General features: G+C 45.2%; 1 pseudogene; it reads right to left on the reverse strand.

Annotated features, from left to right (window-relative positions):
• Positions 1–21,524: 21,524 nt before the first annotated feature.
• Positions 21,525–22,877, reverse strand: LOC123430269 (annotated as a pseudogene).
• Between the last annotated feature and the right edge of the window lie 49,212 nt (positions 22,878–72,089).

Raw genomic sequence — 72,089 nt, forward strand, 5'->3', positions numbered from 1 at the left:
GGTATGTTGATCAAATATCCCTCTCGTAGATGAACATCACCATGATAGGTCTTCGTGTGCATCGGAAATTTTTTGTTTCCCATGCAACGTTCCCCTACAATGTTGGCCTCTTTCATATCAATAATTGCACCTGTAGTTCGTAGGAAAAGTCTTCCAAATACTATTGGGCAAGTAGGATTGCAATCAATATCAAGCACAATGAAATCTACACGCACATATTTTTTTACGGTAATTAGAAAATCATTAATTCAACCTAAGGGTTTCTTAATGGTAGAATCCACAAGATACAAGTTTAGGGAACACTCTTGAATATTAGTAAGACCAATCACATCACATAGATATTTAGTTATTGTTGAAACACTAGCACAAAGGTCACACAAAGCATTGAGTTCATATTTTTTTAACATTATTTTGATAGTAGGTTACCACTCATCATGCCATTTTCTAGGAATAGAAACATCAATTTCAAGTTTCTCATCATATACTTTTATCATCGCTTCCACTAGGAATATAAGTGAAGAACGAGAGTTCAAATATTTCTGCTAAATCTACACGCCACCGTGCTCAAAAAGATATAAGTGAAGTACTAGAGCAATTCTTTAGCTCAAAAGATATAAGTGAAGCACAAAGAGTATTCTAACAAATCATGATAAATGTGTATCTCTCACAGGTTGGTGTGTCCAACAAAAGATGGTTGTGGCCAACTAAAAATATAAAGCAAACTAAAGCAAATGACGCTCCAAGCAAAACTCATATCATGTGATAAATAAAAATATAGCTTCAAGTGACATACCGATGGATCGAGACGAAAGAGGGGATGTCTTCTGGGGAATCCCCAATCTTAGATGCTTGAGTATTCCTAGAATATTACCTTGGGTGACTTGTGCATCCCCAATCTTAGGCTCTTTCTGCTCCTTATTCCATTGCCCATCGTGATAACACCCAAAACTTGAAAACTTCAATCACACAAAACTCAACAAAACTACCTGAGATCCGTTAGTATAAGCAACATAACAAATACTTAGGTACTGTTGTAAATTTATTCTTATTTCATTATTGCATAACATGTACTTTATTTTAACTTATCCATGGCTTATACCCCCGATACAGTCCATAGCATCATCAAAACAAGCAAACTATGCAAGCAAAAGATAGAATCTGTCTAAAACAAAACAAATTGTAGTAATCTGTAATGAACCTATACTTATGTAACTCAAAAAATTCTTTAAAAAATTGAAGACATCAGGAATTTGTAAATAAATAATGTGTAAACAATTTAGCATAAAAAGACGTTCCAATAAATTTAGATAAATTATGTACTAGACGTCAAAGTTTTTGTCTTTTGGATCATATCAATTATACTTATCATATAAGTCATCCTAAAGGTGTAACTTGGCACAAAAACTAATTTAAACACAAAAACACAATCATTTAATAGGCAATAATCATGTCATCACACCTATTATAAAGTAAAAGGTAAAAATTAAGGTAATTATTGGGTTGCCTCCCAACAGACGCTACTGTTTTATGCCCCTAGCTAGGCATAATGCATATGATCAAGTGTTGTTATCTTTGACACTCAATCCATAAGTATCCCTCATGGTAGATTCATAAGTTGGTTTGATTCTCTTTCTAGGAAAGTGTTCCATCACTTTCTTTAATGGAAATTGGAACCTTATGTTTGTTGGAAATATGCCCTAGAGGCAATAATAAATTAGTTATTGTTATATTTCTTTGTTCATGATAATCGTTTATTATCCGTGCTATAGTTGTATTGATTGGAAACACAAATACATGTGTGGATACATAGACAAAACAATGTCCCTGGTAAGCCTCTAGCTGACTAGCGAGTTGATCAAATATGGTCAAGGTTTTCTGGCTATATGCAAGTGTTGTCACTTGATAACTGGATCACATCATTAGGAGAATCATGTGATCGCAAGACCCAAATTATTAACGTAGCATGTGATCGTGTCGTTTTATTGCTATTGTTTTCTGCGTGTCAAGTATTTGTTCCTATGACCATGAGATCATGTAACCCACTGACACCGGAGGAATACCTTGTGTGCATCAAACGTCACAGCGTAACTAGGTGACTATAATGGTGTTCTACACGTATCTCCGAAGGTGTTCGTTGAGTTAGCATGGATCAAGACTTTGATTTGTCACTCCGTGTGACGAAGAGGTATCTTGGGACCCACTCGGTAATACAGCATGACACACAAGCCTTGCAAGCAATGTGACTCAAGTGTAAGTCACGGGATCTTGTATTACAGAACGAGTAAATAGACTTGCCGGTAACGAGATTGAAATAGGTATAGGGATACCGACGATCAAATCTCGGGCAAGTAACATACCGAAGGACAAAGGGAATGTTATACGGGATTATATGAATCCTTGGCACAAAGGTTCAACCGATAAGATCTCCGGAGAATATGTAGGGTCCAATATGGGCATCCAGGTCCCGCTATTGGATATTGACCGAGGAGTGCCTCGAGGCATGTCTACATAGTTCTCGAACCTGCAGGGTCTGCACACTTAAGGTTCGATGATGTTTTAGTATAGTTGAGTTATATGTGTGGTTACCAAATGTTGTTCGGAGTCCCGAATGAGATCACGGACATCACGAGGGTTTTCGGAATGGTCTAGAAACGAAGATTGATATATAGGATGGTTTCATTTGGTCACTGGAAAGTTTCGGGCAATTCCGGCAGTGTACCGGGAGTGACGAATGGGTTTCGGCAGTTCATCGGGAGGGGCCCACCCACCCGGGAGTGAGCCCAAGGCCCTAGGGTGGCACCACAAGTCCCTAGTGGGCTGGTGGAGTCAGCCCAAGGGGCCCATGGCGCCACTTAAGGAAATACCAAAAGAAAAAGAAAAAGAAAAGGGAAATTGGGAGGTGGGGAGGAAGAGGAGGACTGCTCCTTCCCAAACCGAATTGGAGGAGGAGTCCTCCTCCTCCTAGCTCCGACGCACCCTTGAGGGCCTTGTCCCTCAAGGCAAGCCCCTCCCCCTCCCTCCTATATATAGTGGTGTTTTATGGCTGATTTGAGACAACTTTTGCCACGTCCAACTCAACCCTAGACCACATAGTTTTACCTCTAGATCGGATTTCTGCGGAGCTCGGGCGGAGCCTTACAAGAGTAGATCATCACCACCACCGGAGCGTCGTCATGTTGCCGAAGAACTCATCTACTTCTCTGCGCTGGCTTTTTGATAATATTTGTTTTATGTAAGAAGATGGTTTTGTCGATTACAAAAGTTGTATAGTAACTACTTTAATTCTAAATTGTTGTGTCAGCTTAGTATTTTGGAGGTCTTCATAGAAGAAACGTGTGTATGTGTGTATCCGTCATGGTGTTTTTGCACTGTGTTAGAAAAAATAACTTCGTAAAAAATAGTCATGTCCTTTTTCTGGAGGGCCACGTGTCGGCAGGGCACGCCTAGCTTTGACCCGTCTCTCATTTCAACGCACGCGAGCATTCACGAGTGGACTTTTGGTTTGCTGTATACCCCCGGTTGCAGTTAGTTCGATCCGGTCTAATTTTTCGGTTTCCAACTAAATTATCTTAATAAGCATCATCTAACCTAACATGTTAACGCCGTCGGGTCACACTTAATTAGGATCAAATCCGGTCGTTGTAGGACGGCAACTCCAAATTCGTCTTCATCGCCCACAAATTATTTTTCTTACATAGGACAAACATAAACGTTTATGTACGCACGCATATACTCATCCTTATAAACATATAAACACACATTTTATTTTTATGAATATCTCAAGTCATCATAGGAGCCTCGTCATCGACGAAAACTGAAATCGTATCGTCGGAAATCCTGAAATAAATTTAATAATAATGTAAGCACAAAGACTTGAATTCTGATGGGTTAAAAATACCACGATCCTTCTAATCATTTAACTATAAATTAATTTGCCGTTCAAAAATGATCGTTAAGGTTTATTACGGGGACGTCACCTAGCGCACGGATACCTTTGGACGCGTACGTACAATTTTCAAAAGCCAAATGCCACAACCAAACAACGACGGAACGAAAAGGTTGCAGTGTAAATGTATGGCGCACCTTATATAAGCACGTGTCACATGAAGATCGGTGACACAGCACGTGGGCAATACGAGATAACACCAAACCAGATGCACATTTTTCTCTATGGACGCCTTTCTGCTTCACACGCACGCACGTCGCATTCCTGAAAATTGTAATCATGGAAGGAACTTTTACACTTTTGATTGATCTACCCCATCTTTCTCTGTGAGATCCAATTCATATCATATGCCAGCGGAGTCAGCAACATCGGCGTCCTTTGCCGGTGTTGCATGCGACGACCAGCTGATCCAATAAACGTAATAAAGATCCTCTCTCAATTATTTTATCGAGACTCGCGATTAGCAACTTAAAAAAATCAGAATTAGTATTAGCATGTCTATAAGAGCATGTGGACGCGCCAAAAGACGCGCGCGGTAAACATAGCTTTTAGCGCGTGCGGCACGTTTTGACGCGCTCCAGCGGTGGCGAAAAAGTCGGGCGCGCGGGAAACGCTTGCGCGCGCGCGTGAAGAGGCGGCAGCTCGCGCGTCATTTTTGCCGCGCCTCTTCCGGCGCGCCTATAAAATGCGGCGCTCGCCACGCGCGCCTCCACCGCTCCTCCACCGCTCCTCTTCCTCTTCCTCTAACTCCCGCGCCTCCACCGCTCCTCTTCCTCTTCCTCTACCTCCCGCGCCTTCACCGCTCCAGCGCCCCGCCACCGACGCGCCACCATGCCGCCGCGCCGCCGAGGAGCGTCGGGCTACCGCGGCGTTCGCCTGCGCCCCAACGGCGGGTACTACTCCGAGATACGCTCCGGCGATCTCCGGCTCAGCCTCGGCACCTACGAGACGGCGCATGAGGCCGCCCGCACGTTCGATGCGGCGGCGTGGCGCCTAGGCAGGCCGCGTCGACAGATGAACTTCCAGGACGTCTACACGCTCCAGCAAGCGCTAGACGTCGCCCCGCCGCCTCGTCTTAACTCGGTACAAGACCGTGCGGAGCACACTGCGCGGCAGCGCCGCCTCCTCGTCGCTAGGAGGACGAGCGGGTCATGGCGGAGTGGCGCCGGCGCCACCCGGAGGACGTCGCCTACGAGCAAGACTACTGGGCAAGGCGTCGCGAGGAAGACACGCGAAGGCGCCACGAGGAGCGGTTGGACAGGCGTCGACGGAAGGCATTGGCGAGTGCGCAGGCCGATATCGTTGCAGCAGGCGGGAGGTCGTTTTTCACTGAAAACGATGATTGTTGGTTGGACATATGGCTCTCAACCTCTGACGACACCAACGACAATGATGATGGTGATGATTGGAGCCACTGGGAGTAGTTTCTATGTTTTCGAACTATCTATCTACTTGCACCGTATTTTTATCTATGTTTTCGAACTATCTATCTAGTTGCACCGATGTAAAATAACTTTGTATCGTTTTTTATTTTATGCAATCTATTTATTTTGCCGATTTTGCAATCTATCTAGTTGTAAAATATTGTGTGCGCGCGCTGCATTTTAGCGCAGCTGCTGGAGCCAGCGCTGCGCGCCGCGTCAATCCAGACGATGGGCGCGCGGCAAACAAGTTTTTTACGTGCGGCGCGTTCGACGCCTGTTGGAGATGCTCGGTTACAGCTTCTCAAAGTACTCGTAAGGAATTCCATCGTATTACATATTAACAAGGAAATGAGGTATTTCAACGTTTCACACCCAAAGACAGTGGGAGAGAATCGCAAGCTAGGGGCACGCAAATTGTGGGCCGGCGATCTGCTCCAAGATTTTAAAATGATTATTTTTCTCGTGAATACGCAAAGCTTGCGTATCATTCCATTAATAGAAGAAGTTAGAACAAGTATAAAGTAAGATACAATACATGACACAAACGCTAAGAGGTGTGGACCAAGAGCACAGAAATATGAGATGCTTTGCCCAAACAAGGTAAAACCACAACTAAACTCGCCATTCTAAAAAGTAGATCAGACCAACACCAAGACAACCAACATCATCCGATCCAGGCCCGAGGACACCGCTAGCAACCAAGAAGGCGCATTCACGAAGGAGTGCGACGTCGAGACGCCATCGTCGTCTTATTCGAAAGATCAGACCTAGGGTTTCCCCTGATGCTCGAAGAAGGGCTCAGATAATGGCCATGATAGCGCCTTCAAGAAGGGAACGACACCCACAGGTGTCGCCGCTGCCAGCATAGAATGCCAAGATTTCTGCTTGGCCAGAGTCCGATCAATTCCAAGTCATCGAAGCATGAGTCGGAGAAGAGGAAGTCGGGCATGGGCCGGAACCATGAACACAGGAAGGGGAGCCACGCCCGTCGATGAAGAGGCAACGGGAGTCACTGGACGTGCGAGCAACGAAGCGACAAGGGGACAAACGGGGCACAGAGGTGGATGGCTCGGCGGATGAGGGGTGGTGGGGGATGTGATGGTGGATGGAGGCCCGAGTGAACTGAGATCTAGAGGGTAACACAGATCCGAATCATCGGGACTGGAGCAGCAAGGACGCCGGCAAGACCAAGGAGCAGGAAGGGGGCGGAGCAACAAAGACACACCGGGATGAACGGCCAACCAAGGCACCAGCAGGGTGGGGATGTGGAGGTGCCACAGCACTAGCGAGCTGTAGGAGCCGGAAAACGCAGCTCATGGGGCTTGCCGGCCCGGGCCGCACCAGTCGGCCATGGACGCTGGAAGGGGGCGCAGGTCCATGGTTGTCGGGCTGGACACGCCCTTGCTTGGTGGCGGGGTGGGGGTGGAGGCGGGTGGAGGAGCGCACGAACCCAGCCAAGACCCGACCGGCGCATGAAAGAGGTCGCCATCATCGGGCAGCACCAAGCAACTCCATGGCCGCCGCCTGAGGTGGGTCGTCTGAAAGCTCGTGAGGGATGGAGAAGGAGCCACACCAAGGGAGCGCGTCCGGTCGCACGAAGAGCCACAGCCAGCTGGAGGACCAAGCACCAGATCGTGGCGGGGTGGAGGTGGCGGAGGAGGAGTCATGAAGCTAGCCGTCGGGCGCGGCCCAGGAAACCACAACTCCTGCTGGAGCAAAATGGCCACGGGGAAGGAGGGATGCTCGCTGCATCGAGGGAGCTCATCGAAGGGGGTGGGGAGGGTTGGGGAAGTGCACGACTCGTCAGATACGCCCCGCTGCTGCCATCATGTGGTCCGGCGCGGCTTCGCCGATCGACCATGTGGCAGCGGCAATGCGGGGGAGGGTGGCGACCGGAGGCTGTTGGATTGTATTTCGTGTATTCACATAGTAAAGCTAAAAGCATTATACCAGTTTCTTTTTTTGCGGGGAGTATTATACCAGTTTGTATGGGTCTGTTTTTGAAGGTACACATTTCGTAAACAGTTCGTGTCTACTAAAACGCTAGCCTTGTGCTGAAAGCGTTCAGTGTGTTCTTCTCTTTCCTAGTGTGTTCAACTACCATATGCTTCTATTCTTAGAACTCTTGTATTCTATTAGCACCGTTGTAGACGAGAAGCGGTCCAGGTTAATCTGTTGTGAATCGCTCACAAACGGCAATGATTGAACGTCAATAGTAGACATATTCCGTAAGGTTATTCGGCACAGGTTAGTCGATGGTGTATGTTTTGTGTTCTTCAAATGTTTTTGTAAGCATGGGTTCTGGATATGGTTGTTGGGTATTCAATCTTTTATTCTTTTAGGGGTTTCTACTAGTTTATCATGTTGCAAGATGTCGGATCTTTGGCCTAGCCAATCTTGCTGGTAAGGAAAAAATTGAGTTGAATCTTAGAACACAAATAATCACGTATGTATGTAGTTTACGAATCTAGGACATCATTAAGTATTGGAAATTAAAACTCAGAAACTTGAAAAGTTGGTTAGTTACACGCTGAAAGTTAGGGCATTATGTTAGTTAAGGAAAGTGAAACTTAAAACACATGTATTGTTTTGTACCTTTAGAAGGATTCAAATTACACAACTATTTAATATTTATGAAATAGAAATCTTGAATGTGGAATATTATATCAAAATAAGAAAATTGTACTCAAATATGTATGTAAAAGGTTTTTTAAGTCCACGAAAATAGTTAGTAAACCTAACATGAAGGTTACATACAGAAACAAAATTACATTATTAACTTGACTTGTGAAACTTTAGTTTATTTAAAAATATATTGTATACATTTTGGCATACTTTAGAGATTGATAGTTAGATGCAAAATTAAATGAATGCATTAGTTATAAAATTTTCAAGTTATCTTATGCACTGGTATAGTAGGACATGAATGTATTTGTTAAGTTACTTGGAGTTGTAATTATTTAAAGTTATTGTCATAATTTATAATCTTGATCCGTGCCTTACTAATATTTATGTTAAGAAATAGTTGATTGAATTTACAAAGGGAAACACTTGTACTTTGACGTCTGACCCCTTTCAATTATCAGACGGGTGCTCTTTTGTTGATTTCTTCTCAATCGCATGGCTAAAAAGCTCCAACAACATTCTGCTGAAACAACCCGTAATCCTCGGACAGAAAATAAATACGCCCAGGGACGTCTGATCCGCCTCTAGTCCCGTACCTTCCTCCCCCGGCTTGTCAGTTTCCTCCCAAATCGCTCCAGGTCATTGTTCTCTACCGCGTCGCCGCCACCACTCTGCACCGTGCGACCCCGTCGTTCACCCTTGCCCGACGCTGGCTCCACCAAACTGGCATGCAGTCTCTACGGCCACATGCTCCGTGCCCCTTCTACAAACCACATCCCTTCTTAGAGGAGGCCAACATCAGCAGAAGGCCATGGAGGAAAACCAGGCGCTCGTGTGTCGCCTTAGACTTACCGTGAGTGGTTGTGATATGCTAGTTGTTCCCTTGTTTGTACGTAGTTGAGAGGAAGCCGCTGTCAACGTTGTTTCTTTCTTGTATCATTACGTCGATCTAACTGAAAATCTCATGTGCATCCGTGAGTTGATGCATCCAGGTGAAGGTACAGCATCCACGTGTGCTTACTTGGATCTCTAGATCCGCTGCAACATGCATGTCCTTAGATATCTTGAGTTGGTCTTGGATGTGAATGGATTTATTTGCCTTGTTCTTGTCATAATAATTCTTACTTGATTTCTACTCCCTCATAGAATGTAGAGGTTTAATGCAGCACACAACAATGTTTGGCATACCTTAAACTTGTGCACCTAAATCTTGTCCGGCAAGTACTCAAATTTCAAAATTAAATTTCTATGCTTCTAGTGCATGATGGCATCACATCGTTGTTTCATGTCAGGCATGCTTCCTATTTTGATTTCACGTATATGTTGCTTTTATAATATTCCTGCTACGACCATTGATAAAATTTGATATGGCTCGTATTGTACTACCATTTGGTCTGATTTTGTTATGTCTTTGTGTAGTGGCATCACCAATCCATCAGCGAATATCTGCGAGTTTGGCATGAACAAGACACAAATATGCTTCCTATTAAGATGAATTGTGTTGAGATATCACTCTTTTGATGCTTCCTACTATTTGCCTTCCAAAAATGATACTACATATGCTTCTTCGGTTTAGTAAGTTTGCTTCCATAGTTCAACCATTTTTTTGGTGAATTTTGTATATGTACGTGAAAAAACATGCTTCCCCATGTTGGCACTCTTAATTAATTTCCATGTTTATTTTTATATGCTCCAAACTAAGATGAGTTATACTAGGATAACACATTTTCATGCTTCATACTCATGGGGCTTCCAAATTATAATTAGTATGCTCCTTCGTTTTGGATAAAATGCTTCCAATACTTCCTGCTCCTTTGAAGAAAATGTTGTTGTCAATGTTACCACCTTTGTAATATAATATGCCTATGTCTCTTTGGTGTTTGTTATTTGCTTCGATACTCCATGTTTCTATTTCTCTTTTTTTATCAACACCATTTTGATCAAAACACAACCCCGTGTATGTTGTGACAGGCCAACTCATTTCTTTGTATAAGCCTTTTTCTCACTATCTTATTTTTTGTTCTATTTTTCTGATGTGTTCTAGTTTGAACGTTGCCCCGTGTTTCTAGTTTCATCACATACTTCAGCATATGTTGTGTAAACTTTGCATCATTCATTTCAATTTCTGGTTTTCCTCATTTTCTCATTGCCATTGTGTGCTCTCATGCTAGTTATTTTTTCATCGGTCTTATGTTATCAATTGTTCTGCCAATTTCCCATAATATTATCTTTGCTGATGTCTAAAATTTATAGATGTCGGTGCACCGGTGATAATTGAAGCAATTCATCCATGTTTCAGTTGGTGTTATCCCGGTGGGCGTGCTTCCATGGTCTTGCTAGTTTGTCATGCACATCCTCAGCATCGCCGCGGAGGTGTGCTTTGATGCTTCTACTCTTTCTTGTGCCATGCTCGTCAAGGTGGACCACCAGGCATGAAGATCATGAAAAAACCCTTGGACCATCTCGACGTGGAAGGATGCATGACCATTGTCTATGCGGTTTGTATTGTGTCGATGGGGTTCAAAGCAACTTATGTGGAAGCAAATTTGGAAATATTTTGAAGCAAATTGTATTTTCTTCAGAAGCAAGTTCTACTTTTTTTGTGCATAGTGTGATGGAAATATTTTTCTATTTTTTGGGAGTCACAATTGTCGAAACATTCAACCAATTCTTAGGTCGCATGAAACATATTTTTTCTGCTCAAACAATACAACCGACACAACTTCTGACTACTCAAACAGTCTCAAATAATTGTAATAAGACTGAAGCAATCTCTAGTTTCAATGCAAACTCTAACCGCATGGAAACAATTTGATCGAGACTACACGCCAGCGACTTGATCGAAATAAATAAATAAATAAAAGAGTCCCAAACAATAAAGATTAAGCTTTGGAAGCAAACCAAACTGAAGCTTCGAAAGCAAGGACCGTCACGGTTGAAAACAACGTAGGAAGCAAAGAAAAATAGTTCTTACGATTGAAAACTTCCTACGACCCAAAGAAATTTTAGGAAGCAACGATCCTGTTTGGAAACAATTTTTAGGAAGCAAGGGTCCACATGATTTGAAACAAACAAAATGTCTTTAAATAACTATGCCTTGATTTCAGAGAGAAATTGTTTGGAAAGAAAATAATTGCATTTACTGCCAAATCTGCATGCAAACTGATGCACACGGGAGAGTTTGATGGTGGATTGGACGGTGTGCATGCTTCCTATCCAGCAGCCACGGACCAGTCTGATACCTCACAAAAATCTGTAGTCTGATGCCTAGTAGTTCCCATTAACAATTGTTACTGAATTAGGTATCATGTTAAATTATTGATTAGAGTTAAATGCTCTGATTGTGTAACTTAATGATATGTTAAGTCTTTTATGTTCTAGTGATAAAATATGTCATCTAAATTAAGTTATTTCGGAAGTGGCACATCAAAATGTAACCAAGTTTTAGATATCATTATATCAAAAGAGATGACTGAGGAGAATAAAATGATGATGAGAAGTGTAACTCTGTATCGAGATTGAAGGTAGACCATGTTCGTGCTATTTTGAATGGATTTACGGAATACAAGAAATTAATGCTCTTGAAAATCAAATTCGACGGGTTGTTAAATCTGTGAGCAAGTAAAAACTTCATCTTTATTTTAGTACATTCCTGGTAAGTGCAACAGATGTGAGGGATCAATGCACTAAGATGTCTCAAGATAGCAAAGCCAAATTCTATGCTCGAGATATGCACAAAGTTTTAGGGTTTGCATCTGAACCTAGAGATATCGATAGTATTGATGGTGAGACAAGTGGTGCTTCTATTGGTTTCTTGAAGAAAAATATAAGTACGTTTGGAAATAATTCTCGTAGCTTGAAGCTAGCAGAAAACTTTGTACCGCAGATATAAGTGATTTATTAAGTGAACCTAGAATGTCATGCTTTAAGGTAACATGTGTTATGTTTCATTTGGGAACATCTTCTTCTAAACGTGAATATACCACCATTGATTATTGGGGAGCCCAATATAGTACTGATTTCATAGGAGAATATAATATGTTCAAGTGTGCAATGAATTTATCTACTTGTGATATTACAAAACACATAATAGGAGATCTAGTCAAATAGTCTTGTCATATATTTGTATGGTTGTCAATTCTTTCTACATGTAAGTTAACATGTACATCTCAATTACCATAAGAAATGTTTGATGATTTTGTAATTATATAGATTATGTATGTAGATATTCTACCTTGGTAATCATTATCAAATTGTAACAAAGTGTACACACTAAACTGCCTAGTATTGTAGACTATGATAAGTGCCACATAATCTTATGATTTCAGCTTGTACGAAAACAAGTGATGTAGTTACAATGTATGAAGCATGCACAAAATGTAGTGTGTTGTTCATGTTAAATGTTGTTATAACTAATCAATAATACTCTATTTTATTGTATGTAGATTGAAAGACTTGAAATTTTATGTTATATGAGGAGCATGGTTGATATCAAGCCAACCATTTTGCTGCTAAAAATTCTAAAAGGAAAACTGATCTATTGCTTCTAATAATGGCACATCGAGGGAAGATTCGTAAATTGCATCTATGATGATACAAATGTAATTTTATGGCACCAAAATAAAATAAAAACTAACCAAGATGCATTGTAATGGTGGGCCTCCTTTAGATCTTCTTGAGGTCTCCGACGAGGGTGTCGCGCTCATCCTTCGGCTGGTTGTTGATATGTCCCCAACGTATCTATAGTTTTCGACTGTTTAAGACTATTATATTATTAATCTTGCATAGTTTATATGGAATAATATACTATTTTATATCATTTTTTGGACTAACCTATTAACCTAGAGACCTGTGCCAATTCATGTTTTTTCGTATTTTTGATTATTATTTTCAGAAAAAAATAAACGGAGTCCAAACACGAAGAAACTTTTAGGTGATCTTTTGGACCAAAAGAGACCCTAGAAGCTTCGGGAGGAGGCCGGAAGACGCACGAGGGAGCGATGAGCCTGAAGGGCGTGCCCTAGGGGTAGGGCACGTCCCTCGAGCTCGTGGGCCCCTTGCAAATCCCCCTGACCTAATTACACTGATATATACTCCCTCCATCCCAAAATAAGTGACTCAAAAGGGACTCAACTTTGTACTAAAGTTAGTACAAAGTTGAGTCCCTTTTGAGTCACTTATTTTGGGATGGAGGGAGTATGAATTACCAAATATTCCAAAAATAAAGTAGATCCACTAGAAACACATTTTTCGTTGTCGTAAGCCTTTATTCGGCCACGATCCCATGTGAAGACCTTTTTCGGTATATCCCTGTTAGTCATACACATCAACCTTGCTTCCTTCAGGATGATGCGTGGATAGTCCATAAAACACCTAAGGGACCGTTCACCTCTGGGCCTTTAAAGCCTTTGGATTTAATGACGCTCGTTTTGAGAACGTGATGTCATTGGAGCGACTAAACCCGTACGAGCCGAATATAAGAGGAACTCGTCGTGCAAGCCGATTAGTCTAAGTGTCTGGGTGTCTAAGACCATACACATCGGCGTTGAAGGCTAGTTCTGGGGCTATTGACGGAGTTTCGGACTAAGGAGTCCTCGGGCGGTCGGGTTATCCCTTATGGCCCGACCATATGGGCTGCATCATTGAAGATCGGATTATCCGATAACTTCGTAATCAAGATGGAAAGCTCCGAAGACTGGGCATGCACTCCAAGTCAGGAGGACCAGTTCGGCCCGTCTATCCCCGACTAAGGTCGGTAACATGTAAACCTAGGAGCCCTTGTGTCTATATAAACCAGAGGTTCTTATGCATAGAGGCAGGTTATCTCATCTAGGGTTTAGCTCATACGATCTCGGGGTAGATCAACTGTGTAATCATCATTCCCCATCAATATAATCAAGCAGGATGTAGGGTTTTACCTCCTCAAGAGGGCCTGAACCTGGGTAAATAGTGTCTTCCCCACTCTCCTGCAACCCATCGATCGCAGGTCTACTATTCGAGACCCCCTACCTGAGAATCACCGGCTTCGACGCCGATACCCCCCTCCCTTGATCATTCTGATATCACCCATTATTTCTCCCTCATGCTTGCATTAGATTTTGCTATTGTTTTAGATAGCGCCTATTCTGATGCATTGCATGTTTTTGTTAAACTGTTGTTGTACCCTACTACATATTAATGCTTAGTATAGGTTAATTAGTGATCCTCAATGACCCCACTATATCCAAGTTTCCCCTGCTTCATCATGGACGACTCGACGACTTGAAGACTCGAAGACTTGATCATGTTGATCGACCAGCCAGACCCGTCACATCACCTCTCACCCCTCAGTTGTACGACTCTACAGAGCTAATATCAAGTATCGAGGGTGATACCTCGTAATGTATTCCTGATGTTAACTCTGTAGTGTAGTTAACTGGAGGTGGATTACGGAGGGTGATTCCTCCTTCGCCACTTCCGATAACGATGTTGTCGTGCAACCCCTCAAGCGTGAACCATCGAGGGTGATCCCTCCCTGGTCACCTTGACGGTTACATCAATTAGAATCCATCGAGGGGTGATACCTCGGATTCCTTTGATGTTATAGACACACGGTTATTCTAACTTTACTAATTGAACATGATGAGATGTCTGGAGCGGGTGGATTCTAGCGTGATTGTGACTAGGCATGGCCATGCATTCTTGGCCCTTGACACAAGTCCTCGAGACAGGGCGACGGGACCACATATCATGGATCATTGATCGTTGCTGCAGTTAAGGAGCGGGTGGATACCCCGCGTGATTGTGACGAGCGTGGTGGGGCATTCTTGGCCCTTGCCACAAGTCCTTGAGGCACAGCAACGGGACAACATATCGTGGATCATTGTTCGTCACCGTAGTTAACACAACATTAGTGGGTTTGGGTATGTGATCTGAGAAGGCATCGAGCCTGTTTTGCACTAACCACCATGCGGGAATAAGTATGGGAACTTTGGGTCGTACATTTGCCCGAAAGCTCTTCAGATGTCATAGTGAGCGGCACGCACTCGAGGGGCCCGCGTAAGCACCATCTTTGTATAAAGAGGTGCCAGGATTGACACCGACCGTCCTTGCAACGCGCAGGATTGTGAAGGGAGATTGGCCCGTGACCCCTTTGCGATTAGGATGTAGACCGGCGTGTGGCCTCTTTGTTGAGCCTAGGTAGGACTACAGCGTGTCGATCAGCCGAGGCCGGGCATGACCCATGAAAGTGTGCCCGGGCGAAGTTAATCGAGCGTGTTGGGTAAGTTTGTGCACCCCTCACGGAAGTATATCTATTCGAATAGCCATGTCCACGGAAAGAGACGCTCAGAGTTGTATCCCGATCTAATACAACTAGAAGTGTGAATTAAATTGAAATGTTGGCTCGAAGATTGCTTTCTTGCAAGGATTCTAGGAAGGATCTCTCGGCGTTACTTAATAAACTTGCTATATTTTTTTACTTATGCTGATCTACACTCTTCTAATGCTACAAGACAATGAAGAGGCTAGTCTTTGATAGGAATAGGCCTTTCCTCTATTCTGGCATTTCTGCAGTTAGTCCAAAGATATAGCCCCATTCCTTTGATTCTCACAAGTGACAGGCATACTTCCTTGTGTGTCGTCCTCGATGTTGCTTCCTTAGCTCACACAGTAGTTGTCTTAATACGTACCGTACTCGATTTGATTGACAGGCTTCAGGTGATTCGTGTTGTGTGGTAAGAATTGACTGTACCACTTTCTTGATGCAAAATAACATCAACGGACCAGTATTGTTATGAATTACATCATGGACTATCTGCTACTTTATTAATGGCAGATTCTTTGTGATCAGTTAGTTCTCTGAAACAAAACCACTTCTTTTGTGAATGTATATGTTTCCTGGAAAACTTTGTGTAATCCTAATCTTCCAGAGATTGTTGTAAGCAATAAATATATTTAATATCTTATCTAATTAGTGGGCTAATTCTAGAAAAGAACGAATTAGGAGATTTCTTAGCAGTATTGCATATGTTTGGAGCAATGCGATAATTTATCCTATATGACTTTCCTTCTCTTGTCTTTCCTCATTTTAGTTTTCCCTCCATTTTTTCAAGCTCCAAAGTTTGGCCGCAACAAGCTTGATTTGGAGACATTTCCTGTTAGCAGCATTAAGCTTTGGCTGTAACTAGCTTTGTTACTTGGTATGTCCCTGTTAGTCGTTCACGTAAACACTATCTACCACATTGTTTAATCTGGGGTTTACTCGAGTGCCAAGTGTACTATATTGCTAGATTTAACTTTAGTCTATGAGGTGCTTTGTATCTATTTTAGCATAAATGGTTCGTCATACTAGGATTTAATTAGTGACCTTACTTATGTTGCTTCTTGCTGAATATGCAATATATTGCGTTTTCATGGAAGCAAGAGCCGGGTAGTTGTGGAGCGGGTCGTGGGAGGCAATTGGTGAGCTTGGGCTAGACGGGAGGTTATGCATGCGATGGCGACCATTCCTGCGGGGAGGGTAGAGTCGACTGTGGCCATCATGATGTTTCCGAGGGAGAGCGAGGCATTCGCCATCGCGTAGCTGAAGAAGTCAAAGCCCGGGGCGAGGTTGGCCATCGTGGCTGGCGTGAAAGCTGACGGCCTTAAAGGCCAGTGATAGGTTCGCCGTCATCACACCTTCTCTGAACTTGGTGGAGACGCGGAAGGAGAGTAGTGGCACCGTGAAGACCTCGACGCGTACTGTTGTGACCATGACCATTGTGTTGGTTATAAAGATACTAATTATATACATAACCCCCAACTTTATAAACATTAGATGAATATCCAACTTGTCAGTGAAAATCTTGATTCAAGACAAATTGAACCTTTCCTATATGCAATGTGCTTTGGAAACATTAGATAAATATCCAACTTATTATTGAAAAATCTTGATTCAAGATAAACGTAACCTTTCCTATATACAATGAGCTTATTATTGAAGGTTGCATCTATTGTCCTATTATTGCTAAAATAAGAGGCTTATGAATTTGTCAATCTTTGTGCACCTTGTAATAGCGAGTGTCAATCTTTGTGTATCTTGTAATAGTGACTGTTAATCTTTGTGTACCTTGTAATAGTGACGTGCGGATGCATGAAGTTGAGTGATACTCCCTCCGTAAACAAATATAAGAGCGATTAGATCACTACTTTAGTGATCTAAACTCTCTTATATTTCTTTACAGAGGGAGTACTAATACTATTTAAAAATGAATGATATATATCCAGTTATAAGTTCTTGGGTGGCGAGCGATTTAGCAGGTTAAGGAGATAGGAAGGTTGCCGAGAAGGAACATGTATTTTTAAATAAGAAGAATAATATGATGTGTCCATTTTTTTAATATTCTATGACAATGCATGGGTATTCGGCTTTTGCCCATAGGAACGCACGAACGTTCTAATAGTGAAAGTATTAGTGCGGAGTTTGGACAAAAACATGATACACACAAAGGCAATTTCCTACCCGATGAAATTCTACCGTTATAAGAAAAGAAAATACATAAATCTCATGATTCAATTTTCAGAAAAGCAAGTTGAAAATAGTTTGGACCAAAGTTCAAGTTTTTTTAACTAATATATGTTATATATGTATCTAATATTATGTATGCAAGGGGTTACATGGACTTGAAATTGTAATTTGTGTGGATAGGTACTAAGTGTACGAGTCGGACACGATGTATCCTAGGAGTGTTATATATCAAGGGGCACCCCATATTGTAACTCATGACCACTTGATAGCAATAGGTACGCTTGGGGGGGGGGGCTTGTGAATTTTTTGAAAATCTAAACATTTTTTGAAAATTAAAACAAAATTTTAAATTCTTAACATTTTTTTAAATAAAAAAAATGAAATTCTAATCATTTTTATGAAAATTGAAACGAAAATGTGAAAATTTTAACATTTTTGATTTTTTTTGAAAATTGAAAATATGATCATTTTTTGAAAATGTAAAGGCACTTTAAAAATTTAAACAAATTTTGAATTTCTGAACAATTTTTGAAGCACGTCTTTGCTCGTGCATGCTCTACCAGCGAACGACTGTTTGGATATTCTCTCTTCATGCATGCTATAAGGTATTTGAGCTGAACTCATGCATGCTGATGAGGCCTCGTATAAGCTATCAAACACTTAAAAATAAGTTGAGAAGGGAACTCTTACCCTCATACATTCTACTAAACACATCCTAAAAAAGGCCAGATTATAATCTAGAGATGGACACAACTATCATATCTCCCTTGAATTAGCTAAGTCAATCTTCAGTAGTCTCAAGGAAAGGGAGAAAATCTGCAGCAGAGTAGGCCAACAGGGACATCCGTGTCTAGTTTGCACAACCTTTTTAGGTGTTTATAAAAGGGAGTTCCTGTGCCGCAACAGGGCGCCCCGACAGGGACTCCTGTGCCGCAACAGGGAGCCCCGACTAAGCCGGCCCATCTTTATCTCCTTTTATTCAGTTACTTTTTGTTTTTTCTGTTTATTTCCTTTCTTTGGTTCGTTTTTTCTTTACTTTTTTCTTTTCTTTTTCTATTTGAAGCAAAATCATTTTTGAATTTGAAGAACAATTTTCAAAAACTGTGAACAAAAGATGGGAGAACAATTTTCTTATCTTTTTTGAATTTGAAGAACAATTTTCAAAAATCATTTTTAAATCATGAATATCTTATAAATCTTGAGAACAAAATAATGAAAGGGAGAATAATTTTAAAAAACCACATACAAATTTGAAAGCGCAACCCAAATTTTTAAAGCACAAACATTTTTTTAATTTTGAGAACAAATGTTGAAACTGAGAACAATTTTGAAATGTTGTAAACAAATTTGGAAGCACGAACTATTTTTTAAAGCAAAAACATTTTTTGAACCTTGAGAACAAAATTTGAAAAAGGAGAAAATTTTCAAAAAAAGCCCAAAGAAATTTGAAAGCATGAACATTTTTTGAATTATTAGAACATATTTAAAAAACGAGAACAATTTTGAAAAATTCAGAACAAATTCGGAAGCGTGCACAATTTTTTAAAGCCCGAACTTTTTTTGAATCTTGAGAATAAATTTTTTAAACGGAGAACTATTTTGAAAAGCCAAAACAAATTTGGAAGCGTGAATAAATTTGAAAGCATGAATTTTTCAAATAAATTTGAAAACAAGATCCAGAACATTTTTCAAATAATTCAAAACAATTTTGAGAAAGCAAAAACATTTTTTGAATTTGAAGAACAATTTTTGAAAATCCCATTTTTTTATTTTATGAATGAAGTTTGGAAAACGATAATATTTTAAAATTTGGAACATTTTTTAAAAAAGAAAGAACATTTTTTGTATTTCAAAAACATTTTTTGAAAATCTAGAACTTTTTGGAAAATCCAGAACAATTTTTGAAAGAGAAACAGAAAAAGAATAAAAGAATAAAGAAAAAAAAAGAAAACAAAAAACCTGGTTTGGGGAACCTTCTAGAAGTTTCCCAAAACCGAAAAAACCCGGCTGGAACCTTTGGAAGGTTCCCAAAACCGGTTGGCCAATCTGACTATAGCTGAAACTAGGCCGGCCCATGGGTCGTTGCTATCATCGCTGTCCGTGTGCGAAGCCCTGACAATTCGCCGCAACCAGCAGCGAATAGGGTTTTACTTCATAATAGCCCTCAGTATCAGTACCCATCTTTGTTGGAAAATGTTGTATCAGAGTACAACATACTGAAGCTTGAACGCGATTAGAGAAAAATGTCATATCATAATACAACATACTGAAGCTTGAACTCGATTAGATAATGAAAATAGGATCAGTTGTTGAATGTTCTGAAACGACAATAGATTACACAGTTCATGCCAATTGACAAAGTAGCAGACTTGCTATATCATTCTAAGCAATGACCCCTGCTTCTTTTTTTTTACAATCTGAAAACACATTCTTTCTGCAAACGGATGACATCAAATGCATTCGATTCCCAACTTTACACGAGCAGTCAACATAAATGCATTCACGCCGAGCACGACTACTTCACAGTTACATGCCCGCCCCAGGTTCCCCACCTTTTTGCCAAAAACGCAAATCCTCCCTGATGTTCTATCACAAAAGCAGCGTGTTAGTCTCCAACTCTCCATCAAAGCAGGGTGTTAATCTTGTGTAAATTCTACCCTTTCGTGCAATGCTTCTGGATGTAACTTGTGCAATTCTAATCTTAAAAAAACACTAAGAAACGCAGAATTTTCTTGCAATAAGGTGCTCTTACTTATACCCCGAAGAAACTGAGCATAGCTGACACTTGACATTTTCAAAATCAGCTTTCTTGCAATAACGTAATCTTTATACGACAATTTCATAAGCTGAACATAAATTGCAGGTAATATATATAGGGCAAAACAATACCACTGAGCTACAGCAGATGCAGAAAGAATGCAACAGACTATAACTACTCCCTCCGTTCCTAAATATAAGACCTTTTAGGAATTCCACTATGAACTACATATGGATGTATGTAGTCATATTTTAAGATGTAGATTCACTCATTTTGCTCCGTATCTAGTCCATAGTGTAATCTATATAAGGTCTTATATTTAAGAACGACGGGAGTATATAAATGACAATATGACACACACAAAAAGAAACGGCAGAAACGGATTAATCAATGGGGCCTGGCAGCAAACAAAACATAGCAGTATTCCATATATAGAAGTTTGCGGCAGATGAAAAATCCAGCTTCCATAAAATTCATTAGCTCCAGAATTGTACCAATGGTTATCAAGCATCTAAAAGATTTCTATGAGCATAACCATTATTTATTAAGATAGAAAGGCATGATCATCCAGTTTTCAGTGCCAACCAGATATTATTGTGCATCATCAGCAAAGTACTCCCTCCGTTCCTAAATATAAGTCTTTTAAGCGATTTCACTAAGAAACTACATACAGAGCAAAATGAGTGAATCTACACTCTAAATTATGTCTATATACATCCGTATGTAGTCCTCTAGTGGAATCTTTAAAAAGACTTATATTATGAAACGGAGGGAGTAATTAACAGTGGTAACTCATACCAAAAAAATCTCAATTCATTTCCTCATAGGCAAACGACTGCAGACTTCAACGAGAACCTTCAATTTCATGCGCAACGCTCCCATCATTACCATCCAAACAAGGAGGCCAAGCCATAATATACGGAAAGGCACAGTCATCGATTGTCCCGTGGATGAGTAACTCCATCTCCATGTTCTCCAATGAAAGGTAGAAGAACTAGGTGCCCTGTGTGTCAGCAGGGGTTATGAGTATCTTGGACAAATAGACGCATCCAGACCTAACTTGCACAACTCTGAGTTGGTCCTGCAGGCCCCGAGTGACCCGATCAATTTCTGCGCTTAAAGAGAGTATGTTCTGCCGTGCCCAAATCCCAATACCATCACGGTCCAAACTACGGGTCCAAACGTGAAGGAGGAACTCATCAGATGTATGGACCATCAATGTTTTAAATAACGGGCTACGGCAAATAGCGGCGATCCTCTAAATCAGCTATAGCGAAGGTATAACGGGGCTATAACGATATATTTGTACATGATACCATTTAACGGCATCCTGCTAAAAAGGCTATAGCAGGCTATTTAAAACTATGTGGACCATGCAGAGCTGTCCATCCTTGGTATCCCCAAGCATGAAATCTTATTGCGAGAAATCGATTGCCTGCGAGGGTAGATCCACTCCACTGAGGAAACGTTCATGGTGGCCGTGTTGATCCTGATCATGCGTCCTCCGCCGTAGACAGGCCAGTAAACGGAACCATCCACCAGCGTGCCAGCACCGTACTTAGGCTGTGCTCGTCACCGCCGATCTCCACCCAGGGGTGGACAGCCCAATCCCCTAGACACGTCGGCGCAGACGCAGACCACGCGTAACGACCGGGGATTCTCCTCGCAAGTCAGCAGGTGGAAACCAAGGAAGGCGAAATCGCCGAGACTCCCATCGGCGACATCGTCGGGGAACGAGACAACGTGCACGGCCCAGATCATGGGGTTCACCGCGGCCACGGCCCAGAAAGTATTCCACAGGAGGATGTAACCGTCGCGGCAGTCCGTGACAGTCCAGCCGTCGTCCAGCGGGAGGGAGGTGAGGAAGAAGTCGCCGCGACGGAGGGCGACGGTGACCACGGGATCCGAGCGGTGCAGGGGGGCGAAGGAGGGGGCGCCTGGTGGATGGCAAGGAAGAGGCGGCGGAAGGTCCGGCGGCGGCAGTTCTCTGGCCATTGCTCGAGAGTGGAGTGGATGGCAAGGAAGCGGCGGAAGGTCCGGGAGGAGCGGACAACGCCGAGCAACGAGCGGCAGGTGAGCGCGGCGCGGACGAGCGCCGGCAGGTTGGGCAGGCGGAGGAAGATCTCGAGAAGCTGGTTTTCGCCGAGGGAGGATATGGTGGTGCTGGTTCCGTCGCCGGCGGTAGCGTGGGTCGTGGATGAGATCGACGGACATTTCGCTGCTGGCGTAGTCCCCGCCGCCGCCGGCGGCAGTTCGCTGGCCATTGCTCGAGAGTGGAGTCGATGGAGATTATGGTCCCTGGCAGTGTCGACGATGACTATTGAGTACGCATGGGCCAACTCCACCAACTATTGAGTACTACGCCTCATGCTTTGAGCCCATGGGCCCATGTAGGCAACAAATCCAAGTCTAGGTCAGCCGTATGCTTTGGAATTAAAGCCAGTTTGAAAAAGCTAGAGTGATTGATTGCTGAAAGTCAGCAACGAAAAAAAAAAGAAACCCATCTTTCTTTTGGCGAAAATGGAACACATCTTTTCGAAACTCTTGAAACGTATTTTCCACTTCTTCACAAGCTTTTACTGTAAGTTTGTTTCTTATCATGTAGCAATGAGAGACGAATATATATGTATTGGTTGAATAATCATCAGGTCAAATTCAACATAAAACAATTATTTCCATGTTACGTGTTCATGGAATGAAATGTCCGAAAAACTAAGCAAGCAAATGTGTCTATGAAGAAGCGTATATCATGTTTCTAATGTTATTATATTTTTGGGTGAAATCGATGCACTCAACCACAAAGAAATCCGATATCAAAGCATTACCGCAAAAGTTAAACAAAAAACATAGTACATTTCGGAAAAAGCATGCAGAAAATAGTTTGGACCAAAGCTCGAGTTTGAAGTGAGTTTAAACTTCGATTTCTAAAGAAATATACCGTTCTTCAAAAGACACATAAACACATGGGGTCACAATAACAACAGAATGTACCGCCATGTGTGAGATGTCCAGGTCTCACCTAAACCAGCCACAAGGTCTCCAACTTTATCACCAACATAGTAACAAGCTTAACCATCATTGCCACTCTTTCAGCTCCCTTGTCAAGCTCCCTAGCTCAATTGCCACCATGCCTTGTCATGCTCCCTAGCTCAATTGCCACCACTCTTTGTCGTGCTCCCTCGCTCAACTGCCACCACGTGATTCATGAATTGTGTGTCATGGATAAGTGTCTTGCCTTGTGTGGTTTGATATGTAAGCTCGATGTACTTCCACATTCCATGCGAAAGTTTAGCTTCTTTACCACTGTGGTCGAACTAGATATGTGAACGCTACCTTTATAAGGCATGTTCGCATAAATGACTTACACAACAATCTCACTGCTATGTCAGTGGGTTTGATTACTATGTGTATGGATGGTCGGGTGATCAAGGACAACAAGTGTGGTGTATGCAATGAGAGCAATGCGACGAGAAATGAATTTGTATTGGTTAAATAATCACCAAGTCAATACCGAGATAGCAAAAGTTAGCATAAAAATATATTTGCATGTTACATATTCAGTGGAGAAGTGTCTCGAATACTAGGCAAGCAAATGTATATATAAAATAGGTAATATGTGTCTAACACTACTGTGTTTTCACGTTTAAACACAAACATCAACATATGTAATTTTACACCACGTGATACAGGAATTGGGCACCATGAGCACCATGAGCTTACTGTCGAAGATATGCCCTAGAGGCAATCATGTATGATGATGTTTTATATGTGTTTATGAATAAAGATAGTCCTTGGACATTATGAATGATGCATATTAACAAGTACACGATTTGTTTGTGAGACTATGCATTGTATGATGATTGTCCGAAATGGTCCCTAGTCGAAAGGGGTGTGTGGACACGCAACCAACTAGACTATTATATGATACGATGGATGGTCCGGTCTCACTGACCATGTAGCATTGGATGCTATCCAGATAATATGGACTTAGAAAGATCTGGTCGGATTCGACGTAGTAGAATCCGAGTCGAGATAAGGTCTGAGTTGGTCTTACCCAACTATGAGACGCAGCGATCGATAATCTGTGAGTTTCTAGTACAACATACGTTCTATGTCCAAAGACCTGAGCTGGCGCATGTACTCAGGATGGTGAAAGACCGGGTTTGGACCGACCAAACGCTACTCCGTAACTGGGAGTTACAAAGGTAGGTTTCGGCCTTGTCAAGACCCATGCTACGAGACATGGTCGAGTAAGATTGGATTTGCCCATGATATCAAGAGTGATATGCTCTCGGACCCTCGTGTGATCCGGGATGGATAAGCATGTTCATGCAATGAGGATTATGAGATAAACCGAAGTGTTGGTCGGATTCACTAGAATGAGAAAGAGGTTGTGCTGCTACAAGGATGACCAAGTCGCCTTGAGCAGGACAACATATATCGTGTGGCAATGGAAATAGAAGTATAAAGTACAGGTTTGCCTAAACATCTTCATCGAACACTTAGAGTCGGCATGTGATGACCCACAAGTATAGGGGGTCAATCGCAGTCCTTTCAATAAGTAAGAGTGTCGAACCCAACGAGGAGCGGAAGGAAATGACAAGCGGCTTTCAGCAAGGAATTCTCTACCAGTGTTGTAAATGACAGTGGTAGATAGTTTTGTAGCAAGATAATTCGTACCAAGTGACAAGTGACAATAGTAGCAAAGGTGTAGCATGGTAGCTCAATCCTTTTTGTAGCAAAGGATAGGCCATAAAGTACTCTTATATTAAGCAAGCGCTCCCAAGGACACATGGGAATTTGTGTCTAGTCATGTTCATCATGTTGAGTTGATTCGCATCCGCTACTTTGATAATTTGATATGTGGGCGGACCGGTGCTAAGGTGTTGTTCTTACTTGAACAAACATCCAAATTATGATTACCCTATCTCGCAAGCATCCGCAACTACAAAATAAGATTTAATATAAATCTAACCATAGCATTAAACGTGTGATTCTAAATCAGCTCCTCATGAAGCAACGAATAAACTGGGGTTTACGCTTCTGTTACTCCCACAACCCATCATCTACTTGTTACTCCACAATGGCTTCCCTTAGGCCCATAACATAGTGAAGTGTCATGTAGTTGACGTTCACATGACACCACTAAGAGAAGTAACAACATACATATCATCAAAATATCGAATGAATACCAACTTTACATGATTACTTGTAACAAGACTTCTCCCATGTCCTCAGGAACAAAACTAACTACTCACACCTCAGCAACATGTTCAAGATCAGAGGTATAATAATAGTGATTAAGGATCTCAACACAATATCTTCCACCAAGTAATCCAACATGCATCAACTACAAGATGTAATCAACACAACTAGTAACCCACAGGTACCAATCTGAGGTTTTGAGACAAAGATTGAATACAAGAGATGAACTATGGTTGGAAATTAGAAGGTGATGCTAAATATATTGATGAAGATTAGTCCTCCCACGAAGGAGGAAGAGTTGGTGATGACGATGGCTTCGATTTCCCCATCTCGGAGGGAAGTTTCCCTGGCAGAATCTTTCAGTCGGAGAGCAAAAGGGCCTCTGCCCAGATTTCCGCCTCGAGATGGTGGCGCTTCGTCCCGAAAGGTTTCTTATGATTTTTCTAGGGTAAAACACACTATATAGGAGAAAATGGGTGTTAGAGGGCCTACAGGGGGCCCACAAGCAATCATGACACGACCAGGGGGTGGTCGCGCCCTGTTGGCTTGTCACCATCAATTGGCCCCCTATGGTATATTTTAGGCCCAATAATTCTTAAATATTCAGAAAAATTCTCCATCAAGTTTCATGTCATTTGGAGTCTGTTTATTTTTGTGCCTTTTTCTCAGTTTCCCGGTCGAGAATTCCAGTTTCCAGATATTTCCCTCTTTATGATATACCTTGCATATTAAGAGAGAAAGGGCATAAGAATTATATGATAATAGGGATAATGGACAAGAATAACACAAATATCAATAGTAATTCATGATGCAAAATGGACGTATCAACTCCCCCAAGCTTAGACCTCGCTTATCCTCAAGCGAAAGCCGAGCTCGAAAATAATGGCCACATGATTTGAGAGGGAGAAGTCGATAAAAACAAAATACGGACATGAGAGCATCATGAATAATATCATACCAACAAGTATTTTATCATATATCTTCACATAAAACAAGTAACAATCCATTCACAATTATTGGGGTAGAAGCATAAACCTTATTGACAATCAACAAACTATGTTCGCAGTCATTGGGACAATCATAATTCATCATATTTTAGAGGAGATTCAATGTAAGAGCTTTCTTATTAGCATATTCACATACTCAACTATCATTTGATCTTCTATGATTGCTCACACTCAAATAATATTTTTGGAGCTCATGTTTCCATAGGACACATAGGAAGATAGGAGCTTAAATGAGTTGCCACCCAACTCGTTTACCTCAAGGATACTACCAAGAATAATAAATCATGATAATATATATCCACTTTGATATATAAGTCTGAATGTTTCCTCAACACATGATGCTTGCCACTATAGAGTTAATAGGTAGGAAGAGGAGTAAACTTTATTGATTCACACACACAAATGAACTCCCGAAGATAAAAGATAGGCCTTTCGCAGAGGGAAGCAGAGGCTGTCATGCGCTTTTATGTTTTTGGATGTGCAAACTCTTAATGCAAAGGAACATCACTTTATATTGCCCCTTGTGATAGGAAACTTCATTATGCAGTCCGTCGCTTTTATTTCTTTGCCATAACAAGATCGTACAAAGCTTATTTTCCCTTACAATAAAAAATCATACATGTTTAGGAGCAATTTTTATTGCTTAATGCGTTGATGACAACTTACTTGAAGGTTTTTACTCAATCCATGGGTAGGTATGGTGGACTCTCATGGAAAGAAATTGGGTTTTAGGGTTAGGGATGCACAAGTGGCATCTCTACTTAGTGCGGAATTTCTTTGGGCTACAAAAAGATCTAAAGTAAGCACCACATGTAAGAGGATCCAAAACCATATAAGTTCTATGTGAATGTAAACTACCATAATCATTATGTTGTCTTCCATGTCCAACATTAACACTTGATCATTCTATAATATTTGGTGGGATCTCACAATCATAAAAGATATCCAAGATAGTGTATTTATATGTGAGACTTCTCTCCTCTATCATAATCTTGCTTAGATTGCCTCAATGACTAATACTATGTTTGTTTTCTATCAACAACTATTATCACTTATACCCTTTTCTATGTGAACTCATTACTTATCATGAGGTAAGCATATGATATATCTATTTATTTTATTGCGATGCTATGATGGGTGCATACAAGTAAAGCACACAAACTCAACTAATCTTTATTATATAACTATGACACTCGTTTAGAAGGATAGATGGATCTCAAACCAAAAATTCTAAGCAAAGAAAATTTGAAATTTTATTTTCTAAATCACGAAATAGCTAAGGATCAAACTAAGATAGATGGTAATGGTGGAAGTGATGGTGATATGATACAGGGGCACCTCCCCCAAGCTTAGAACAAGCTAAGGGTGGTGCCCATACCCATGTACTCGGGCGTCCTTCTTGGGTGATGGTGGTGTTGAGGTAGTAGGCTTGTTCTTCGTGAAAGTTACCAGGGCAGCCTTTAGTTCCCTTATCTCATGAAATGGCCGTTGAATCATTGCAGTATTTTTTTGTACTTCCACCATGATATGTTTATTTTCAGGCCACCAAGAGCCTTTTTCTGCATCACTTTCACTTGGACGGGAGATGTACCAATTGGACGGTATATGCGAGCGAGGAATATTATCTACTCCATAATTATGAATCAAATTGTGAAAGTTATTTGCATGTAACCTACCAAGGGACCTCTTCGTGGTATATTCACCTTGAACTTCCTGAGCTAGCTGGGCTCTCCTTCCCATTGTTCGGTAAGGTTTCAAAGAAGAGGTTATGCCAGCTCGTGTTCCACGTTCTAAGGCCGGGGATGCACATCCATGGAGTCCCGAGGTTCTTCTCCCGAGATAACTTCCTCACAGCATTCTTGTTTGAGTTTCATCTACAAGAGCCATGCTTGGTCCTCAATGTTGTTGGAGGAGGACGAATACATAGCTCCACACCTTTGGCAATCTGTCAGAAAAATAACCCAAAACAAGAACAGAGGAGAAACTCATGATGTGGTGGTCAAAACAGTTGGGAGTATATATAATGATGTTTGTGAGATCATAATACGTGCTCGGAAAGAAAACGGAATCCGGGAGGCACAAGAGGGCCCCACAAGCAATCAGGGAGCGGCTGTCGGGCCTCTGGGACCGGGGGTACCCAGGCCCATTGGCCTGCGGCCCCAGGCGCGACCCGCTTGGCAAGCCTAGTTCAGCCCATCGGCAACCCTCGCAAGGAAGACCCTCATGAGGGCCCTCGCCTCGCGAGGCGGGCGTCTGGGGATCATCGCCAAAAGTCACAAGGGGTTGCCCGCTACAAGGACGCATCGTGAGGTTACACCTGAGGCTCTCGCGGGGCGGGCTCGTCGAGGGCAGCCTGGCTGGGTCCCGTGACCCTGCGCCTCCACGTGGGTGACGCGGGCTGTGCAGGAGCGGTGTGAGCACATGTGGATAGGGAGGATTTCCACTTTTGTGCTAAGGAAGCGGGGCCAGCTGGCGGGTTCCCAAAGCAACTCCCAAAGGTTTCCCTGTCGGTGCAAGAAGACCAAGGCTGGGGGCTCGGCAGGACGGAGGTCACCCCCAAGCCCACCAGCACGTCATGAAGAAAGGCTTTTACAAGTGAAGACCACCTTTGTGAGGGCGCACTGCAGTCATGTCCCCTGTCAAAGTGGCCGTTGTGGCAACCCTTCCCACCGGGTGTGTTTTCGGGGGTAAGAGGACCAAGGCCGGTATAAAAGAGAGACCCGGCCTCTGTAGTGCGGGCGGATCCAATCCCCATCATCTAGGGCAAGTACCCGCCTTTGTACCCGTCTTCCACCTCACGTTATCTAGACAAGGAGGAGTAGGGTTTTACACCGCAAGGTGGCCCAAACCTGGGTAAATTGCTATTGTGTTCTTGTTTGCTTTCCTTAGATTGAGCCACCGGAGAGTCCTCGTGAAGTCGAGAGGTAGAACAGGGTAGGAGGGCGAGCACACCCCAGAGTTGGAACCTTTCCGGGTCTGCGGAGCCCCGATTCTGATATTTGGCGCGCCAAGTAGGGGGCCGCAACCATACTCTAGCTCCAGTTTCGCCTCTAGCTTCACCGACCCCATGGCCTCTAGCTGCCGCGCGCGCCCTGAGCACCCGGTGTTGGACGGGTGTTACCGGGCCACCAACATCGCGGCCATCATGGTCTTCGCCCCCGCTACCCGCGGTCATCAGGGCTTCATGTGGCAACCGACGTAGCAAGGCGGCCGCCCTGCTGCGTCCCCCGCGGCGTATTTCTCAACATGTGTTCACGTGGTCAACCTAAACGTGCAAGACGCGCTGCTCATGGCGAGCGAACTGCTTCATTAGTGCCCGACTCACAGAGGGTATGGCGCTTGGACGAACCACATCACCAAACTCATCACCGTCGCTAGGAAGGCCTTGGCGCCCTACGCCCCGCTTCGGCCCCCGACGCCAGAGGTAGGGGGTTCGTCCAGCGAGCCCCCCACCCTTGCGTGGTGGCTCGCTCGATCCACCGCCCGAGAGGCCCGAGCAAGTCCCGCCTCACGATGTGCTCCTACTCCTCCGGGTCCCGGTGACCGGCTTCGGGCCACCGTCGGACCCCTGCGGTGGCGCGCCTAGAGGGGCTGGGGTGATGTTCTGCGCCCATCACAACGTACACACCCACGTCACGATGGATTGCCAGGCGGCCGATGTTGGAAATATGCCCTAGAGGCAATAATAAATTAGTTATTATTATATTTCTTTGTTCATGATAATCGTTTATTATCCATGCTATAATTGTTTTGATTGGAAACACAGTGCATTTGTGGATACATAGACAAAACACTGTCCCTAGTAAGCCTCTAGTTGACTAGCTCGTTGATCAAAGATGGTCAAGGTTTCCTGACCATAGGCAAGTGTTGTGACTTGATAACGGGATCACATCATTAGGAGAATCATGTGATGGACTAGACCCAAACTAATAGACGTAGCATGTTGATCGTGTCATTTTGTTGCTACTGTTTTCTGCGTGTCAAGTATTTGTTCCTATGACCATGAGATCATATAACTCACTGACACCGGAGGAATGCTTTGTGTGTACCAAACGTCGCAACGTAACTGGGTGACTATAAAGATGCTCTACAAGTATCTCCGAAGGTGTTCGCTGAGTTAGTATGGATCGAGACTGGGATTTGTCACTCCGTTTGACGGAGAGGTATCTCGGGGCCCACTCGGTAATACAACATCACACACAAGCCTTGCAAGCAATGTGACTTAGTGTAAGTTGCGGGATCTTGTATTACGGAACAAGTAAAGAGACTTGCCGGTAAACGAGATTGAAATAGGTATGCGGATACTGACGATCGAACTCGGGCAAGTAACATGCCAAAGGACAAAGGGAATGACATACGGGATTATATGAATCCTTGGCACTAAGGTTCAAACGATAAGATCTTCATAGAATATGTGGGATCCAATATGGGCATCCAGGTCCCGCTATTGGATATTGACCGAGGAGTCACTCGGGTCATGTCTACATAGTTCTCGAACCCGCAGGGTCTGCACACTTAAGGTTCGACGTTGTTTTATGCGTATTTGAGTTATATGGTTGGTTACCGAATGTTGTTCGGAGTCCCGGATGAGATCACGGACGTCACGGCGGTTTCCGAAATGGTCCGGAAACGAAGATTGATATATAGGATGACCTCATTTGATTACCGGAAGGTTTTCACAGTTACCGGGAATGTACCGGGAATGACGAATGGGTTCCGGGTGTTCACCGGGGGGGGCAACCCACCCCGGGGAAGCCCATAGGCCTTGGGGGTGGCGCACCAGCCCTTAGTGGGCTGGTGGGACAGCCCAAGAAGGCCCTATGCGCCATAGGAAGAAAATCAAAGAGAAAAAAAGAGGAGGTGTGAAAAGGGGGAAGGACTCCTCCTTCCAAACCTTGTTGGATTCGGTTTGGAAGGGGAGGACTCCCCCCTTGGCTCGGCCGACCCCCTTGAGGGTCCTTGGACCCCAAGGCAAGGCTCCCCCTCTTCCCCCTATATATACGGAGGTTTTAGGGCTGATTTGAGACAACTTTTGCCACGGCAGCCCGACCACATATCTCCACGGTTTTACCTCTAGATCGCGTTTCTGCGGAGCTCGGGCGGAGCCCTGCTGAGAATAGATCACCACCAACCTCCGGAGCGCCGTCACGCTGCCGGAGAACTCATCTACCTCTCCGTCTCTCTTGCTGGATCAAGAAGGCCGAGATCATCGTCGAGCTGTACGTGTGCTGAACGCGGAGGTGCCGTCCGTTCGGCACTAGATCGTGGGACTGATCGCGGGACGGTTCGCGGGGCGGATCGAGGGACGTGAGGACGTTCCACTACATCAACCGCGTTCACTAACACTTCTGCTGTGCGATCTACAAGGGTACGTAGATCGAATATCCCCTCTCGTAGATGGACGTCACCATGATAGGTCTTCGTGCGCGTAGGAAAATTTTTGTTTCCCATGCGACGTTCCCCATCAGTGGCATCATGACCAAGGTTCATGCGTAGATGTCTTCTCGAGTAGAACACAAAAGTTTTTGTGGGCGGTGATGTGCGTTTTGCTGCCCTCCTTAGTCTTTTCTTGATTCCGCGGTATTGTTGGATTGAAGCGGCTTGGACCGACATTACTCGTACGCTTACGAGAGACTGGTTTCATCGCTACGAGTAACCCCGTTGCTCAAAGATGACAGGCAAGTTTCGGTTTCTCCAACTTTAGTTGAATCGGATTTGACCGAGGAGGTCCTTGTATAAGGTTAAATAGCAATTCATATATCTCCGTTGTGGTGTTTGCGTAAGTAAGATGCGATCCTACTAGATACCCATGGTCACCACGTAAAACATGCAACAACAAAATTAGAGGACGTCTAACTTGTTTTTGCAGGGTATGCTTGTGATGTGATATGGCCAACGATGTGATGTGATATATTGGATGTATGAGATGATCATGTTGTAATAGTTAATATCGACTTGCACGTCGATGGTACGGCAACCAGCAGGAGCCATAGGGTTGTCTTTAAACTAACATTTGTGCTTGCAGATGCGTTTACTATATTGCTAGGACGTAGCTTTAGTAGTAATAGCACGAGTAGCACGACAACCCCGATGGCGACACGTTGATGGAGATCGTGATGATGGAGATCATGGTGTGACGCTAGTGACAAGAAGATCGTGCCGGTGCTTTGGTGATGGAGATCAAGAAGCACATGATGATGGCCATATCATGTCACTTATGAATTGCATGTGATGTTAATCCTTTATGCACCTTATCTTGCTTAGAACGATGGTAGCATTATGAGGTGATCTCTCACTAAAATTTCAAGACGAAATTGTGCTCTCCCCGACTGTGCACCGTTGCGACAGTTCTTCGTTTCGAGACACCACGTGATGATCGGGTGTGATAGACTCAACGTTCACATACAACGGGTGCAAAACAGTTGCACACGCGGAACACTCGGGTTAAGCTTGACGAGCCTAGCATGTGCAGACATGGCCTCGGAACACATGAGACCGAAAGGTCGAGCATGAATCGTATAGTTGATATGATTAGCATAGAGATGCTTACCACTGAAACTATTCTCGACTCACGTGATGATCAGACTTGAAATAGTGGATTTGGATCATGTACCACTCAAATGACTAGAAAGATGTACTTTTTGAGTGGGAGTTCTTAAGTAATATGATTAATTGAACTAATTGTCATGAACATAGTCTAATGGTCTTTGCGAATTACGATGTAGCTTGCGCTATAGCTCTACTGTTTTTATATGTTCCTAGAGAAAATTTAGTTGAAAGTTGATAGTAGCAAACTTTGCAGAGGATTGTCCTCGTTGCTGCACAGAAGGCTTATGTCCTTAATGCACCACTCGGTGTGCTGCACCTCGAGCGTCGTTTGCGGATGCTGTGAACATCCAACATACAAGCTTCTGATGACTACACGATAGTTCAGTGCAAAATACTTAATGGCTTAGAAGCAAGGCGTCGAAGACGTTTTGAAACGTCACAGAACATAAGTGATGTTCTAAAGAGATGAAATTGTGATTTCATGCTTGTGCCCTTGTTAAGAGGTACGAGACCTCCGACAAGATTCTTTGTCCACAAAGTAAAGGAGAAAAGCTCAATCGTTGAGCATGTGCTCAGATTGTCTGAGTACGACAATCGCTTGAATCAAGTGGGAGTTAATCTTCCAGATGAGATAGTGATGGTTCTGTTGGAATTATGCCCTAGAGGCAATAATAAATGTATAGTTATTATTATAATTCCTGTATCAAGATAATAGTTTATTATCCATGCTATAATTGTATTGAATGAAGACTCATTTACATGTGTGGATACATAGACAAAACACCGTCCCTAGCATGCCTCTAGTTGGCTAGCCAGTTGATCAATGATAGTCAGTGTCTTCTGATTATGAACAAGGTGTTGTTGCTTGATAACTGGATCACGTCATTGGGAGAATCACGTGATGGACTAGACCCAAACTAATAGACGTAGCATGTTGATCGTGTCATTTTGTTGCTACTGTTTTCTGCGTGTCAAGTATTTATTCCTATGACCATGAGATCATATAACTCACTGACACCGGAGGAATGCTTTGTGTGTATCAAACGTCGCAACGTAACTGGGTGACTATAAAGATGCTCTACAGGTATCTCCGAAGGTGTTACTTGAGTTGGTATGGATCAAGACTGGGATTTGTCACTCCGTGTGACGGAGAGGTATCTCGGGGCCCACTCGGTAATACAACATCACACACAAGCCTTGCAAGCAATGTAACTTAGTGTAAGTTGCAGGATCTTGTATTACGGAACCAGTAAAGAGACTTGCCGGTAAACGAGATTGAAATAGGTATACGGATACTGACGATCGAATCTCGGGCAAGTAACATACCGAAGGACAAAGGGAATGACATACGGGATTATACGAATCCTTGGCACTGAGGTTCAAACGATAAGATCTTCGTAGAATATGTAGGATCCAATATGGGCATCCAGGTCCCGCTATTGGATATTGACCGAGGAGTCTCTCGGGTCATGTCTACATAGTTCTCGAACCCGCAGGGTCTGCACACTTAAGGTTCGACGTTGTTTTATGCGTATTTGAGTTATATGGTTGGTTACCGAATGTTGTTCGGAGTCCCGGATGAGATCCCAGACGTCACGAGGGTTTCCGGAATGGTCCGGAAACGAAGATTGATATATAGGATGACCTCATTTGATTACCGGAAGGTTTTCGGAGTTACCGGGAATGACAAATGGGTTCCGGGAGTTCACCGGGGGGGGGGGGGCAACCCACCCCGGGGAAGCCCATAGGCTTTGGGGAGACACACCAGCCCTTAGTGGGCTGGTGGGACAGCCCCAAGGGGGCCTATGCGCCAAGAGAAGGAAATCAAAGGAAAAGAAAAAAAAAGAGGGAAGAAGTGGGAAGGGAGGGGGACTCCTCCCACCAAACCAAGTCCAACTCGGTTTGGGGGGGGGGAGTCCTCCCCCCTTGGCTCGGCCGACCCCTTGAGGGTCCCTTGGACCCCAAGGCAAGGTCCCCCTCCCTCCTCCTATATATATGGGGCTTTTAGGGCAGATTTGAGACGGCTTTCTCACGGCTGCCCGACCACATACCTCCATAGTTTTTCCTCTAGATCGCGTTTCTGCGGAGCTCGGGCGGAGCCCTGCTGAGACGAGATCATCACCAACCTCCGGAGCGCCGTCACGCTGCCGAAGAACTCTTCTACCTCTCCATCTCTCTTGCTGGATCAAGAAGGCCGAGATCATCGTCGAGCTGTACGTGTGCTGAACGCGGAGGTGCCGTCCGTTCGGTACTAGATCGTGGGACTGATCGCGGGATTGTTCGCGGGGCGGATCGAGGGACGTGAGGACGTTCCACTACATCAACCGCGTTCTCTAACGCTTCTGCTATACGATCTACAAGGGTACGTAGATCACTCATCCCCTCTCGTAGATGGACATCACCATGATAGGTCTGCGTGCGCGTAGGAAAATTTTTGTTTCCCATGCGACGTTCCCCAACAGTGGCATCATGAGCTAGGTTCATGCGTAGATGTCTTCTCGAGTAGAACACAAAAGGTTTTGTGGGCGGTGATGTGCGTTTTGCTTCCCTCCTTAGTCTTTTCTTGATTCCGCGGTATTGTTGGATTGAAGCGGCTTGGACCGACATTACCCGTACGCTTACGAGAGACTGGTTTCATCGTTACGAGTAACCCCCTTTGCTCAAAGATGACTGGCAAGTGTCGGTTTCTCCAACTTTAGTTGAATCGGATTTGACCGAGGAGGTCCTTGGATGAGGTTAAATAGCAACTCATATATCTCCGTTGTGGTGTTTGCGTAAGTAAGATGCGATCCTACTATATACCCTTGGTCACCACGTAAAACATGCAACAACAAAATTAGAGGACGTCTAACTTGTTTTTGCAGGGTATGATTGTGATGTGATATGGCCAACGATGTGATGTGATATATTGGATGTATGAGATGATCATGTTGTAATAGAAATATCGACTTGCACGTCGATGGTACGGCAACCGGCAGGAGCCATAGGGTTGTCTTTATACTAACGTTTTTGCTTGCAGATGCGTTTACTATTTTGCTAGGATGTAGCTTTAGTAGTAATAGCATAAGTAGCAAGACAACCCCGATGGCAACACGTTGATGGATGATCATGGTGTGGCGCCGGTGACAAGAAGATCGTGCCGGTGCTTTGGTGATGGAGATCAAGAAGCACGTGATGATGGCCATATCATGTCACTTATGAATTGCATGTGATGTTAATCCTTTTATGCACCTTATTTTGCTTAGAACGACGGTAGCATTATGAGGTGATCTCTCACTAAAATTTCAAGACGAAATTGTGTTCTCCCCGACTGTGCACCGTTGCTACAGTTCGTCGTTTCGAGACACCACGTGATGATCGGGTGTGATAGACTCAATGTTCACATACAACGGGTGCAAAACAGTTGCGCACGCGGAACACTCGGGTTAAGCTTGACGAGCCTAGCATGTGCAGACATGGCCTCGGAACACATGAGACCGAAAGGTCGATCATGAATCATATAGTTGATATGATTAGCATAGGGATGCTTACCACTGAAACTACTCTCGACTCACGTGATGATCGGACTTGGGATAGTGTAAGTGGATCATGAACCACTCAAATGACTAGAGAGATGTACTTTTTGAGTGGGAGTTTAGCATATAATTTGATTAAGTTGAACTCTAATTATCTTGAACATAGTCTAAGTCCACTGTGAATATATTTGTGTTGTAGATCATGGCTCACGCAACAGTCATCCTGAATTTTAATACGTTCCTAGAGAAAGCTAAGTTGAAAGATGATGGAAGCAACTTTGTAGACTGGGCTCGTAATCTTAAGCTAATCTTACAAGCTGGGAAGAAGGATTATGTCCTTAATGCTGCGCTAGGAGATGAACCACCCGCTACGGCTGATCAGGATGTTAAGAACGCTTGGTTAGCGCGTAAGGAGGACTACTCAATAGTTCAATGTGCAGTCTTGTATGGCTTAGAACCGGGACTTCAACGTCGCTTTGAGCGTCATGGAGCATTTGAGATGTTCCAGGAGTTGGAGTTTATCTTTCAGAAGAACGCCTGGATCGAGAGGTATGAGACCTCCGATAAATTCTATGCTTGCAAGATGGAGGAAAACTCATCTGTCAGTGAACATGTGCTCAAAATGTCTGGGTACTCAAACCGTCTAGCTGAACTGGGGATTGAACTCCCGCAAGAAGCTATCACTGACAGAATCCTTCAATCACTGTCGCCAAGCTATAAAGGCTTTGTGTTGAACTACAACATGCAAGGGATGAACAAGTCTCCCGGCGAGTTGTTTGCGATGCTGAAAGTCGCAGAGTCTGAACTCCGTAAAGAGCATCAAGTGTTGATGGTGAGCAAGACCACTAGTTTCAAGAGAAACGGCAAAGGCAAAAAGGGCAATTCGAAGAAGAGCGGCAAGCCTGTTGCCAATCCACCGAAGGAACCCAAGGCTGGACCTAAGCCTGAAACAGAGTGCTTCTATTGCAAGGGTATGGGTCACTGGAAGCGCAATTGCCCCAAGTATCTGGCAGATAAGAAGGCGGGTAAAGAAAAATCAGGTATATTTGATATACATGTTATTGATGTGTACTTAACCGGCTCTCGTAGTAGTGCCTGGGTATTTGATACCGTTTCTGTTGCTCACATTTGCAACTCGAAGTAGGAACTGCGGAATAGACGAAGGCTGGCGAAAGACGAAGTGACGATGCGCGTAGGAAACGGTTCCAAGGTTGATGCAATCGCCGTCGGCACAATGTCACTTCAGCTACCATCGGGATTAGTGATGAACTTAAATCATTGTTATTTAGTGCCTGCGTTGAGCATGAACATTATATCTGGATCTTGTTTATTGCGAGACAATTACTCTTTTAAGTCTGAGAATAATGGTTGTTCTCTTTCTATGAGTAACATCTTTTATGGTCATGCACCGAATGTGAGAGGATTGTTCATATTGAATCTTGATAGCGATACGCATATACATAACATTGAGACCAAAAGAGTTAGAGTTAACAATGATAGCGCCATATTTTTATGGCACTGCCGTTTAGGTCATATTGGTGTAAAGCGCATGAAGAAACTCCATGCTGATGGACTTTTGGAGTCACTTGACTTTGATTCACTTGACACGTGCGAACCATGCCTCATGGGCAATATGACTTAGACTCCGTTCTCCGGAACAATGGAGCGTGCAAGTGACTTGTTGGAAATCGTACATACCGATGTGTGTGGCCCAATGAGCGTGGAGGCACGCGGCGGATATCGTTATTTCCTCACCTTCACTGACGATTTAAGTAGATATGGTTGTGTCTACTTGATGAAGCACAAGTCTGAAACATTTGAAAAGTTCAAGCAATTTCAGAGTGAAGTGGAAAATCATCGTAACAAGAAGATCAAGTTCCTACGGTCTGATCGTGGGGGTGAATATCTGAGTTTCGAGTTTGGTGCTCACTTAAGACAATGTGGAATTGTTTCACAGTTAACACCGCCTGGAACACCACAGCGTAATGGTGTGTCCGAACGTCGTAATCGTACTTTGTTAGAGATGGTGCGATCTATGATGTCTCTTACTGATTTGCCGTTATCGTTTTGGGGTTATGCATTAGAAACAGCTGCATTCACTTTAAATAGGGCACCATCAAAATCCGTTGAGACGACACCATACGAACTGTGGTATGGCAAAAGGCCAAAGTTGTCGTTTCTTAAAGTTTGGGGATGTGATGCTTATGTCAAAAAGCTTCAGCCTGAAAAGCTGGAACTCAAAGCGGAAAAATGCGTCTTCATAGGTTACCCAAAAGAGACAGTTGGGTACACCTTCTATCTCAAATCCGAGGGCAAAGTGTTTGTTGCTAAGAATGGAACTTTTCTCGAGAAGGAGTTTCTCTCGAGAGAATTGAGTGGGAGGAAGATAGAACTTGACGAGGTTGTCGAACCTCTCATCCCTCTGGATGGTGGCGCAGGGCAAGGGGAAACCTCTGTCGTTGCAACGCCGGTTGAGGAGGAAGTTAATGATGATGATCATGAAACTCCAGTTCAAGTTTCTGTTGAACCACGCAGGTCGACGAGATCATGCGCTGCTCCAGAGTGGTACGGTAATCCCGTCTTATCAATCATGTTGTTAGACAACAATGAACCTGCAAATTATGAAGAAGAATTGGTGGGCCCAGATTCCAACAAATGGCTGGAAGCCATGAAATCCGAGATAGGATCCATGTATGAGAACAAAGTGTGGACTTTGGAGATACTACCTGAGGGCCGCAAGGCTATTCAGAACAAATGGATCTTTAAGAAGAAGACGGACGCTGACGGTAATGTGACCGTTTATAAAGCTCGACTTGTGGCAAAGGGTTTTTTCACAAGTTCCAGGAATTGACTACGATGAGACTTTCTCTCCCGTAGCGATGCTTAAGTCCGTCAGAATCATGTTAGCAATAGCTGCATTTTTCGATTATGAAATCTGGCAGATGGATGTCAAAACGGCGTTCCTTAACGGTTTCCTTAAGGAAGAGTTGTATATGATGCAACCCGAAGGTTTTGTCGATCCTAAAAATGCTGACAAGGTGTGCAAGCTCCAGCGATCCATTTATGGACTGGTGCAAGCATCTCGGAGTTGGAACAAACGCTTTGATGAGGTGATCAAAGCATTTGGGTTTATACAAGTGGTTGGAGAATCTTGTATTTACAAGAAAGTGAGTGGGAGCTCTGTGGCGTTTCTAATATTATATGTGGATGACATATTACTGATTGGAAACAACGTAGACCTTTTGGAGAGCATAAAAGGTTACTTGAATAAAAGTTTCTCTATGAAGGACCTAGGAGAATCTGCTTACATTCTAGGCATTAAGATCTATAGGGATAGATCAAAACGCCTAATAGGACTTTCACAAAGCACATACCTTGATAAAGTTTTGAAGAGGTTCAAAATGGAACAGTCCAAGAAAGGGTTCTTGCCAGTATTACAAGGTACGAGATTGAGTAAGACTCAGTGCCCAGCAACTGATGAAGATAGAGAGCATATGCGCTCCGTCCCCTATGCTTCAGCCATAGGTTCTATCATGTATGCGATGCTGTGCACTAGACCAGATGTTAGCCTGGCCATAAGTATGGCAGGCAGGTTCCAGAGTAATCCAGGAGTGGATCACTGGACAGCGGTCAAGAAAATCCTGAAGTACCTGAAAAGGACTAAGGAGATGTTTCTCGTGTATGGAGGTGACGAAGAGCTCGCCGTAAAGGGTTACGTTGATGCAAGCTTTGACACAGATCCGGACGACTCCAAGTCGCAAACCAGATACGTATTTATTCTTAATGGGGGTGCAGTAAGCTGGTGCAGTTCCAAGCAAAGCGTCGTAGCAGATTCTACATGTGAAGCGGAGTACATGGCTGCCTCGGAGGCGGCTAAGGAGGGTGTCTGGATGAAGCAGTTCATGACGGATCTTGGAGTGGTGCCAAGTGCACTGGATCCAATAACCTTGTTCTGTGACAACACTGGTGCCATTGCTCTGGCAAAGGAACCAAGGTTTCACAAGAAGACCAGACACATCAAACGACGCTTCAACCTCATCCGCGACTACGTCGAGGAGGAGGACGTAAATATATGCAAGGTGCACACGGATCTGAATGTAGCAGACCCACTGACTAAACCTCTTCCACGGCCAAAACATGATCGACACCAGAACTGTATGGGTGTTAGATTTATTACAATGTAATTCACATGGTGATGTGAGGGCTAGATTATTGACTCTAGTGCAAGTGGGATACTGTTGGAATTATGCCCTAGAGGCAATAATAAATGTATAATTATTATTATAATTCCTGTATCAAGATAATAGTTTATTATCCATGCTATAATTGTATTGAATGAAGACTCATTTACATGTGTGGATACATAGACAAAACGCCGTCCCTAGCATGCCTCTAGTTGGCTAGCCAGTTGATCAATGATAGTCAGTGTCTTCTGATTATGAACAAGGTGTTGTTGCTTGATAACTGGATCACGTCATTGGGAGAATCACGTGATGGACTAGACCCAAACTAATAGACGTAGCATGTTGATCGTGTCATTTTGTTGCTACTGTTTTCTGCGTGTCAAGTATTTATTCCTATGACCATGAGATCATATAACTCACTGACACCGGAGGAATGCTTTGTGTGTATCAAACGTCGCAACGTAACTGGGTGACTATAAAGATGCTCTACAGGTATCTCCGAAGGTGTTAGTTGAGTTGGTATGGATCAAGACTGGGATTTGTCACTCCGTGTGACGGAGAGGTATCTCGGGGCCCACTCGGTAATACAACATCACACACAAGCCTTGCAAGCAATGTAACTTAGTGTAAGTTGCGGGATCTTGTATTACGGAACGAGTAAAGAGACTTGCCGGTAAACGAGATTGAAATAGGTATACGGATACTGACGATCGAATCTCGGGCAAGTAACATACCGAAGGAGAAAGGGAATGACATACGGGATTATACGAATCCTTGGCACTGAGGTTCAAATGATAAGATCTTCGTAGAATATGTAGGATCCAATATGGGCATCCAGGTCCCGCTATTGGATATTGACCGAGGAGTCTCTCGGGTCATGTCTACATAGTTCTCGAACCCGCAGGGTCTGCACACTTAAGGTTCGACGTTGTTTTATGCGTATTTGAGTTATATGGTTGGTTACCGGATGTTGTTCGGAGTCCCGGATGAGATCACGGACGTCACGAGGGTTTCCGGAATGGTCCGGAAACGAAGATTGATATATAGGATGACATCATTTGATTACCGGAAGGTTTTCGGAGTTACCGGGAATGTACCGGTAATGACGAATGGGTTCCGGTAGTTCACCGGGGGGGGGGGGGCAACCCACCCCGGGGAAGCCCATAGGCTTTGGGGAGACACACCAGCCCTTAGTGGGCTGGTGGGACAGCCCCAAGGGGGCCTATGCGCCAAGAGAAGGAAATCAAAGGAAAAGAAAAAAAAAGAGGGAAGAAGTGGGAAGGGAGGGGGTCTCCTCCCACCAAACCAAGTCCAACTCGGTTTGGGGGGGGGGGGTCCTCCCCCCCTTGGCTCGGCCGACCCCTTGAGGGTCCCTTGGACCCCAAGGCAAGGTACCCCTCCCTCCTCCTATATATATGGGGCTTTTAGGGCAGATTTGAGACGACTTTCTCACGGCTGCCCGACCACATACCTCCATAGTTTTTCCTCTAGATCGCGTTTCTGCGGAGCTCGGGCGGAGCCCTGCTGAGACGAGATCATCACCAACCTCCGGAGCGCCGTCACGCTGCCGGAGAACTCTTCTACCTCTCCGTCTCTCTTGCTGGATCAAGAAGGCCGAGATCATCGTCGAGCTGTACGTGTGCTGAACGCGGAGGTGCCGTCCGTTCGGTACTAGATCGTGGGACTGATCGCGGGATTGTTCGCGGGGCGGATCGAGGGACGTGAGGACGTTCCACTACATCAACCGCGTTCTCTAACGCTTCTGCTGTACGATCTACAAGGGTATGTAGATCACTCATCCCCTCTCGTAGATGGACATCACCATGATAGGTCTTCGTGCGCGTAGGAAATTTTTTGTTTCCCATGCGATGTTCCCCAACAGGTTCTCCAAAGTCACTGCCACCAAGCTGTGAGAGCTTCGTGATGAACTATAACATACCAAGGATAGATACAATGATCCTTGAGCGATTCGCAATGTTTGACACTGCGAAAGTAGAAATCAAGAAGGAGCATCAATAGGTGATGGTTAGTAAAACCACTAAGTTTCGAGAAAGGCAAGGGCTAGAAGGGATACTTCGTGAAACGGCAAAACAGTTGCTGCACTAATGAAGAGACCCAAGATTAAACCCAAACCCGAGACTAAGTGCTTCTGTAATGAGGGGAACAGTCACTGAGGCGGAGCAACTCTAGATACTTGGTAGATAAGAAGGTTGGCAAAAGTCAAAAGAAGTATATTTGCTATACATGATGTTGATGTGTACTTTACTAGTACTCCTAGTAGCACAAGGGTATTAGATACCGGTTCGGTTGCTAAGTGATTAGTGACACGAAATGAAAGCTACGGCATAAACGGAGACTAGCTAAAGGTGAGGTGACGATACGTGTTGGAAGTATTTCCAAGGTTGATATGATCAAACGTCGCACACTCCATCTACCATCGGGATTGGTGTTAAAACTAAATAATTGTTATTTGGTACTTGCGTTAAGCATGAACATATTGGATCGTGTTTATTGCAATACGATTATTCATTTAAAGAGAATAATGGTTACTCTATTTGCTTGAATAAATCACCTTCAATGGTTTATTGAATCTCGATCGTAGTGTTACACATGTTCATAATATTGGTGCCAAAAGATACGAGGTAATGATGATAGTACCACTTACTTGTGGCACTGCCGCTTGAGTCATGTTGGTGTAAATTGCATGAAGAGGCTCCATGCTGATGGATCTTTATACTCACTTGATTTTGAATCACTAGTGACATGCAAATCATACCACATGAGCAAGGCCTTGTTTTCATTGAGATGAAACAAGATAGTAACTTGTTGGAAGTGATACATTTTGATGTATGCAGTCCAATGGGTGCTGAGGCATGCAGTGGGTATCATTATGTTCTTACTTCAATGACGATTTGAGTAGATACTAGAGTATTTACTTAATGAATCACAAGTGTGAAATATTGAAAAGTTCAATTCTGTTTCGGAGTGAAGTTCGTCGTAACAAGAGGATAAACTGTCTACAATATGATCATAGAAATGAATATCTGAGTTACGAGTTTTGGTACGCAGTTAAGACAATGTGGAAATTGTTCCACAGTTCATGCCACCTGGAACATCATAGTGTGATGATGTGTCTGAACGTCATAGCCATGCACTATTTGGTATGGTGCATGCTATGATGTCTCTTCTCGAATTACCACTATAATTTATGGGTTATGCATTAGAGACAACCGCATTCACTTTAAATAGGGCACCACGTATTTCCGTTGAGATGACACAGTATAGACTGAGGTTTAGAGAAATCTAAACTGTCGTTTCTTGAAAGTTTGGGGTTTCGACACTTATGTGAAAAAGTTTCAGTCTGATAAGCTCGAACCCAAAGCGGATAAATGCATCTTCATAGGATATCCAAAACAGTTGGGTACATCTCCTATCTCAGATCCGAAAGCAAAGTGTTTGTTTCTAGAAACAGATCCTTTCTCGAGGAAAGGTTTCTCTCGAAAGAATTGAGTGGGAGGGTGGTAGAACTTGATGAGGTTATTGAACCATCACTTCAACCAGTGTGTAGCAGGGCGCAGGAAGTTGTTCTTGTGGCGCCTAAACCAATTGAAGTGAAGGCCGATGATGGTGATCATCGAGCATCGGATCAAGTTACTACAAATCTCGTAGGTTGACAAGGTCGCGTACTGCTGCAGAGTGGTACGGTAACCCTATCTTGGAGGTCATGTTGTTGAGCAACAGTGAACCTACGAGTTATGGAGAAAGCAATGGTGGGCCCGGATTCCGACAAATGGATGGAGGCCATGAAATCCAAGAGAGGATCCATGTATGAAAACAAAGTGTAGACTTTGGAAGAACTACTTGATGGTAGTAAGACTATTGAGTAAAGATGGATCTTTAAAAGGAAGACACACGATGATGGTGATAAGTCACTATTAAGAAAAGCTCGACTTGTCGCAAAGATGTTTCCGACAAGATCAAACAGTTGACTATGATGAGGCTTTCTCACTCGTAGCGATGTTAAAAGTCTGTTAGAATTATGTTAGTAGTTGCTGCATTATTTATGAAATCTTGCACATAGGATGTCAAAACATTGTTTCCTCGACGGTTTCCTTGAGCAAACATTGTATGTGATACAACCAGGAGGTTTTGTCGATCCTAAAGATACTAGCAAGTATGCAAGCTCCAGCGATCCTTCAATGGACTGGTGCAAGCATCTCGGAGTTGGAATATACACTTTGATGAGATGATCAAAGATTTTGGGTTTGTACAAGGTTTATGAGAAACTTGTATTTCCAAAGAAGTGAGTGGGAGCACTATAGAATTTCTGATAAGTATATGTGGTTGAAATATTGTTGATCAGAAGTAATGTAGAATTTCTGTAAAGCATACAAGGTTGTTTGAAAGGAGTTTTCAAAGGAGTACCTGGATTGCGCTACTTGAACGTTGAGCATCAAAGATCTATGGGGATAGATCGAAAGCGCTTAATAGAAATTTCAACAAGATGCATGCCTTGACCAGTTTTTGAAGGAGTTCAAAATAGATCAGCGAAGAAGGAGTTCTTGGTTGCGTTGTGAGGTGTGAATTTGAGTAAGACTCAAAACCCGACCCCGGCAGAATAAAGAGAATAGACGAAGGTCGTCTTCTATGCCTTAGCCGTAGACTCTAAAGTATGCCTTGCTGAGTACCGCACCTGATGTGTGCCTTGCAGCAAGTTTGTTAAGAGGTACACAGAGTGATCCAGGATTGAATCACCCATCAGCGGTCAAAGTTATCCTTAGTAACTAAATAGACTAAGGAATTTTTCTCGATTATGGAGGTGGTTAAAGAGTTCGTCATAAAGGGTTACATCGATGCAAGCTTTGACACTAATCCGAATAACTATGAGTAGTGAAACGGATTCGTATAGTAGAGTAGATATTTGGAGCATTTCCGAATAGCACGTAGTAGCAACATCTATAAAATGACATAAAGATTTGTAAAGACCGCACGGCTCTGAAAGTTTCAGAACCGTTGACTAAAACCTCTCTCACGAGCAAGACGTGATCAGACCCCAGAACTATATGGGTGTTGGATTCGTTGAAATCAAATGGTGATGTGAACTAGATTACTGACTCTAGTGCAAGTGGGAGACTGTTGGAAATATGCCCTAGAGGCAATAATAAATTAGTTATTATTATATTTCTTTGTTCATGATAATCGTTTATTATCCATGCTATAATTGTTTTGATTGGAAACACAGTGCATGTGTGGATACATAGACAAAACACTGTCCCTAGTAAGCCTCTAGTTGACTAGCTCGTTGATCAAAGATGGTCAAGGTTTCCTGACCATAGGCAAGTGTTGTCACTTGATAACGGGATCACATCATTAGGAGAATCATGTGATGGACTAGACCCAAACTAATAGACGTAGCATGTTGATCGTGCCATTTAGTTGCTACTGTTTTCTGCGTGTCAAGTATTTGTTCCTATGACCATGAGATCATATAACTCACTGACACCGGAGGAATTCTTTGTGTGTATCAAACGTCGCAACGTAACTGGGTGACTATAAAGATGCTCTACAGGTATCTCCGAAGGTGTTCGTTGAGTTAGTATGGATCGAGACTGGGATTTGTCACTCCGTGTGACGGAGAGGTATCTCGGGGCCCACTCAGTAATACAACATCACACACAAGCCTTGCAAGCAATGTGACTTAGTGTAAGTTGTGGGATCTTGTATTACGGAACGAGTAAAGAGACTTGCCGGTAAACGAGATTGAAATAGGTATGTGGATACTGACGATCGAATCTTCGTAGACATACGGGACATACGGGAATGACATACGGGATTATATGAATCCTTGGCATTGAGGTTCAAACGATAAGATCTTCGTAGAATATGTGGGATCCAATATGGGCATCGAGGTCCCGCTATTGGATATTGACCGAGGAGTCACTCGGGTCATGTCTACATAGTTCTCGAACCCGCAGGGTCTGCACACTTAAGGTTCGACGTTGTTTTATGCGTATTTGAGTTATATGGTTGGTTTCCGAATGTTGTTCGGAGTCTCGGATGAGATCACGGACGTCACGAGGGTTTCCGGAATGGTCCGGAAACGAAGATTGATATATAGGATGACCTCATTTGATTACCGAAAGGTTTTCGGGGTTACCGGGAATGTACCGGGAATGACGAATGGGTTCCGGGTGTTCACCGGGGGGCAACCCACCCCGGGGAAGCCCATAGGCCTTGGGGGTGGCGCACCAGCCCTTAGTGGGCTGGTGGGACAGCCCAAGAAGGCCCTATGCGCCATAGGAAAAAAATCAAAGAGAAAAGAAAAGAAAAAAGAGGAGGTGGGAAAAGGGGGAAGGACTCCTCCTTCCAAACCTAGTTGGATTCGGTTTGGAAGGGGAGGACTCCCCCCTTGGCTCGGCCGACCCCCTTGAGGGTCCTTGGACCCCAAGGCAAGGCTCCCCCTCTTCCCCCTATATATACAGAGGTTTTAGGGCTGATTTGAGACAACTTTTGCTGTGAATCTTGTCCCTCTTGGGGCGCCTTACCCCTCCTTATATAGGTGGAAGGGATAGGTTTACATGTAGAGTCCTGTTAGGAGTAGGAATAGGACTAATCTCTCTTGAATCCTAATCCGGGTCTTGTTTCCTTCTTATGGGAGTCTTTCCTCTTCTTGGGCCTTCTGTGTGAGTCGGCCCTCCTGGCCTCTCTATGAGTCGCCTTATGCTAGGATGCACGCTGGGCCTTGGGCCTTCGTCATTTATCTAAGTCACGTGTGGGGACAAGTATGAGTCGCCCGCCAGGTCACTGCTGAGTCGCCGGTGAGTCGCCAAGTCCTTTGGCGGGTCATACTCCAAGCCGGGTTACACTGCGGGGTATATCCCCGACATTAGCCCCCAAGGTTAGCTTGAATTTATTCATGGTAAGCTCCTGAAATAAGAATAATAAATAATTTTAGGGACCGGCTTGCTCCTCTGGCCGGCTTGATTTACTGAAGTGGCTCCTGAAAAATCCTGGTTTCTTCGAGCCGCCTTCAATCATCTCGTAGGTACGTGTCTTTTGCAATAAAAAATATATATGCCATTGAGTCGGCCTCCAATGCTTTGGCTTGATGAAAACTTGGGAAATAAGACATCCACACAATGTTGAACCAGCTTCTCTTGCTTCGGCGGGTTATGATTGACAATGGCGGGTCATGATTGCTAATGGCGGGTCATGATTATTAGTAGTGCCCCGTCAAACAACTGAACTCCAATTGACAAATCCGTGTGATGTTGAGCCGGTCTTTCAATGCTTCAACTGTAGCCCCCAAGGGCCGGGTCATCAGTGTGTGATGGGCCGGGTCTTCATTTTGAACCTCATGATCTATGAAACAACTTAGTGATGTAGCCCCCAAGGGCCGGGTTGTCTTGCCTGCAGCAACCTGGGATTTTAGAAATTATGACCTGAATGGTGTAGCCCCCAAGTGACGGGTCGATTTCTTGCGGCGACTCGAGACTTCCATGTTCTTCTCCTTGAGAAGCAATGTGTAGCCCCCAAGGGCCGGATCATTATAAAAATGATGAGCCGGTGCTTCCTTGAATCCATACTTGAATAAAGAGCGGTATGTAGCCCTCCAAGGCCGGCTTATCTCCTTGAGGTAGCCGGGTCTGTTGGTGATGTGATGATTTGAAAAGCGGATTGCATTAGCCCCCAAGTGTCATGGTGTATGCTTGCAGCGACATGGGACTTTCATACTTTGATGTAATCTTGATTTGAATAATGTAGCCCCCAAGTGTCGGGTTGTGTGCCTGCAGCGACTCAGGGCTATTCCTTCCATTATAGAATAAAATCATATCCACTTTGTGAGTTGATGATGCCTTTGTGATAAAAGAAATCCTCGACTGTGGTTTGCAATGTAACCCAGAAAATATATCCTTTGAGAAATCCATATGTTTGAGAAATCCATAAGTGTTGTAGTCTACTACAGAGCACAAGTTGAAGAAATCCAAGGGCCGGTCAACTAGATGACTCGGCATTATATGTGATAGGGCGTCTCTTCGACAATAGTCAATTCTTCCGAGGTGGATTTAAAAACCCCAATCATTTAACACTGGTTATGATAAACCACGATGAAAATCCAGCCAAATTGGCTATTCAAAGATTTATTTGCACCTGCAAGAATTTATGTGTTGATTCGGTTTGAAGACCGGCATGATATGTATGTATGATGCATGATGCAATGCAAGATGATGCATGTATATGATATGATAAGTATGGCATCAAGCTATTTTAAATAAGCCGGCTCAGTGAGTCACGGCGGGTAGGATGAGCTCATATGGCTCTAGTGCTATACCAAGAGGATATTGTAGCTGCCTTAGCTATGTTTAGACCGGCTGATCCGGCTCGAGTCAAGCTTCAGTGAAGCAGGTTCAGTGAACCAATGGTTTGCCTATTTTCCATGTGTTAGCTCTTGCCGGTACCTTTCATGTTTTAACCAAGGCAAGTTTAGGGTCCAGAAACGGAATAACTCGCCAAGAGTACATGGGACCATGGGGCGATTTGTCCAACACACAGTCCAGTATAACCATTTGTAATGCGGTAATTTTTCGTAGGCCAAATGGGTAGTAAGGCTGATCTCAGTGAGAGGAAGCCCCCAAGTGACCTATGATTAGGGGAAAGACCGGTCATAGGATTGTAGAAGCGTATACGCTATTACCACAAAACGACTTGGGAACAAATAGCCCCCAAGTAAGCCGGCCTAATCCACGGAATCATATAAGGCGCCCATGTTTGAACCGTGCAACGTGGCAACTTTGGTCCTCTTTGGCTTACCAGTATCCAGTTTGAAATAAGTGCAGCATGGCGAATTATGCTCTTTGATACTGATAGCGTCCATGCTTGGACGACTTTATGAATCATCCGCCAATAAGGCCGGGCACCCATGTTTGGGCGGTCGCATCATGGCGACTTGTCTTCTTGGCGATTCTTAAATCTTCTCGTCAATGAAGCAGCAGCCCCCAAGACCGGCTTAATTTTCCTGTAACAACGTGGGGTTCTTGAATTATTCATCCGAGTTGAGCGCGTCGAGCCATGTCCATGTAGCCCCCGAGTCTTAAGTCGACTTAAGGAGGCGGCTTGAGAATCTTCATATTTTACCATGGCATAAGCCGGTGGAGAAAGATGCTGGTACCCGCTCCCTTTCCGAGTTATAAAAACACTTTTTGTAACAAAGTATTCCCCTGCATAAAAATATTGCAGCCCAAAGTAATTGTTCTTTGAACAAATAACATGTATTAAAAAGTAGATAAGATGAATAGCACCTGATTTGTTTTCCACGCATGAACGTCAGAAAATCTTCTGACATATTTTATAAAACCATGCAGTGGAGGCCGCGGCTCAGGTGCGTCTGTTGGGCGGTTCGCACCGGCGTACACTGCACCCACGGGTTGATGTAAACTGAACCATGACGTCGTAAGCCAGCATGGATGGCGAGTCGATCGCATCATTTATAAGCCGGCGCGGACGGGGAGTTGGCCGCGTCATTTGTAAACCGGCACGGACGGCGAGTTGGCCATATCATTGTAAGCTAGCGCTGACGGTGAGTCGTCCATGTCGTTGTATACCGGCGCGACCGTAGTTTGGATAACGAGTCAGCTGCGGCGCTGTAAGCCGGCGGCTCCGTTGTGGCGTGTTGAGGTAGACCGTGGGGGTGGCGGCGGCTTGCGCACTTTTGTTGGGCGGCTCGTACAGGAGAGCACTACACCAGCGAGTTGATGTAAACCGGACCATGGCGGCGACTTGCGTCCGACTGTTGGGCGGCTCGTACAGGCGAGCACTGCACCGGCGGGTTGAGTTGAATGTGAGAGGTGACTGACAATTTGGCACGGACTCGAGAATCGGTCGCGGCGTTGTAAGCCGTTTTGGTCGCGCGGACATGAGAGTTGTCCGCGTCATTGTAAGCCGTCTTGGTCGCGCGGACATGGGAATGGGCCTCGTCATTGTAAGCTGGCGCTGATGATGAGTTCATCACTGCGTTCTAAACCGGTGCGCGAGTTCTTTGTAAACCGTCTTGGCGCGCGGTCGTGAGAGTTGGCCGCGTCATTGTAAATCGACACAGATGGTGAGTCGCCCGTGACGTTGATTGACAAGAGCTTCATACTCGCAATATGACGTCGTTTTAATGAAAAATTGTCCTGCATAGTAAAATATTACAAGCCAAAAGTAATTGTTCTTGAATGAATTAATATGTATGAAAAATAGATAGGATGGATATCACTGAATTAGGGATGTTGGGTATTTCCTGGCTGGCATCGGGTGGTAGACGGAATAAAATGTAAGAACTGTACTAGGATTAGCGCTTGGATTGTCCATTATGCAATGCACCACTGCTGCGCGGCACATCGGAGATAGATTTGTCCATTATGCAATACACCACCTCTAGGAGGCACGCACAGCCAAGTGAACTTTCTTCCATTGCCATATGAGGGCAACCTTGTACACACCCTAGTACGATGGGTTAACAATGGACAAGCAATTCTTGCCCAGATCATACTTTGACAATCGCGTTGCCCGCCGGATTGTGAAGTAGACTATAGTTGACACCTCGGCTAAGCTGGAGGTATGTACTCCAATGTTCTTCTATAAGTTTCTCTCGCTCCATGTTTTGGACATAGGATGTGCAGCTGCTGTCAAGGCATACTGGCATGCTCCACCTCGTCCGGTGGGAAGGGGAGCAGGACCTCAGAGGTGACGATGTCTATCATCTGCAGTGGCACGCTCGGGATCCATCCAGTGCAAGGTAGCGAGGCGACGTCTCATGGCACGACACGCAGGATCCATCCGGCGCGAGGTGGCGAGGCGACTCGAACGCGAGGCGCAGCGGTAGGGTGCGGCATGGCATGTGGGCGCGGTGGGTTGGCAAGGTGGAGTTAGTCCGGTTCGGATACAAGGCGGCCGAGGCTGCCTCGAGTTTGGAGAGGAGACGGTGCGCGAGCGGAGGCGAGCCGATATGAAGGGCCATGGGCATGCGTGTCTGAGGCACCCTGGCGGCGGACATCAAGTCGAGCTTCAACGGCTATGCTCAAGTAAACGGCGGCTAAAATCCGACGAGGAGCAGCGACTCGGGCGGAGGACTCGCACTGTAGACCTTGATACCTCTTTTCTTCCAGCAGCACACGGATAGCCTGACAACGTCGGCGACTTCCGTACGAGCGTGAGGGATCCAACGAAATAGATCGTCTTTTGATTCTGATTTGGTTTATGCTACCGCTGAAAATTTGTACGTCTTGGCTGATGAACTTCAAATCCATCTAAATTCTTTCACAACGGATCTTCTTGGTTTGGTCATGTGGAGCAGCTTCAAGATCTGATCTTTCTGGTGATGATGACCCGATAGTAGTACTATCATCGAAGCAATATTGTGTAACGTACACCGATGTGCCTCAGGATTTGATGACGTAACTTTGACTGGATTTTGCATCCGTGCAACATCAGAATTTGCTCTTGGTTCGGTTTCGTCGGATCACCGAGAGATGGCGTGCAGCAGCTTATGCAAACCTAATTTCTCAAGCTCAATCTTGTATATACCGTGTTGACTGTTCGTCGACGATGTGATCTTCTGCGTCGGCTTTCACGGATCCGGCGAATCATAGGCCTTCTCGATCCCTAGGAGAGATCCCTTCAAGAACACAATAGCACCGTGCGACTAGCCCCACGGTGGGCACCAATTGTCGTGGTTTTGTCACGGCAGATGTCCTCGTGAGAGAACTTAGGTGTGAGGCCATCGCAACCATGTGACGGCTTGAAGGGGTTGGTCGGAATCGAGAGACGCGAGTTTACCCAGGTTCGGCCCCTCCGATGGAGGTAAAAGCCTACGTCTTGCTTGTGTTTCATTGATCAAGATGATGATCTCGATTACAAGGGTGCAGACTCGCCACCTCTAATCTCGTGGGTGTCTAATCTGTCTATTTCATGATTTGACTTGCCTAGACCTAAGTTGTGAATCTTGTCCCTCTTGGGGCGCCTTACCCCTCCTTATATAGGTGGAAGGGGTAGGTTTACATGTAGAGTCCTACTAGGAGTAGGAATAGGACTAGTCTCTCTTGAATCCTAATCCGGGTCTTGTTTCCTTCTTATGGGAGTCTTTCCTTTTCTTGGGCCTTCTGTGTGAGTCGGCCCTCCTGGCCTCTCTATGAGTCGCCTTATGCCAGGATGCACGCTGGGCCTTGGGCCTTCGTCATTTATCTAAGTCGTCTGTGGGGACAAGTATGAGTCGCCCGCCAGGTCACTGCTGAGTCGCCGGTGAGTCGCCAAGTCCTTTGGCGGGTCATACTCCAAGCCGGGTTAAACTGCGGGGTATATCCCCGACATAACACATGGGCTTTAGGATCCGTGCGAGGCCCAAGAGTTGAGCCGTGATAGATGAATGTATATAGTGGAGGTGCGACACACTTATTCAGGTGATCGCTTTGGTGCCGTCATTAGGGCTTTGCATGTGTTGCAACTAGCCACCTCCACTCACTGCCGACTGTTTGATTGGACCAAGTAGTCCACCGCACGGTGTTCCTCCTGCACACATGGACACCATTAGAGGCGGTGCACTTGGGACGCTCCGGCGAACCTGTACATGGAATCAGGGGACCAAGTGTTTGAGGGAGACCGGACGAGGAGGAGACGGACCTAATGGACGTGCCGCTACAACTCTACTTCTGATGCATGGTTTCGGAATCGGGGCTCCGTAGATGCAAAGAAAGGTTCAAACTCTGAGGTGCGCTCACCCACCTGCCTGTTCTACCTCTGAAATTCACGGTGACGCTCCGGTGGCACGAGCTAAGGAAGACGGACTAGGACACACACCAGTTTACCCAGGTTCGGGCCACCTTGCGGTGTAAAACCCTACTCCTTCTTTTTTGGGATTTCTTGAGGTGGAAGGCGAGTACACATATGTGTTCTTGCACTAGTCGAGATAATGGGAGTCCGATCTTCTACTACAGAGGTTGGGCCTCTATTTTATACCGGCCTCGGTCCTCTTCGCGCCTGAAAACATTGGCGGGAAGGGTTGCCACAATGGCCATTTTGAAAGGGGACAAGACTGCAGTCACTTGTGACAAAGGTGGTCTTCGCCTGCAAAAGCCCTTCTCCATGATGTGCTGGTGGGATCGACGGTGACCTCCATCCCGCGGAGCCCCCAACTTTAGTCTTCTTGCATCAAACGGGAAACATTTGGGAGTCGCTTTGGGACTGCGCTAGCTAGCCTTGCGTCCTTGGCACAGGAGAGGAAACCCTCGCTATCCATGCCTACTAGCACTGCTCCTGCGCCACCTGCACAACCTGCGTCACCCATGCGGAGGCGCAGGACCGTGGGCTCCCGCCACGTCACCCTCGCTGAGCTCACCTCACGAGGGTCTCAGGAGTGTCCTCGGGGCGCACCATTGCCACGGGCGACCCCTGGTGATCCTCGACGGTGATCCCTTGACGCTTGCCTCGCGAGGCTGGGGCCCTCGCGAGGGTCTTCTTGCCGAGCTTGTCCGTGGGATGAACCAAGCTCGCCCTGCCGCGTCGTGCACGGGGTCATAGGCTGGCGAGCATGGGTACCCATGGTTCTTGAGGGCCGATGCAAAGCCCGTGCGTAACACTTGTCGTCATTCCTCTCGATTGGCGCCACACACTTGTACCGCCTTTCCCGCATGAGACATTTGTTTGGGGAACGAGGCGACCCAAGCCAAAACCGCCATGGGCCAGTCGTGGCACGTGGCGCATGATGGGGCACACATCGCATCCACTTCCCATGATGCCTCGGGGCCGCGATCATGGCTATAAAACGGTCGCCCCCGGGGGAGCTGCCACCGCACTGCTTCTTCCTTGCTCCTGCTCTTGTGCTGCTCCACAATTCCTGCGCGAATGTCGCCTCCTTCCTTCCTCCTCTCTTGCCATGGAAGCTAGAAGGGATGCTTCTGGTGATTATATGCGCGCGGGGCCTTCGGAGCCATGATTGGCCCCGCTGCGACGACTCTGGGCCGCCAGCGACGAGTAAGTACACCATTATTGTTGCTTCTTATTGTGTGCCTTGCTCGGCTTGAGAAATCTTGATCGCTCGGCTTTACAGGGCACAACCGCCCCAGAGGCACCACATGGGCCCACGGGGGGAGTTCCCTCGTGCGCCGCCTTCTAGGAGGCCTCTTCCTCCACGCGTGGCCTACCGAGGCGAGGGGGACCCACAACCCACTGAGAGGCGACGGCTGGGCCGTGGGAGCATGCAGCCCAATCGCCATGCATGCCCCTTGGGGCGCCGGGCGCCAGGCACACCTGCACCGGTGGGAGGATACGGTCATCAGGCAAGAGGAGGACGTGGCCCTCCGCGAGCAGGAGGCCACCCAGACCGCCTAGGACCAAGAGGCGAAGCAAGAGCGCCTCGAGACCCTGGAAAGGCGCATGCTTGTAGACGAGACCGCCTTTGTGGCTATGCGCAAGGAAGCCCTAGATGGAGTGGCGGCAAGGGTGGCCCGAGACCGAGCGGCTACCCTAGAAGAATACTGCGGTGAACTCGCACGGTAGGAGGACCACCTTCAGCTCGGGTACGACGCACTTCAGTCGGAGACGAGCGCGCTGAGGGCCCAGCTGTGGGATGCTGAGGCCGCTCTCGAGGCCGCCCTCAGGGGCGAGGAGGGAACCAAGGAGGAGTTGGCCGCGCTCCAGGCCCAAGACGAAGAAGTTGCCGACGCCATGCAGGCAGCCAAGGATGACGCGGCACACGCGCGGATGATGGAGGCGCAACACGCCAAGAAGTTCCTTGAGCTCGTCCTTCGCGTGAGGCGATGGAGTCAGACATCTCTTAGGTCGACGCCGACATCGAGTCGAGCGCGCGCAACCTCCTGGGCGGCGTGCTGACACACGTTTTCTCGAACCTGCGCCACTGAGACCCTGCATTCGACCCCCCCACGTGATAGAGCCGGTGCCTATGTACCTCCATGATCCCCTCAGGGACAAGGTGTGTGAGCATGTGGAGTCCCTAGTGGAGCTGTTCGTCCAAGCGGCGCCTTCCGAGGGGAGCGGCATTCTCGGTGCTGGGGCCTCCAAGGGCCACGACAAAGACAACGCCTCATCCGCCTAGACTTTCCCTTTATTTTCCCATTTCATCTAGAATCACCTGGCCCTGAAAAGGTCGTTAGACGTTATGTAATATACCTTCATTTTGAGCGGTGTTCGACTGTTATGCTTGGCGTTTCCATGTTCCCTTTGCGAGGTCCTTTGTAGCCCCTTGCACGTTTCTTGTGCCCCCGTCGGGGGGTCCAGTGGCGCTAGGCTCGTGTGGCCTTCTCCTCCGACGTGCGACGAGGCCTCTGGGGGTAGACCCCGAGCACTCCTTAGTATTCTCCCTTGCGTGGCAAGGTTGCTCCCTCGCGCTTACTGGGTCATCCCTCCCGCGAAGCCCCGGAGCGGCTTCTCGTCGTGGCCACACGGGGGCGCCTCGAAGTCTTTGATGACGGTCACTGGTGCAAGCTTCGTGAGGCCGATGTCTTCACGAGGGCCTTGCCCGTGCGGCACGGTGATGGTCCGACCCCAAGACGTGGCCTGCGATGCAAGGCCGCAACTCGCACCCGTGGGATTTTCCGGGCCTTCGGGCCAAGCGGCACAGCTCGCGAGCGCGCGCTAGACGTGTTTTATCTGGTGGTGGAAAATGGAGCGGCACGAGCCTTCTCCATCGAAGAGTTGGGCACGACACATGGCGCCCATCGGGTGCTAGGAGCTCCGTCTTCCCATGTTGCCTCGGTACCCGTCTGATGATGACATAAAGCATGCGCGCGGCACGGGGCTATTATGGTTGTTAATCTTCCACCCATGGGATACGTACGAGGCAGCGTAGACCAAAATCCCCCTCGGAGGCTCTATATAAGGTCATGGGAGAGGGACCTCCTGCCCCGACCTTCTCGCCCTTGTTATTCATCCCTGCTCATCGTCACCGTGGTGATTGCACCAGCGAAGAGGTCCTCCGCCACCGAGGGGGGATGATAGTGAAGAGGGGAGCGGGCGTCCGTCGGGCGGTGAGGGGAAGGTGCCTTCTCCGCGTGCCTGTCGCCGCACTTGAGGCACCTCCCAAGGGACGCGGGCGCTCCCCAACGGCGGCCCATGGCAGCCTAAGCATCTGCGAGAGGGGTTCCATCCGCAGGCGCGGCGAACGGGGCGGTCGCGGACGGGGTTGGCAGGGTGGCGCAAGCGCCATGCCTGCCAAGTTGTGAATTCGCTCCACCGACACGGCCCGCGATTTCATCGCGCAGGTGAAGGAGACACCCCGTACCTGGCTCCAGCTCTCGGACTTCTTCGCGGAGGAGATGGAGGAGCTTGCACCCTTGGGCTTGTGGCTGCACCCAGACGGTTGTTGCAACAGGCCCACCTAGGTGGCGATGGAGTTCAACTCCCTCGACTTCTTGTTCTTGAGGCGCGGGTGGAAGTCATTCGCCCTTGCCCAGGGCTTGCGGGATGGGCACGTCCTCCACTTCAAGTTCGACGGGGTCGCCACACTCTTCGTAAAGGTCTTTCGAAGCACCAGCGATCGCCTCGACTGCTGCATGGAGGACAGTGGCAGCAGCAGCGGCGGCCCTTTTGGCATCGACGACATCGGTAGCAGCTCCTCCTCTCGTGGCAGCGGGGGCGACAATGACTCCGATGGCTCCATGGGTGCTGATACGTCTTCAACGTATCTATAATTTTTGATGGTTCCATGCTATTATCTTGTCAAACTTTGGATGTTTTGTATGCCTTTTTATCTTTTTTGGGACTAACTTATTAACTCAGTGCCAAGTGCCAGTTCCTGTTTTTCCGTGTTTTTGACCCTTTTCAGAGGAGGATTTTAAACGGTGTACAAACAGATTAAAACTTCCGAAAAGATTTTTTCTGGAACAGAAGATACACGTCAGACTTGAGAACCAAGGCAGGGGCCAGCAGGGGACCCCACAAGCCCCCTAGGTGCGGCTAGGGGGGCCCGCACCTAGCAGGCTTGTGGGCCCCCTTTGGCACGTCGTCCCTACCTCTTCCGCCTATAAATCCAGAAAAATTCCAAAACTGCCGAAGAGATCAACGAAAATACTTTTCCGCCGCCGCAAGCTTCTGTCTCCTCAAGATCCCATCTGGGGCATGTTCTGGTGCCCTGCCGGAGGGGGGATTCGGATACGGGGGCTTCTTCATCAACACCATGACCTCTCCGATGATGCGTGAGTAGTTCACCATAGACCTTCGGGTCCATAGCTAGTAGCTAGATGGCTTCTTCTCTCTCTTGGATCTTCAATACAAAGTTCTACATGATCTTCATGGAGATCTATCCGATGTAATCTTCTTTTGCGGTGTGTTTGTCGAGATCCGATGAATTGTGGATTTATGATCAGATTATCTATGAATCTTATTTGAGTTTCTTCTGATCTCTCTTATGCATGATTTCATATCCTTGTAATTCTCTTCGAGTTGTGGGTTTTGTTTGGCCAACTTGATCTATGATTCTTGCAATGGGAGAAGTGCTTGGTTTTGGGTTCATACCGTGCGGTGACCTCACCCAGTGACAGAAGAGGTAGCGAGGCACGCATCATGTTGTTGCCATCAAAGGGTAAAAAGATGGGGTGTTCATCATTGGTTTGAGTTTATCCCTCTACATCATCTCATCTTGCTTAAAGCGTTACTCTGTTTGTCATGAACTCAATACACTAGATGCATGCTGGATAGCGGTCGATGTGTGGAGTAATAGTAGTAGATGCAGAAAGTATCAACCTACTTGTCTCGGACATGATGCCTATATGTATGATCATTGCCTTAGATATCGTCATGACTTTGCGCGGTTCTATCAATTGCTCGACAGTAATTTGTTCACCCACCGTATTATTTGGTATTTTGAGAGAAGCCTTTAGTGAACACTATGGCCCCCGGGTCTACTTCACACCATATTTTCAGCCTTACAATTTTACTTCGTTGCACTTTTCGCCTTCAGATCTCACTTTGCAATCAATCTTGAAGGGATTGACAACCCCTTATAGCGTTGGGTGCAAGCTCTTTTGTGTTTGCGCAGGTACTCTGGACTTGGCGCGATTCTCCTACTAGATTGATACCTTGGTTCTCAAACTGAGGGAAATACTTACCGCTCCTGTGCTGCATCGCCCTTTCCTCTTCAAGGGAAAAACCAATGCAAGCTCATGAGACGACAGAAGGATTTCTGTCGCCGTAGCAGGTGCCCACGTGAAGGAGGAGGAGCACTCCGACTGAGCGCCCGTGCGGTACCGGCGTCGAGGTCCCTGGCGGCGGCGCTTCGAGGGCCCTTTTTTTTTCTTATGTTGTTTCTCCTTTCCTGTAATGCAACATGTTGGCCCCGCAGGGTGGGTAAGAAGGATTATGTTCTCCAAACTTCGAATCGAATGCTATTTTGGATTTGAAAATAAACTTCTCACCATCATTTTTTGCCAAGCTTGGGTCTAGCCCCCGAGAGTGGGTACGAAGGCTCCTGAGGCGTAAGGCCCGCCTCGCGAGGCCCCCGAGGGGTATCCCGCGGAGGAGCGCCCTATCTCGATGGTGCGCGCTTGTCTTGCTGTGTCTAGGCATCAGGTGAGAAGTACACCCCATGACCTTGATGAGGTTACGCATGCGTGAAGTGTGCCCACAAGCTAGGACCCAGCTCTCTAGGTTCCCAATGTTGTTAGGGCAGACCTGGGCCTAGGCACCATGCCCAGCCGCCACAAGCACGAGGCCCAGGGCAGGCTAGTAGGCGCGCGCCGCAAGGGCATTTCTTTGCTGTCGTCATCGTCATCCCCCAGGGCGAGGTATGGGGCCTCCGCTGGGTGCGGTCGTTGTAAGAAAAGGAGGAACCAAGGAAACTCCTAAAAACCAGAATACTCAAACTTTTATCAAAAACCGGAGGCTAACTTGTTCGCGAGCCAAAAAATGGCGGTGCGGCTACCGCATCAACATGGATCATCCTGGTGAGCTCGTTCACAGGTTGAAGAAAAAGGCGAATGAAAACGGTTGTCGTATCCAGCACTGATCAACCTTAGAAATAAAAGCGGTTGTCGTATCCAGCACGGGCCAACCTAAAAAGAAGAGTGTGACTCGCAAGGCGTCTTTTTGTCGATTGTCTTTTCCCCTAGCGTGGAGCATGAGGACTGCCACTAGGACATGGGCGGGGGCCCTCCACCGTGGCCACGACCCAGCCCGTCATGGGATTATACTTAGGAGGCCCCCGGGCGTGTACAATCCAACACTCATTATTACATGCGAGGGTCACGGGTGGCGATAGTTGTGCGGATATCCTAGGCACAAGGCTTGGGAGTTCCTAAAATCGTCTTCAGGTGCGCTCATGAGGCCCAATCATGATTGCCGTTCACACCCCGCGTACCCCTAGGAGCGCCGTTGCGTGCCCCCACGGCCCAAGCATGGGTGTCGTTCACATCCCGCATGGAGCCGCAAGGATCCCGTCCAACTCCGAGTCATGTCCTTTTCATCTTGATCGTGACGGCTTCTTAAGAAGGCGTGACACTAAGGACCTTGGCGAGATGACTAACACGAGTGGCTAGCCCGCGGTCCTGAGCTCGGTCACTTAGATTTCACGGTGCTGTGAGGACAAGTCCTGCACAGACGCCATGTCTAACCCCTCACCGTTGATCCTTCCTTGGGCAGTTGCTGGGGCACGTCAATCCCCTCTCATATTGGAGCCCCAGAGCTTAAATTCAGACAAACTATACCATCTCAAGGGAAGGTTAATTGAGTTGGTACACGTCGAGAAAACGCTTGCTCGAGGCGAGACGAAGTACAGGGAACTGCCTGAATCAGGGAACCCAAAAGGTCACCTGGCGGCCATGCTACCGCGGGATCATTAGGCTTCTTGACAATGCTCACTGTCGAGGCCTACCCCCTTGGAAGGGGAGGGCGACTGGCTCCGGCACCTCCAGCACCTCGCGGGGTGACTCCTGAGGCATCGAGGGCCTGCGGGGTCCGGCACTTCGCGGGATGCACGTGACCCCACTTCCTGATGCTCGCTGGACTTGCAAACAATGATCTCCCGTGTCCTTGATCCCTATGCCACGTTTGCATGTCGAGTTGCACTTCCACGCGGGCCTGGCGACCCCCAAACGGGAGCCACCGAGCCCAGCCCGACAAGGGTGTCAAGTGTAGGCCCCTTTGCCGGACGTAAGTGCGCACCGATCGAAGGCTCGGGGCGCGTGGCGCCGACGCCAGCCACGGCTCTTCCCGGCATGTTGGCACAAACACGGTCCCGACACCGGGCAACGCACTCGCCCTTGGCAGATTCGCCTACCCGGGAGTCCTCCGTGTTGTGGGTGCGCGTGTTGTGGTGAGCGCACAACACCCTGGTGACCCTTCCGGGCATGTCCGTCCGATGACCCGGCGGAGGCCCAGAGCTGGCCGCCGGGACCCGGAGGAGCAAGAGCACGACATCGGGCGTGCCTCGCCCGGGCCCTCGAGCTGAGACCCAAGCGGACCGCTGATACGTCCCAAACGTATCTATAATTTATGTTTGTTCCATGATCTTTTGGGTGACATTGTTATATGTTTTGCTACACTTCCATACCTTTTTACACATATTTGGATGAACCTACTAACTCAGTGTACCCAGTGCCAGTTTCTGTCTGCTGATGTCTTTTTTGCAGGGACTTTTACCCCAATTTACAGAGCCCCAAAAATCCCAAGAAAAATATATAAAAATCAGCGTGAAGGAAGCTTCACGAGGATCAAAGGTGGGCCAGAGGGGAGCCAGGGCTCTCCCAGGCAGCCACCCTTCGCGGGCCACCTCCTGGCCGTGCCACCAGGCCGCCTGGGTGGTCCCACCACCTCTGGTGCCCTCCTTTAGCCTATATTTACCCCTCGGACGGGAAACCCTCACATCAGATCCAGAATCGCGAATTTCTCCATCATTCCTCCGCCGCAGCGCTTCCGAGTCCGGGAGCGTCAGAAGACCTCTTCCCAGCACCCTGCCGGAGGGAGGATTGACCTCCAAGAGCTTCTCCACCATCATGGGCGCTTCCCAAACGTGTCGTGAATATTCCTCCTTGGACCATGATCCATGACCAGTAGCTGTGTGATGTCTTCTCTCCAATCTTGTGCTTCAATGCTTAGCCCTTGTGAGCTGCCCTAAATGATCAAGGCATCTATGTAATTTACCGGCTGTTTCTATGCTTGGTTTGCTGGGACCTGATGGATTATGAGATTATGCTCAGATTGTGATGAGTTATATATTTGTTTCTCCTTTTATATTATGTTCCTGAGTAATTCATGCATGTTCTCCGTTGCTTTTTATTGCTTTGGCCGAGTAGTAGATTGTAACTCCAAGAGAGAGCGATATGCATGATTGTGGGTTCATGCCCCATGATGTCTAGCTTGAGTGGCAGAAACATGAGACTAGGGGATGTGTTGCTGCCACCAGGGAGAAAACAACGATGCTTGTGACCACGGTTGCCAGGATTGTTTACCTTATGCAAAGTTCGTTAATGCAGTTGTCCGTTGCTTTGAGTTTATGCTTTGGGTGGGGCTCGCAACTTAATACCAGCGAGATGTTGTGGGTAGATATCTCAAGGTGGATTTTTAGAGAGTAGATGTTGATGGATAAACGACCTAATTGTCTTGGCGTACTGCCCATTACTTTTGAGCCTCTAACTTTCTAGTAGCATGATTAGCATCATGGTGCGTTTATAATTCTGTCAATTGCCGAGGTCTAATTTGTTTACCCAACATTGTAGTTTATCGTCTTTTGGGAGAGAGACATCACTAGTGAACATCATGGGACTATTGGAAATATGCCCTAGAGGCAATGATAAATAGTTATTATTATATTTCATGTTTAAAGATAATCGTTTATTATCCATGCTATAATTGTATTGAATGAAAACATAGATACATGTGTGTATACATAGACAAAACAATGTCCCTAGCAAGCCTCTAGTTGGCTAGCCAGTTGATCAAGGATAGTCAAGGTTTTGTGACTATGTGCAAAGTGTTTTGCTTGATGACTGGATCACATCATTAGGAGAATCATGTGATGGACTAGACCCAAACTATGAGCGTAGCATATTGATCGTGTCGTTTTATTACTATAGTTTTCTGCGTGTCAAGTATTTGTTCCTATGACCATGAGATCATATAACTCACTGGCATGATACGTCTCCAACATATCTATAATTTTTGATGGTTTCATGTTATTATTTTGTCAACTTTGCATATTTTGTATGCATGAATATGCTATTTTATATCTTTTTTGGGACTAACCTATTAACTCAGTGCCAAGTGCCAGTTCCTATTTTTTTTCGTGTTTTGACCCTTTTCATAGGAGAATATTAAACGGAGTCCAAACGGAATAAAACCTTCGGAAAGATTTTTCCCGTAACAGAAGATACGCAGGGAACTTGAGAACCAAGGAAAAGGACCCAGGGGGAGGCCACAAGCCCCCTAGCCGCGGCCTGGGGGGTGCCTACTAGGCTTGTGGGCCCCACGTGGCTCCTTTGCCCTACTTGTTCCGCCTATAAATTCTCTAAAAATCCAAAACTCCCAGAGAGAGCCATGAAAATACTCTTCCGCCGCCGCAAGATTCTGTCTCCGCGAGATCCCATCTGGGGCACGATCTGGTGCCTTGTCGGAGGGGGGGTTCGGACACGGAGGGCTTCTTCATCAATACCATTGCCTCTCCGATGATGCGTGAGTAGTTCACCACATACCTTCGGGTCCATAGCTAGGAGCTAGATGGCTTCTTCTCTATCTTGGATCTTCAATACAAAGTTCTCCATGATCTTCATGGAGATCTATCCGATGTAATCTTCTTTGCGGTGCCTTTGTCGAGATCCGATGAATTGTGGATTTATGATCAGATTATCTATGATTATTATTTGAGTCTCCTCTGATCTCTTATATGCATAATTTCATATCCTTGTAATTCTCTTCGAGTTGTGGGTTTCGTTTGGCCAACTTGATCTATGATTCTTGCAATGGGAGAAGTGCTTGGTTTTGGGTTCATACCATGCGGTGTCCTCACCCAGCGACAGAAGGGGTAGCGAGGCACGCATCATGTTGTTGCCATCAAGGGTAAAAAGATGGGGTTTATATCTATTGCATGAATTTAGTCCTCTACATCATGTCATCTTGCTTAAGGCGTTACTCTGTTTGTTATGAACTCAATACACTAGATGCATGCCGGATAGCGGTCGATGTGTGGAATAATAGTAGTAGATGCAGACAGTATTGGTCTACTTGTCTCGGACATGATGCCTATATGTATGATCATTGCCTTAGATATCGTCATGACTTTGCGCGGTTCTATAAATTGCTTGACAGTAATTCGTTCACCCACCGTAATACTTGCTATCATGAGAGAAGCCTCTAGTGAACACTATGCCCCCCGGATCTACTTCACATCATATTTTCAGCTCTACACTTTTACTTTGCTGCACTTTCCACCTTCAGATCTCACCGTGCAATTAATCATGAAGGGATTGACAACCCCTTTATAGCGTTGGGTACAAGTTTGTTTGTTTTTGCGCAGGTACATTGGTGACTTGTCTTGGTACTCCTAATGGATTGATACCTTGGTTCTCAAATTGAGGCAAATACTTACTGTTACTGTGCTACGTCACCCTTTCCTCTTCAAGGGGAAAACCAATGCAAGCTCAAGAGGTAGCAAGAAGAATTTCTGGCGCCGTTGCCGGGGAGTATCAAGTCAAGAATAGTCTCCCTTCAACGTGTGAATTTCTGGCACCGGGGACTATTCTAAGTGAAGCTTATCCAAGTAACTATCGCAAACTCATCTCTTGCATTTACTTTTTTTGCCTTTTGCCTCTCGTTTTCCTCTCCCCCACTTCTGAAAAACAAAAATTTATAAAAATATTTGCCTTTTTCGTTCGCCCTTTTCTTTTGCTTGCTTTCTGTTTCCTTGTGTGCTTGTCTTCTTGCTAAGTCACCATTATTGAAAACACGAAGTTGTGTGACTTCTCGAATACTAATAATAATGATTTAATTAGTACTTCGATTGCTCCCGCCAATAGTGCGGAATCATATGAAATCAATGCCACCTTGCTCAATCTTGTTATGAAAGAGCAATTTTCCGGCCTTCCTAGTGAAGATGCCGCATCCCATCTTAATACCTTCATTGAGTTATGCAATATGCAAAATAAGAAAGATGTGGATAATGATGTGATTAAATTGAAGCTATTTCCGTTCTCATTACGAGATCGAGCAAAAACTTGGGTTTATCTTTACCCAAAAATAGCATTGATTCTTGGAACAAGTATAAAGATGCTTATATATCCAAGTATTTTCCATCGGCTAAGATTATCTCTCTCAGTAATGATATCATGAATTTTAAGCAACTAGATCATGAACATGTTGCACAATCTTGGGAGAGAATGAAATTGATGATTAGAAATTGTCCTGCTCATGGCTTGAGTCTTTGGATGATTATACAAATCTTCTATGCTGGTTTGAATTTTGCTTCTAGAAATATCTTGGATTCCGACTCCGGTGGAACTTTCATGGAAATCACATTAGGAGAAGCCACAAAACTCCTAGACAATATCATGACAAACTATTATCAATGGCACAGTCAAAGGTCACCTACTAGTAAAAAAGTGCATGTTGTAGAAGAAATTAAATCTTTGAGTGCTAAGATGGATGAGTTAATGAAATTGTTTGCTAGTAAAGGTGCTCCTTTAGATCCAAATGATATGCCTTTGTCTTCCTTGATTGAGAATAGCAATGAGATCTTGGATGTTAATTTTGTTGGTAGGAATAATTTTGGCAACAACAATGCTTATAGAGGTAACTTCATTCCTAGGCCTTTTCCTAGTAACCCCTCTAATAACTTTGGCAATTCCTACAACAATTCTCATGGAAATTACAATAAATTACCCTCTTATCTTCAGAGTAATATTAAAAAGTTTATCAACTCGCAAAAGATTTTCAATGCGTCCATAGAAGAAAAACTGCTCAAAATTGATGACTTGGCTAGGACTGTTGATAGAATGTCTCTTGATATTGATGCTTTGAAATTGAGATGTGCTCCTCCCAAGATTAATATGGATGAAACTTTCAAAGCTATGTGTGTTTCCATGAATGAGAGTAAAGAAAGAACCGCCCAAATTCGTGCTACACATGAATGGCTTAAAAAGGCGTGTTCTCGTGATGAGAATCACGAAAATCTTAAAGTGCTTGGCGTGACTTCCATTGAATCCTTGTTTTCTAATGTCAAACCTAATGATGATGGGGCTGGATATGAATCCACTTTGGTCGAGAAACGCCCCAATGATTCGGAGTCTATCTACCTTGATGCTAAAAGCACTAAAAGTGGAGTAGAGGATATCAAAACTTTGAGTAGTGATGAAATTACTACTTTGGATTTCTAGGAATTCAATTATGATAGTTGTTCTTTGATTGAATGTATTTCCTTGATGCAATCCATGCTAAACTCTCCACACACTTATAGTCAAAATAAGGCCTTTATCGATCATATTGTTGATGCTATGATGAAATCTCTTGAAGAGAAACTTGAGTTGGAAGTATCTATTCCTAGAAAGCATCATGATGAGTGGGAACCTACTATCAAAATCAATATTAAAAACTATGGATGCAATGCTTCGTGTGATTTGGGTGCTAGTGTTTCCGCTATTCCAAAGTCTTTATGTGATGTTCTGGGCTTCAACGAGATTAATGAGTGCTCTCTTAATTTACATCTTGCGGATTCTACTGTTAAGAAACCTATGGGAAGGATCAATGATGTTCTTATTATTGAAAATAGGAACTATGTACCCATAGATTTCATTGTGCTTGATATTGATTGCAATCCGACATGTCCCATCATTCTTGGTAGACCTTTCCTTAGGACTATTGGTGCTATCATCGATATGAAGGAAAGGAATATTAGATTTCAATTCCCATTAAAGAAGGGCATGGAACACTTTCCTAGAAATAAAATAAGATTTCCTTATGAATCCATGATGAGGGCTACTTATGGTTTGAGCACCAAAGATGACGATACTTCATACTATCGCCTTATGCCTAGCTAAGGGCGTTAAACAATAACGCTTGTTGGTAGGCAACCCAATGAATTTATCTTTGCTTTTTTGCTTTCGATTTTGTTGTGTCCACACCATCATAATTCTTTTATGATTGTGTTTTTTGTGTTTCTTTTTGTGTTTGAGCCAAGTAAAACCTTTATGACTAGTTTTGGTGATGGTTGTTTGATCGTGCTGAAAAAGACAGAAACTTTGCGCTCACAAAATTATTTTTCGTTCCTATCCAGAAAGAGCTTTTGAGTTGATTCTTTTTGCTGCTGGTTGATTTACAAATTTCCCTAATTGTCGTAAGTTTGCAGAATTTTTGAGATACCAGAAGTATACGAAGTGTACAGATTGCTACAGGCTGGTCTATTTTCGACAGATTCTGTTTTTGTTGTGTTGATTGCTTATTTTGATGAAACTATGGATAGTATCGGGGGGGGGGGGGGTACTAGCTATGGAAAAGTGAGAATACAGTAATATAACACCAATATAAATAGAAATCAAGTTTGATACAGTACCTAAAGAGGTGGTGGTTTGTTTTCTTATGCTAATGATATCATGAGTTTCTGTTTAAGTTTTGTGTTGTGAAGTTTTCATGTTTTGGGTGATGTTCTCATGGACAATGGGATAAAGAGTGGAAAGAGCTCAAGCTTGGGGATTCCCAAGGCATCCCAAGCCAAATTCAAGGACACCAAAAAGACTAAGCTTGGGGATGCCCCGGGAAGGCATCCCCTCTTTCGTCTTCAATCCATCGGTAAAGTTACTTGGAGCTATATTTTTATTCACCACATGATATGTGTTTTGCTTGGAGCGTCGTGTATTATAGGAGTCTTTTCTTTTTGTTGTGTCACAATCATCATTTCTGCACACCTTTTGAGAGGGAGATGCACTCATCGTGAATTTGCTAGAATATTCATTGAGCTTCACTTATATCTTTTGAGTTAGGCAATTTAGCTCGCATGTGCTTCACTTATATCTTTTGAGCTAGATAACTTTGCTCTAGTGCTTCCCTTAAATCTTTTTAGAGCATGGCAGTATCATATTTTGGAGAAATAAGAACTCTCGATCTTCACTTATACCTTTTTGAGAGTGCTCTCTCTAAGTAACTTGGTAGTTGGCGTACGCCATGAAATAGTCCTAAAGATGATAGGCATCCAAAGAGGATATAATAAAAACTTCCATATTCATGTGCATTGATTAGTAAAGAGAAGTTTGATTCCTCTCAATTAGTTTTGAGATATGGATTTGGTAATATTAGAGTCATGTTAGTAGGGTGTCGTGACTCTAGAAATACTTGTGTTGAGGTTAGTGATTCCCGTAGCATGCACGTATGGTGAACCACTATGTTAGGAAGTCAGAGCATAATTGAATTGTCATCCTTTGTGTTGCGGTCCGGATCATGCCATGGTTAACACCTACCAACCATTCCCCTAGGAGTATGCGTTTAGCACTTTGTTTCGATTACTAATAAAACTTTCACAATAAGTATATGAGTTCTTCATGACTAATGTGAGTCCATGGTATAGATGCACTTTCACCTTCCACCATTGCTAGCATCTCTAGTGCCGCACAACTTTCGCCGGTGCACAAGACCCACCATGTACCTTCTATACCTTCCTCAAAACAGCCACCATACCTACCTACTATGGCATTTTCATAGCCATTCCGAGATATATTGCCATGCAACTCCCACCGTTCCGTCTCATGACATGTGCCGTCACTTTCATATTGCCTTTGCATGATCGTAAGATAGCTAGCAAGATGTTTCAACGTCATACGCTAAGCTAGATCGTTGCACATCCCGGTACACTGCCGGATGCATTTCCTATAGAGTCATCATTGCTCTAAGTGTTGAGTTGTAAGTAAATAAAAGTGTGATGATCATCATTATTAGAGCATTGTCCCATGTGAGTAAATAAAAAAAAGAGGCCAAAGATCCCAAAAAAAAAGAGAGGGAGAGAAAAAGAGAGAAGGGACAATGCTACTATCTTTTTCCACACTTGTGCTTCACAATAGCACCATGTTCTTCATGATTGAGAGTCTCTTGTTTTGACACTTCCATATACTAGTGGGAATTTTCATTATATAACTTGGTTTGTATATTCCAATGATGGGCTTCCTCAAAATTGCCCTAGGTCTTCGTGAGAAAGCAAGTTGGGTGCACACCACTAGTTTTCCTTTTGAGCTATCACACACTTATAGCTCTAAGTGCATCCATTGCATGGTAATCCCTACTCATTCACATTTATATCTATTGATGGGCATCTCCATAGCCAGTTGATATGCCGAGTTGATGTGACCATTTCCTCCTTTTTGCCTCACAACCTCCACCACACTCTATTCCACATATAGTGCTATATCCATGGCTCACGCTCATGTATTGCGTGAGAGTTGAAAAAAGTTTGAGAAAGTAAGAGTGCGACGACAATTACTTGGCCAATACCGGGGTTGTGCATGATTTAAATTCGTTGTGTGGGGATGATGGAGCATAGCCAGACTATATGATTTTGTAGGGATAACTTTCTTTCCTTGTTATTTCAAAAGTTCATGATCACTTTGCTAGTATGCTTGAAGTATTATTGTTTTCATGTCGATAGTAAACTATTGTTTTGAATCTTACGGACCTGAACATTCATGTCACAAGAAATAAGTTACAAAGGACAAATATGTTAGGTAGCATTCCACATCAAAAAATCAGTCTTTATCACTTCCCACCTCGAGGACGAGCAGGAGTTAAGCTTGGGGATGCTTGATACGTCTCCAACGTATCTATAATTTTTGATGGTTCCATGCCAATATCTTGTCAACTTTGGATGTTTTGTATGCATGAATATGCTATTCTATATCTTTTTGGGACTAACCTATTAACTCAGTGCCAGTTCCTGTTTTTTCCGTGTTTTTGACCCTTTTCACTGGAGAATATTAAACGAAGTCCAAATGGAATAAAACTTTCGGAAAGATTTTTTCCGTAGCAGAAGATACGCAGGGAACTTGAGAACCAAGGCAAAGGACCCCGAGGGAGGCCACAAGCCCCCTAGCCGTGGCCTGGGGGCGCGCCTACCAGGCTTGTGGGCCCCACGTGACTCCTTTTCTCTACTTATTCCGCCTATAAATTCCCTAAACTGCCAGAGAGAGCAACGAAAATACTTTTCCGCCGCCGCAAGCTTCTGCCTTCGTGAGATCCCATCTGGGGCATGTTCTGGTGCCCTGCCGGAGGGGGGATTCGGACACGGAGGGCTTCTTCATCAACACCATTGCCTCTCCGATTATGCGTGAGTATTTCACCACAGACCTTCGGGTCCATAGCTAGTAGCTAGATGGCTTCTTCTCTCTCTTGGATCTTCACTACAAAGTTCTCCATGATCTTCATGGAGATCTATCCAATGTAATCTTCTTTTGTGGTGTGTTTGTTGAGATCCGGTGAATTGTGGATTTATGATCAGATTATCTATGATTATTATTTGAGTCTCCTCTCATCTCTTATATGCATGATTTCGTATCCTTGTAATTCTCTTCGAGTTGTGGGTTTCGTTTGACCAGCTTGATCTATAATTCTTGCAATGGGAGAAGTGCTTGGTTTTGGGTTCATACCGTGCGGTGTCCTCACCCAGTGACAGAAGGGGTAGCAAGGCACGCATCTTGTTGTTGCCATCAAGGGTAAAAAGATGGGGTTTATATCTATTGCATGAATTTATCCCTCTACATCATGTCATCTTGCTTAAGGCGTTACTCTGTTTGTTACGAACTCAATACACTAGATGCATGCTGGATAGCGGTGGACGTGTGGAGTAATAGTAGTAGATGCAGACAGTATCGGTCTACTTGTCTCGGACGTGATGCCTATATGTATGATCATTGCCTTAGATATCGTCATGACTTTGCACGGTTCTATCAATTGCTCGACAGTAATTCGTTCACCCACCGTAATACTTGCTATCATGAGAGAAGCTTCTAGTGAACACTATGGCCCCCGAGTCTACTTCACATCATATTTTCAGCTCTACACTTTTACTTTGCTGCACTTTCCACCTTCAGATCTCACCTTGAAATTAATCGTGAAGGGATTGGCAACCCCTTTATAGCGTTGGGTGCAAGTTTGTTTGTTTTTATGCAGGTACATCGGTGACTTGTCTTGGTACTCCTACTGGATTGATACCTTGGTTCTCAAACTGAGGGAAATACTTACTGCTACTGTGCTGCATCACGCTTTCCTCTTCAAGGGAAAAACCAACGCAAGCTCAAGAGGTAGCATGGCACCGGAGGAATACTTTGTGTGCATCAAACATCAAAACATAACTGGGTGACTATAAAGGTGATCTACAGGTATCTCCGAAGGTGTCCGTTGAGTTACTATGGATCAAGACTGGGATTTGTCACTCCGTGTGACGATGAGGTATCTCGGGGCTCACTCGGTAATACAACATCACTCACAAGCCTAGCAATGTGACTAATTGTAAGTCACGGGATCTTGTATTACGGAATGAGTAAAGAGACTTGCCGGTAACGAGATTGAAATACGTATGCGGATACCGACGATCGAATCTCGGGCAAGTAACATACCGAAGGACAAAGGGAATGACATACCGGATTATATGAATCCTTGACACCGAGGTTCAACCGATAAGATCTTGGAGAATATGTAGGATCCAATATGGGCATCCAGGTCCCGCTATTGGATATTGACTGAAGAGTGCCTCGGGGCATGTCTACATAGTTCTCGAACCCGCAGGGTCTACACACTTAAGGTTCGATGATGTTTTAGTATAGTTGAGTTATATGTGTGGTTACCGAATGTTGTTAGGAGTCCCAGATGAGATCACGGACGTCACGAGGGTTTCCGGAATGGTCCGGAAACGAATATTGATATATAGGATGGCTTCATTTGGTTACCGGAAGGTTTTCGGGCATTACCGGGAATGTACTGGGAGTGACGAATGGGTTCCGGAAGTTCACCGGGAGGGGGGAAACCCACCCGAGGGAAGCCCAATGGCCCTACGTGTGGCGCACCAGCCCTTAGCGTGCTGGTGGGACAACCCAAGAGGGCCTTGGCGACAAGGAAGGAAAAGCAAAGGAAAAGAAAAAAAAGAGAGGTGGGAAGGAAGAGAAGGACTCCACTTTCCAATCCTAATCGGAGTAGGACTCCTCCTCTCACTTGGCCGGCGCACCCTTGAGGGCTTGGACCTCAAGTCAAGCCCCCTCCTCCTCCCTCCTATATATAGTGGCGATTTAGGGCTGATTTGAGACAACTTTTGCCACGTGCAACTCAGATCTAGACACCATAGTTTTACCTCTAGATCGTATTTCTGCGGAGCTCGGGCGGAGCCCTGTAGGAGTAGATCCTCACCATCACCGGAGCGCAGTCACGCTGCCGGAGAACTCATCTACT

The sequence above is a fragment of the Hordeum vulgare genome, chromosome 2H (genome assembly GCF_904849725.1).
Source record: "Hordeum vulgare subsp. vulgare chromosome 2H, MorexV3_pseudomolecules_assembly, whole genome shotgun sequence".
NCBI classification, from domain to species: domain Eukaryota; kingdom Viridiplantae; phylum Streptophyta; class Magnoliopsida; order Poales; family Poaceae; genus Hordeum; species Hordeum vulgare.